The sequence below is a fragment of the Periplaneta americana genome, chromosome 2 (genome assembly GCF_040183065.1).
Source record: "Periplaneta americana isolate PAMFEO1 chromosome 2, P.americana_PAMFEO1_priV1, whole genome shotgun sequence".
NCBI classification, from domain to species: Eukaryota; Metazoa; Arthropoda; class Insecta; order Blattodea; family Blattidae; genus Periplaneta; species Periplaneta americana.
In genome coordinates this window covers 102,026,283-102,098,371 of record NC_091118.1, presented here as the reverse complement: position 1 = coordinate 102,098,371, position 72,089 = coordinate 102,026,283, and the positions used below count along the sequence as shown (strand labels likewise).

The 72,089-nt window shown below is 34.3% G+C and overlaps 1 long non-coding RNA gene across 4 annotated transcripts; it reads right to left on the bottom strand.

Annotated features, from left to right (window-relative positions):
- Window positions 1-24,310: 24,310 nt before the first annotated feature.
- Window positions 24,311-68,728, bottom strand: LOC138694478 (uncharacterized). 4 transcript variants are annotated; one of them, XR_011330950.1, is made up of 7 exons: window positions 68,631-68,728; window positions 68,509-68,540; window positions 68,274-68,370; window positions 64,593-64,641; window positions 53,980-54,073; window positions 53,708-53,740; window positions 50,621-53,608 (listed from the first exon to the last, which is right to left on the bottom strand). It is a non-coding gene; the product is annotated as an uncharacterized lncRNA (long non-coding RNA). The 4 variants fall into 4 exon arrangements; XR_011330951.1 differs by lacking the exons at window positions 50,621-53,608; window positions 53,708-53,740 and adding an exon at window positions 24,311-29,368; XR_011330948.1 differs by lacking the exons at window positions 50,621-53,608; window positions 53,708-53,740 and adding an exon at window positions 31,505-38,086.
- Between the last annotated feature and the right edge of the window lie 3,361 nt (window positions 68,729-72,089).

Genomic DNA, 72,089 nt, shown 5'->3' with positions numbered 1-72,089 from the left:
TCGGACAGTTGACTCAACTACTAATAATTTTATTAATTTTATTTAAATTATTACCGGTACCGTATTTCTAAAATAAAAAAGTTCTTTCAGTCGATATGAACAGTGTTTAGTTGTATAAATAGTACCTGTAACTGTCCGCTGAATAGAATGTCAACTATTGCGAGCACCGAGCGGAGCGGTGCCTATTGGAACTTACAATACTGCAGAAGTGAAACTATTTGGGTTTCCAACACTTGATTTCCATGGTAACGTGACGCCAAGCACTGAAGAAACGTTGTGTATGAAGTGCATTTCTGAGTCTTTCAGTTACGGACAACTGTCAAATTTTTGTAGGTGGAGTAACTAGTTTGCAGATCTAACGGTAATAATAATAATAATAATAATAATAATAATAATAATAATAATAATAATAATAATAATAAGTAAATAGCGCACAAATATGCATGTATAATTCCAAGCAGCACAGATTCTGCATTCTTTGTTGTCATTGTTCTTTGCTATATTCCATCAACGATTTCGTTCTCTGTAAGCACTTGCTGAAGTGGTATCGACCACAGAGTCTGTCATAGAGGCAGCATATGCATTGAGGTGAGGGTTCGTAGAAGCCTTTTTTGTACATAGCTTGTGATGAAAACCATGTGATGCTAATCTTGCCAGGGCGCGGCGCATGACGTTGTTTGGGTCTGTCCAGCTATGGTCCACCATGGCGTTATGGACAAACTGTGGATGACACTCCGTTCTAGCAAGCGTACGTAAAATAATAGATTTTTTTCCAAATGGATTGTTTAAATTTTTTCCTTTTTTTTTTCGGGGTCTGATATGGTCGGGTTTTTAATATTATTTTTAAATTTTAACTAGAAAATGGTACAAAGTTACCCCAGTTTACGGTACAACATTTTTACAGTGCTTCTTTACGTAGATATTCATTATTATTTGAATGAACTCTTCTGTCGCCAACGTCCATTTTATTATAACAGATGATGTCTGAATATAAGTTCAGAATGTATAGTAGGTCACACTGAAAATGGTACGAGTCTTGTAGCTGCAACTTAAAGTTCTGGCGCTGCGTTCACACGACGAAAACTATCAGCTTCAAGTCGATACCACAGTCTAATAGATACAGTCACGCAACTCATACGTATAAAATATGCCAACATTTGACACCTGGCGCGACAGTAGCCCTCTAGCGGCAGGCAAGTTAAAAGTGTGCACACGACATATGATAACACATCAGAAAACGGGTTTTGCGTAATTTATTTTATATTTTTATGCTATACAATAAGTGTACATGGTTCTTATTAATTCTACTTTAGAATCCTGGAAGAATTTCACACGCAGTTAATCTACAAGTTTCAGAAGCTGGGAATAAACGTATTTCTTTCTGCTCCTTACAACTAAATCATGGCCCTGATCACGTATCATGGTTTGAAATAATATAATTGTTCGTTGCGTGGTCGGTTAATTCAATTCATTCCTAAATATATTTATGAATCATTGGAACTTTGTATTTCCTGTGAGAAGAGTAAAAATTAGTGGCTTCAAAATTATAGGGAATATCTCGTAGGGTACATCGCGTGGTGAACTCCTCTCCCTATTTCCTGAGAAATTAACTATTTTGCATACCGCAAATTTGGGTAAACTCGGCCGCTGTGGTAAACTTGAAAATAAAGAAAAGGAGAGGATTTAAACATTAATATGAAGTTCATTATTTTTCCATTTCTTAAGAACCGGGATTAGAACGTGGATTATTGGTTATGACTGAGTTATGGTTTTCTCTTGGTCTTTAGGGAATCTGAAGAACGACAAATTCGGAGATTTAAACTTGTTGTTACTGCGATTTTCGTCATTGCACACATTGCCTTTATCCCGACACATGATTAAACGTTATTATAACATCTCGCATCCCATTACAGCACGTACTGGCTGAACGAGACTATGACCAGTGCCTTGCCTGCCGCTTAGGCGCTAGTGTCGCGAATGTTGGCAAAGAAAGTGTTGAAGTTGCGCGACTGTATATATTAGACAGTCTAATAGATACAGTCACGCAACTCATACGTATAAAATATGCCAACATTTGACAGCTGGCGCGACAGTAGCCCTCTAGCGGCAGGCAAGTTATAAGTGTGCACACGACATATGATAACACATCAGAAAACGGGTTTTGCGTAATTTATTTTATATTTTTATGCTATACAATAAGTGTATATGGTTCTTACTAATTCTACTTTAGAATCCTGGAAGAATTTCACACGCAGTTAATCTACAAGTTTCAGAAGCTGGGAATAAACGTAATTCTTTCTGCTCCTTACAACTGAATCGTGGCCCTGATCACGTATCATGGTTTGAAATAATATAATTGTTTGTACGTGGACGGTTAATTCAATTCATTCCTAAATATATTTATAAACCATTGAAACTCTATATTTCCTGTGAGAAGAGTCAAAATTGTAGGGCATATCTCGTAGGGTACATTGCATGGTGAATTCCTCTCCCTATTTCCTGAGAAATTAACTATTTTCCATACCGCAAATTGGGGTAAACTCGGCCGCTGAGGTAAACTTAAAAATAAAAAAGGGGAAGACTTAAACCTTAATTTGACAGACATTGATTTATGAAATTCATTATTTTTCAATTTTTTTTATTATTTTGAGTCGCTAATAGTGCTGATATTATGGTTTAAATTTTTATGGAAAGTTTACCGCATTTTACATTACATTTCCAGTTTTCACACATAAGCTTAATTTTAACTTACCCTACCTATATAATATGTAATTTACATGCACTTACTGTTATTATTACGTAGGTGAGAACAAATGAATACACAACTTTGTTGAAAAAATTGTAACTTCAATTAACTCAGAAAATGTAGGCTAATTTTATTTTCAGAGCTGAAGTGGTGTAAGTCAAAAATGGGTAATGAGGGTTAAAGTAAACATTCTGTAAAATACAGAGCAAAGTAGCAGTTAATATTGAATTTATTTAAACTATTAGTAGTCAGTGAATAGCACGAAGGATATATTAATTGCTACTTTGCGCTGTATTTTACAGAATTTTTACTTTAAACCTCATTACCTAATTTTTACTTATACCACTTCTGCTCTGAACGGCTCAAATAATCACTGGTAATGTAAAATCAACACCAATAACAGTCATGCAAATTATTACAGAAAAGATTGCTTTTTATATTAAATTTAAAAAGGCTCTTTTATTTCTTGAGAACTTAATACGTCTGGCATATGAATCTACACCAACACATCAGAAATTTATCGACACAGTCTGGATTTATTCAAGAAGTGAATATTTTGCAAAAGGATTATAATACGCCACGAATTCTTGAAAAAATTAACACCATAATCCCTACTTGAATGCAATATAACATTCAACTTTTGAAAAATATAAAGAAAAAAACACGAACACAAAAATTATGGAATTACTTGCATTAAAAACTGTAGATACATTATCCAAAATCAGAATGGTTACACATGTACACATGATCTCTGCAAAACAATAATATACTGTAACAGGTATTTACTTTGTTTTTATTTAAACTCTCCTTCCTGACATACAAATAGGTAACTGATAACTAATAAATGTTTTATAGAACACAATACGTAGGCTACCTACAGCGTGGATTATAGGTTATGACTGAGTTATGATTTTCTCTTGGTCTTTACGGAATCTGAAGAACGACAAATTCGGAGATTTAAACTTGTTGTTACTACAATTTTCGTCATTGCACACATTGCCTTTATTCCGACGCATGATTAAAACGTTATTATAACATCTCGCATACCTTTAAAGCACGTGCCGGCTGCATCAACCCTATGACCAGTGCCTTGCCTGCCGCTTGAGCTAGTGTCGTGAATGTTGGCAAAAAAAAGTGTTGAAGTTGCGCGACTGTATATATTAGACTGTGGTAGTACTGCTCATCGGTGTGACTACTATCGCGGAGAAATCGGAGATTACGAATAAAGCTCTCCACCGGTTATCTCCGATACTATCGTAGGTGGAACAGGGAACAAAGGAGGGATGCGGTGGTTCGGAGCGAAGCGAAGTTGGAGGACGTAGAGCTCACGGACGACCGGCGCGTACGGACTGAGGGTAGTTGTGAGTGGAATTAAATGGCACCAAATCGTATATCCGTCGCATGGAAACTCTTCAATTTAGTTGAAGATAATAATAAAGTCTCACGCTGTGAACTTTGTGGGCGAATTTACTCTAAGGGTGGAGGTACTTCGAATTTGTTAGACCATTTGAAGCGATCGCACAATCGCGAACTTGAAGAAAGTAAGTAAATTTAACTGTTCAAAACACTTTTGAACTCTTTTAAAAAGTGTGTTTACTTTGATTTATATATAAGTTCTAATAAATAATTTCGTGGTTTTGTGTGCAGACAGAGTAACATTGCGAATGAAAAACTGAAAAGCAGAATTTCAGCAAAAAAAGACCCTCTAAGATTGATCCAGCATATTGTTACGAGATGAAACTCCAAACTTCAGTGATGAGCTGCTTACTTGAAATGAAATATGAGTTGGTGATTGTGTTGCCAGAAATGCCAAACGCTCCTAGGACGCTAACAGGTCCGTATTTGGAAATCTCTATGGCGTGGACCAGGTTAGATAGATTCTCTGAGTATGTCTAAATTTTAAAATGTAGGTATGTAAGTGTTCAGGCTAACATTAAGAGCCGCGGTTGTGGTACTCGTACTTGCTGTCAAAAATAAATTATTACCATTCAGATACACATTGACGGTTAATTAGTGATATCGTTTTCGTAGTTCTAAAATTACGGAAAACATTTGATACTATTTTTTTAAATTCCTTTAGTGTTATTGTTCCAAAGGTCCATAATCTAGAAAAAAAAGTCTTGAAATTTCTATAAAACGTAACTTTCGAGGCAATAAAAATCATACATAACTTATATGAAATATTTAAAAGGCAACTTGAGTTATTGGATTACAATATTGAGTTTCATTCTTAAGCTAAAGAAACGTGTGGTAATAACATAATTACAATTATCCTTAAGTTGATATCCGCTTATATTTTTTACTAGCCGTACCCGTGCGCTCCGCTGCACCCGTTAGAAATAAATATAAAGTAATTACATAATTAAAATAGGACATTTGATCCAGGTAACATTCGTGTTTGATAGAAGGATAAATCGTTTAATATGTTACTTAATTTAAATTGCATCCAAATAATTAAAATGCGATCATTTTGGTCCAGAGACCACTCATTGGTACAATGACAATTCCTTTAACATGTTTCTAATTTTTATTACATGCAACCATAGCTTAATGAACATTGACATCATTTAGATTTAATATGTAGGCCTATACTTTATTTTACTTGTTATAGGTTTCCATTGAATTATGGTAATAACTTAATTTTAACCCTTGTTTTCTACGTATTCAGTAAATGGCGTTTGGCCCACTATGGTTCTGAACCCTTCAAATAACTTAAATTATATAATATTACATTACATATATTATATTATATCAGAAGTTACTGTAATAACATTATAGCATTATGTCCATCTAGAGAAACTACACTTTCCAATGGTGAAATAATAAATTAATTATACAAATCGGTTAATTTAGCTTCCGATATTACTTCATACAAACACAGAAACATTCTCTGTAGGCTATCTTTCATAGCTTTCGATTGTTGCTGTCCTAGGCCCCTTATAGACGAAGTCATTTGTTTTTTATTTCATTATACGGCCTTAGATGGCAGTTATTTTAATTTTAAAAATCATTTATCTCATTAAATATCAGTCCTATCAAAATTTTTCAAGGAATAAAACTTATCGCAAATTATTTTTAAAGAAACGTTTGTTATGTAACATTTTTCACAAAAATCAATAATAAGCGAGATATTTCGATATATTTAATTCAGGCCCCCTTATAACCCCCCTTTTAAATAATGTATTTTGAATGCCATATAGCCTAAAATCTAAGTTACAACGAACATAATTTATATTCCAATTTTCATCGAAATCCGTTCATCCATTATCGCGTGAAAAGGTAACAAACAAACAGACAGACAGACAGACAGACATACATACAAACAAAAATTTCAAAAAAGCGATTTTCGGTTTCAGGGTAGTTAACTATATATGTTAGGACCAATTATTTTTGGAAAATCGAAAATTACCAGAAAAATTTCGGCTACAGATTTATTATTAGTATAGATTACAGAGGAAGAGTGACGCGTTTTAGGCGAGGCAGTTCAAATACCGACACCCTTTAACACAATGATCACAATCCTGTCTGGTGAAGAATCTTAATAAATTATTTTGGACAGTAAACTTTAACCCATTGATACCACACGTTCCTTTTGTTCCATTCTGAAGCTCCGTTAATATATTTTACGTTACTCTAAACCGATTAGAATAATAATTGACAAAAATTGTTTGTGAATAAACGAGTGTTTCCAGGAAAATTATATATGTTTACATTAGCTACTGAAAAGCTTTACTTCTGCGATAGTTTTCAGTTAATTTTAATGTTATTAATTTGATCAATGACATAAAACTAATATGCCTTTCCACATACACTATGAATTTCAAAACTAGAAAAAAAAATCTGTCAGCTAACATAGTACATAGGTACTTCAAGCAAAACAAGAAAAAAAGAAGAGCCGAAGAAAGAGAGACAGAGAGGTAAATAAAAAAGAGAAAATAAACAACAAAAAATTACACACTTATTCTAAAAGATACGCGGACGTCAGCGGACTCCAATCACTACCTGATCCGATTAAAGGAATGCTCAGCAGAAAGTGTTATGTCTGTGCTGCAGCACATATACAACCTGCACGGCATCAATCGGCGGTAACCGGAGGTCTCCGATTGAAAGCGTGCAAACAACTGCTCCGGAGAAAAACCTAATCATAAGCAGCACTAAGCTAGAGTTTCTCTAGCTCGTTGGCGTGGAGCCATAGAGGTATAAATGGTGAATTGATCAGATCAGGATAGCCAATAGTGTAGCCGCAAGGTTTTAAAAATACTGATGACAATATTATTGAACATATTTTACTCGTATCAAGTTGGAAGTTTCTTTTAGCTGGAATGTAAACTTGTTAATAAACAGTAGGCCTACATAGTTAATTTATTTAATATGTTTTATAATGTAGTTATTTCTGGACTGACTTTTATTCCGTTTTCAATTAGGCCTTTTCAAGAAAAGAAGAGCATTATACAGGAAGGTAGGCCAACCCCTGAGTTGCCAGATTTGGTACATAAATCTAAAAATTGTACTAGACATTTTACAGTTTCTTCTTACAAGAAATATTTATGGCTAGCTGGAAGTAGAAAATATAACTCTTTATTTTGTTGGAATTGTCTGTTATTTGGCAAAGATAGAAGTACCAACTGGATAAAATCAGGTTACATTAACTTACGGAGCTTAACAAAAGCAGCAGTTTCTCATGAGCAATCTGTTGGGCACATTAAAGCATCCTATTTAATTGCCTCTTTTGGAAGAGTTCGGGTTTTTTATTTTTTTTTTTTTTATTTTATTGGGTTATTTAGCGTCTGAATGATATGAAGGTGATAATGCCGGTGAAATGAGTCCGGGGTCCAGCACCGAAAGTTACCCAGCATTTGCTCGTATTGGGTTGAGGGAAAACCCCGGAAAAAACCTCAACCAGGTAACTTGACCCGACCGGGATTCGAACCCGGGTCACCTGGTTTCGCAGCCAGACGCGCTGACCGGAGTTCGGGTTGACATGCAACTAAGTGACCAGCTTAAAAATGAAATAACTTTTCATAATAAGAAAGTTGAGCAAAACAGGGAACTCCTTAAGAGATTTATTCATGCTGTGTGTTTTTGAAGCAAACAATAACTTGCATTCAGAGGTCATGATGAATCCAGTACTTCCATTAATAGGGGTAACTATGTTGAACTTCTGAAATATACTGCAGAATACGATCCCCTCTTGAAAGCACACTTAGAAACCTCTACAGTATTCAAAGGCGTGTCTAATAGAATACAAAATGATCTAATAGAAGCAGTAGCCAAATCTTTATTAGAAGAAATAAAATTAGAAATAAAATGAGCCAATTATGTTGCAGTTTTAGTTGACAAAACAACAGATGTCTCTAATACAATTTTCCATTGTACTCCGGTACGTACAGTTACCCTTAAAAAGAATGAGACGATTCTTGGTTATCGGAAGTTAAAGTTCTACAGCGCGGTTCACTCGATATCGACGTATAACGATAAGTACCATGGCAAATAGAACAAGAATTGTTATAAGGACCACAACAAGGACAAGGATCAGAATAAAGATCACGAAGAAGACAGCCATTTAAGGCCACGATTTCACAACATAGCTCGGGTAACAAAATATCATTGCTTCTCTGTACCGAATGGCAAATGCCTGCTATCGGATCTACATTCTAGACTGCTGCTGTCACTGTCTTGTCTCGGTAGCTCATATAGTAGCGTGTCGGCTCCACCGTATAACCGAAATGTTTCGTGTTCGATCCCAGGTAAAACTCTTTTTTTATTGAGGTGTAATTAATTTGTTCAGAGTTCCTCGACTGAATAATTTGTCGAAAAATATGAAATAATTTATGCCCAATTTTTTGGTCTACAAGTGGGCTGAACCTCGTCAAAAAATACATAAATCTTACTTGGAAGTTAAAAGTATTCTTCCTGAAACAAAAATCATAAAAAATAAAAAGAGACCCGTTAACTTAAAATCTTGTCCACATACCAACATACATTTCTCCAATCGAAATCCACTCGATTGGTAGCGAAGGCAAGATGGTTGACAGCTTGTGCTTCCCCCAATATTTCCATTTGCGCAGCCCTCCGGCTCCTAATACATCGGTTCCTCAACCTGCTGATCACAGTCTGTGAAGAACCAGGAAAGTTAGATGCTGCTCTTATTTCGTTAGCAGTCCGAAAGGGGTCCAGTCGAACTGTCTCGATAAGAGAGCATCCTCTTCCAATGAAGAAATCCGCGGACGCCCAGGAATAGGGCGATTTTCGACCTCCCCTGAATTTTGTAACAATGAACACCCTCGCGGCTGTACTTCCAGGAACACCGACTAAACGCCCAGCAGATCTAGCCCCATATCCAGCCCCAACTAGAGCTATAACTCGCTGTCTCATGTCACGTCGGGTACGCCATTACGATGAGAAATGAGGGATGACGATAATACTTTAGTGGAGACAATGACTATTTAGCGTGATATAGAATTATTGAAATAAGGGGCATCTTGCACAGTAAGAGTTAATAAATCAACCCTAAATTAAATATTTAAATAACAGGATATAACAGGAAGTCCAATTATTGTTGCGAAACTAATCAAATTAAATCTAATTACGTTAAGTAAACAAATCCCAAGTTATCACACCACATTGCTACAGCTAAATTGTAGGTTATTAACATAAGCATTGAATAGGTCCGTGCTTATGCGTTGGACGACAATACCAAACATTGAAAGTTCGAATGTTGCCGCGGAATGTAACTTCTTGCTTTTTATAATGTAAATCAGACTTATAACTACAATCATTCATATTTCTTACATTATTTATTAATATTTATAGCCAACATTGAATTTGTAAAGAAAAGACTTCAGAAATCTCATATGGAATTTGTGATCTGTAGTGACATAAACATAGATTATCTCTCGGAACTTTTCCATAAAAGTAAATTAAATTCACTCCTTGAAACTGGAAACCTTAGTCGTAGAGCCATTTTCCCACCAGCATTCAACCTGAAGTAGCACAGCCATTGATAAAAGTTTTGTACGCAGAATTTGACTGAATTCCTATTCGACAGAACCTATAATCAATGGCTTGTATGAACATGATAAACAAATCCTAAGTGTTTCCAATGTCACTGAACAATTTCAAAATATTAATTTAAAAACTAAAAAAGGGTCGTAAATGCTTTATCTAGTGACTATTTACATTTATGTCTACAAAATGAATCTTGGAAAAACGTATATGATACTGGCACTACTGATATGAAGGGTAAATGTGTTGTATTTTTCACTTTAATTTCAGAATCACTTTAGTGGATGTTCTCCACTCAATGTTGTGAAAACATTCAAAAGTAAAAACATGTAGATAACGCAGGGACTTAAAAATCTCATGTATTAAAAAGAAGAGTGTATATGTAATGAGTTGCAATGTAATGATCCTCATGTTCTTAAATACTACAAGAAGTACGATGTAATTTATCAAAAATTGTGAAAGAGGGAAATAGAATACATTCGAATAGAAAAGTACAACATTCAGATAATGCAATTAAAGCTATTCGGAATATTATTGAAGTTAAACTTGTAGATATTCTAAGAAAGAAAATATTTTTTCGTTAAAACCAGTGATTATAAACTAGAGGACCCCAAATCTATTGCAAATTCTTTTAATGTCTTATAGTATATAGTACAGAAATATTATTGACAACTTAAACATTCAAGATTTTGCAAAAGATAATACAATTGGTTATTTAAGAGATGCATTTAATAATTAGTATTAATATATGTAATTAGTCAATAAATGCAACAGTGCTTTTTCATTCAATCATAACATGAACAAATTGAATGAATATTAAATTAAACACTATTGCAAACACGTAGATAAAATAGTTAAATCACCTGAAGGGGTGAGAATGAAATAATCCAAAGCCACACTTTTAACAGAAATTGTTTTGTGCGAGTGCATTTCTTACACATTTGGGAAAGCTACTAATAAAATATTGTAATAACTACTCAACAAATGACATAGCCTAAGGACTCTAAACCTTTGTAAAAGTTTGTCTGTGTGGCTTAGGAATATTTTTTAATTTCATTTTAATTGTTAATTTTTAATATATATGCATTTACATTGTATGTGTGTGTATGCATAAATGCATTCATTAAATTAACGTTTACAATATTATAACTTGTAATCTTGTATTGGCTGTGATCATTAACACTTAATCTCAGGACTTTGTAAAACTCTATTTCAACGTTATTTAGCTATTTCAAAGTTATTTAAACAAAAAAAAAATCGTTGTGTAGACTAGGAATCGAACTCGCACCCTTCTACACGAGACGCAGAAGTCTTAGCGTCTGAGCTATTGAAACGACACGAAAGCTTTCCTTTCTGTGCGGAGTGTCGATCTAGTCATGAAGGTCCATTGTCGATTTAACTACACGATTTATGTATATATTTATCTTTTATTTACGTAATATTATCACATTTTTTGCAGTTTTTGAAGTGAATTTCGGAACGATGCTAGTAAGAAACCAAATAGCCTGAAATTAAGTAACTCAGTATTCGTTATCTTGTGTATCAGTGCTCTGGTCTCCGATCATGCGCAGTGTCTTACATCTGAGACTTAGGAATATTCAATTGTCTCATCCTTTTCTAGGGAAACTGTACATAATGGCCAAACAAATGAAAGGTTTATTGGCTTTCAAGATGTAAGTGAAAATCGCACAGCGCCGAGATTGCTGAGCTAATAAGACAATACTTGACGGAATTTGACAGCAATGACAAACTAATCGCACAGTCTTATGGTGGAGCGGCCTCAATGGCGGGGAGTATAAACGAGGTACAAGCACTTATTAAACAGACACATTCACAGGCGTTATTTGTACATTGTTATGTGCACTGTCTAAATTTGGTACTATCAAACACAGTCAATAACATAAAAGAATGCAAAATTTTTTTTAGTACTCTGAGTGGTATTGCTGCCTTCTTCTCCGGCTCACCCAAGAGAACAAAGTTCCTAGATGCATTTCTACAGAGGAGGCTACCTAGTGTTGCACCAACTCGATGGAATTATACAAAGAGATTGGTAAATACAGTCTATGTCCACAGAAATGACTTATATAAGGTGTCTGATGCAATGCTAGACAATTCAAGTGAAATTGAGAAAGACATTTTGGCGCCTGTAAAGGGTTACCTTCTAAATTTGAGAGACTTCACTTTCTGTTTTCTGCTGAGAACTTTTGACAAAATATTTGCATTTACTAGTGTTCTATATAGCATTCTTCAAAGTAAATCTTTTGACATTGCCTTCTGTAGGAAGAAAGTAGATGAAACTCGCAGAAACATATAAGCCATGAGAAATGAATTTGAAACTGTTTTTGCAGAAACAGCAGATGAAGTTGGAGAACCATGCAAAAGAAATGTGAATTACAAACAAATATATTATGAAATATTTGACAATGTTGACAGCGATCTAGAAAGTCGATTCCAAGACTATGGTAGCTTAAGCTTTTTAGGACTAATATCAAGTGAAAATGTAAAATATGACATTATCAAAAGCAGTTCCCACAGATTGAATTCTCTTACTTACTTAGTGCCTATGCCCTATGGTAACCATTTTGATGAAGTCAGGTTGCGAAATGAGCTGTGTTCTATGCTGCTGATGATTTTAAAGAAAAAAACTCATTTGAGTTATTACAAATAATGTCAGACAAATCCATTCCGACATGTTTTCCACAGCTTTCAAAGTTAATTTCACTAATATGTACAATACCAGTATCTACAGCTTCAGTCGAGAGGTCTTTCTCAGTATTAAAACGAATTAAAACATATTCATGAAACAGGACTGGCGAAAAAAGACTATCGAATCTGGCAGTATTGTCAATTGAAGCAGATCTTCTTGAAGAAATCAGGCAAAAGGACACATTCTTCGAAAGGATTGTAGGTTTCTTTGCTGTGCAGGACAGGAGAATGGAGTTCACCATTAAGTAACAAAACAGCACTTTCATTCCTGGGTACGGTTATCCCATAACATACCTGCATTATGTAAGTATTTTAAATATTTATATTAATATATTTAAGATGATTAATATTGCACTTATTCACTATTATGTCAAACAAATTTATGTTGTTTTTTTTTTTTTTTTTTTTTTTTTTGCTGGGGTATCAATGAATGTCACCGTACGCCACTGTAATCAACCCAAGCGGAAATCGAACCCGCGCCTGAGCGCAACTTCAGACCGACAGGCAAGCGCGTTTATAATAATGGTCCTTGAAATTAATTACACAAAATACATTCTAGGATGCAAGCCAGAATGCGAGCAGTAATTCAAACATAAGACTGGAATAGTTAATATTGATTTTTGCATTTTGTTGTTTTATTTCATATTATGCCAATTTAATTACTATTTCATTCTAATGGCAAAAAGAAGTCTACTTGTGTTTTGGTTATTTTTACAAACTTTAAACTTATGTCTCTTAAGAAGACAATTTCATTTAGCCATTTTGTATTTTAAAAAATTCCTTCAACTAGAGCACAATAATAACGGGGAAAAATAGCGTATTCGAAAATTTATTAAGTTTATAAGTGGTTTATTTTACGACGCTTCGTCAATTGCTATGGTTATCTAGCGTTTGAGTGAAATAGAGATAATGCCAGCGAAATGAGTCCAGGGTCCAGCACCAGATGTTACCCAGAATTTCCTCTTAATGGGTTGCGGAAAAACATGTAACTTGTCCCAACCAGGATTTGAACCTGGGTCCGCTCATGAAAATATTAGAGTAATGAATTCGAACACTGTATTCACTGCCATTCCTAGACAGCTGGCTATGCATCTTTGCAGTAAGCTCACTGGCTTTATTTCTTTTTTACTGCTCATATTATATCGCGTAAGATACTAAACTTCGTTTGAAATCCTATTATCGTGTGTAGAGTTTTCAAGAGTCCCTTTTTCATTGTGAAGCATTATACATAGGCATACTTAGGCCTATTTAAAAGAAAAAGAAAAGAAGAAGTAAACCACATGCTTTTGCACTACTGATGAAAGAAAGCTTAAACACACAAAAAATGCACACAAACAGAGAAAAAAATGTAAAATTGAAAGTAAGAAGTACAGCACTTATCTGGTGCAAGCGATTAATGAAGGTGACGACATTTTGTCGGAGGAGTACGAACTTCAACTGCTATCAAGCATCTAAAACTGTCAATAGCACTTCGTCTTTGGAACTTTTTTTCTATTACTTCCATTACATGTGTTCAATTAATAAAATTGTTACTACCTACATTCCTGAGAAATTATGCAATTATATAGAGAGAAATCCCTTTCTTCTGACAAATCCAGTAAGACCAACGCTACCTTGACTTTATAGCCTTCTATCTCTTCCTCAAACACTGAAGTCTATTTATTAGGGTGAATGGCTAACTTACACTTAGATAATCTTGCAGCGTCCATTTTAAATAGATGAATAAGTGAAAATGACTGGTGGAATTGAATTCTAACAGAGGCGAGAAACAAGCGTTACATATAGCGTTATAAATATAGTTTACTAACTTACTACCACAGAAATCAAATAAAACATAAATCTAATTGACATGAATATCGTACTCGAAGACAAAAGTTTACTTTCCCATTAATTGAGCCTAAATGTCATACCAGTGCAGCTCTTAAACATGGTGCTAGTTTCGGCCCAAGACTTTATAATAAAATTACAAACCATTTTCCAAATTTGAAATATTTTACAGTTGAAGCTTTTAAAAAAGAAATTTATAAAATTATTCATGATATATAATATTAACAAATGTGCGTATTTTTTTTTTACCTTTTATTTCTGTCGACTATATTCATGTTTTTATTGAATAACACTGGCTTCTGTCTGATTGTCAATGTATATTAAATGTGTTTTTTCTCCTTTTCTTTTTGCTCTTGTGTGTTATTTATCGGTTTGAATTAAGTTAATTGCTGTATGTACCAAACTGTCTTTGTAAATTTTAAATAAGGCCACACCGTACGCGAGCCTAGCTCTTACGGTAGTGGTTAGAAACATTTTTGTTTTATAATTTTAATTTGTACTCACTAGCTAGATAGTTAAATAAATTAATTGAATTAAATATTTTTATTTGTCAAATGATACGAAATTCACGAATTTATTTCCCTTCCGAAGTTGGTCAGACTAAGGACTTTTACTGTCCTCGGCAAGTATTGAATCCGCCAGCTTCGTACCGAATTGTAAGTGTTAGGCATATTATCATATCATTTTTCTTTCTTTAATGTATAGTATCAGGGAGATCAAATGATTTCTATGCAGCTTTAAAGATTACACCAAGAATGACAAATTATTTATCTTACATCTCTTATTTTCTCCCCTTCTCTTTTACATAGAGGGGGCCCGAAGACTTACACTGCAGTCTAAGGTTTATTGTGCTTACCACTCCTGTTCTGTGAATGATACTTGTAACCAAGCGGCCGCACTCTAGTATTTACTCTCAATGAAATCAGCTATCAACTGTAGGACTATACACGGTGGAAGTGAAATAACTCTGCAGATTTTCAAACCGAATAGCTCATGTTATATCGAACAAAAAAGTGAAATACCATATTGGTGGAAAGTTTACAGTCTCAAATGTTTAAGACCCTCTTATTCGGTAACTATGTCGAGTAGGATTGTGATTTTTGTCCGTATCAAAAGAAAATCTAATAAAAAATCATTTATCCCTCTGGTGCACTCCAATAGCATGACCGATTTTCGTGCAAATTTAATGCATTTAACCACAAAACGTAATATAGCTTTGCAATTCATTTAAGTCTGCCCTATCGTCCCTTTCAATATGCAGGACTATTTCACTTACATCCTTTATACATAGAACATGAATATTCGTATCATTTATAATATAGAGATTCATATCCTGTATGTCGATTTACTTAACACATGACATATTTCATTATTTCCGCTACAAAACAGAGTACTGAAAAAGGATTATTGTTATTCTCATATAATCAATAACCTGATCGACACGTATTCTAAATAATAATGCTCAACACTTAACTCATCTTCATTCTTTCACTTCACGGATTAAGCTACGAAAAAAAAAATAATAATAAAAAAAGGAGCTATTTCCATTCAGTCACTGATCACTCTTTGGAAATACGTACAAATTACAGTCCTGTTTACCCTTTAGTAATAATTATATTTAATAGTACAGTACCATTAATCTAATTTTTTCTTACATTTTGGTAGAAGTGTTGAATGCATGATGGTAACATGCCACTCTCATAAATATAATAGTTTCACATTGTCGTACTGTCTCCTCAAACTGCCCACCCTGTTCCTTATTTCTTACATTACTATGTTACGTCCTTCGAGAGGAGGAAAAAAAAAAACCTAATTCATTACAACGAATATTATGGGGTGCCAATTTATGAAATTATACTAGAGGAATCGATGAGTTTAACATATAATAATGTAGGCCTACAGTGTTACTGGCGTCAGTTCAGGAGTTATATGTTGTTTAAAATTATTCAACAAAACAAAGTTTAGTAGATTTTTTTTTTTTTAATTTTAGTAGGTTATTTTACGACGCTTTATTAACATCTTAGGTTATTTAGCATCTGACTGAGATGAAGATGATAATGCCGGTGAAATGAGTCTGGGGTCCAGCACCGATAGTTACCCAGCATTTGTTCATATTGGGTTGAGGGAAAAACCCGGAAAAATCTCAACCAGGTAACTTTCCCCAACCAGGAATCAAACCCAGGCCACCTGGTTTCGCGGCCAGACGCGCTAACCGTTACTCCACAGGTGTGGACAAGTTTAGTAGATATATTATGGAGACTCTCTCGTGGAACCACCACTAGCTATTTTTTTTTTTAGTTGGTACACGTGCAAGAACGTAAAAGAGGTCGGAGCATGATGCCGACCACACCAACTCATTCTATTGTTAAGGTGAAGATATCATAAAGCTCTACCTCCATACCCTCAAGCGCCTTAATGGCATAGGAAATGTCTTTACTTTTACATGTGCAAGAAACCTATTGTCAGGCTTGCGAACTAAATGACTGCTTGTGATGCATAATGGTTTCTGAACTCAATAATATTTATTATGATAGCTTTATAACTCTGTAATATTTGTGTGGCAAGTATAGTGACAAACAGAAATATAAATTATTAGTGAGAAATAGGGAATGTTGTGTAAGTGAATTAAAATTGCATACGGAAAACTGTAAGAATGTTACGGATTTAATATTCTTACCTAGTTTAATATTGAAACCTCTTGAAAAGTTAAGAACTTCATCTCTGCTGATGTTAACCTACTTCCATTTTTCGTTATACAGATGGCCCATATAAAGTGTTACAAGCTAAAATCTCTTAAACGGATCAATATAACTAAATGCTGACTTTTCCTACAGTTTTCGGAGGAGGGGGGGCTTCATGATAGTTTCATGGACATTTCAGCGTGTCCCAAAATAAGGTTCCAGGGGAGTAACTTCAGAATTTTAAATGGAACGATGATATAACTTTTAGATATTTTGATTGTCCTAAACAAATTAAGTAACTTTTGTTTAAAACATTTTTTCTATACTGAAATTCTGAAATGATATAGGGTGTTTGAAACGAGACATATCCAATACAGATAAATAATAATAAACCATGCTATAACTTCACATAATTTTATTAAATGCTCAAAATAACCTTAATTGACATCGAAACACATTGTAAATCTTTTCTTAAAAATTTGAGTTCCATTTATTTCAGTATTATGATTTCAAAGTCACCTCAACTCTCAAAATATGTGGCTGGCAATGTTCCTTGTTTAGTGTGGCTCTTCTAAATTCAGAAATATGGCAATTTATGATGTGGAAGTAAATATGTTAGTGCTAGGTGAATGCAGAAGAAACTATAGAATTGCAGTGGTAGTGTTCAATGAAAGTTATGGGATGCAAATGTTTCATATGAAATTCAAATGACTGGAAACATGGCTGTGTAACAATGGAAATGTAAAGAACAAGACTCACTTGAAGGTGAAATCAAAAGTGAATCATGAAAATGCTATCAATATTCTTGCCGCTGTAGAAGTAAATCCACAGATAAATCAACGTGAATTGGCCTAAGACAGTGGGATTAGCTGCACTTCAGTGCAGCGGATACTGAAGCATCACCATTACCACCTTATCATATGTGTATGCATCAAGACCTGACACAAAGAGATTTTCAGCTTCTAGTTATTTTTTGTGAGCGGCTACATAATGCTATTGCAGAGAATGGTTCGTTCTTGGCAAACATATTATTTTCAGATGAAGCGACATTCTCAAACACTAAACATGTTAATAGACATAATATGCATTATGGGCACCTAAAAACCCCCCATGGATTAGAATTGTGCCTTTTTAGCATCTTTGGTCACTGAATGTTTGGTGTGGAATCCTTGGTAAATTTATCATCGGTCCTTACTTCTTTGAAAGCAGTTACTGCTGACTCATATTGCCATTTTCTCAACCATGAATTACCTTCCCTCTTGGAAAACATTCCCTTGAATTCGAGAAGAGAAATGTGGTATCAGCAGGATGACGCACCACATTTTGCAATATGTACACGTGAATTATTAAATGAGAAATTTGGTGCAAGGTGGATTGGAGTGTTGGACTTGTTGCATGGTCACCTCGCTCATCCGACTTTTTCTTGGGCACAAAACAAAAAGTCATTTTACACGACCTACAACAAAAGAGGATATGAAATGTCGAATAAGTGAAGCTTCTCGCACTATTAACCCCTGTATGTTGTTAAAAGTTAGAGAAAACCTTTCCACAAGAATCATTAAGTGCTTAGACGTTAATGGAGGCTACATTGAGCATTTAATGACATAATGTAAAGTAAATATCTTGGTATTTATTGATTTCTTTATTCATTTTTTAATCTTTTCTACTACTGTATACTACAATGAAAACACTTTGTAAGTGCTAAACAATTTATTTAAAAAAATGTTTCAATAAAAGTTGCTTAATTTATTGAAGGAAACAAAAATATTTTTTAAAAAATTCCATGGTTTCATTTAAAAATCTGAAGATTCACACCGGCACCCCCTAAAGGGACCCTGGGAAAATAGTGCCCATACAACAGTTTAAAAGATCCCCTCCCCTCAATAAAATTTGGAAGACAAAGCATTCGTTTTTATCTATTCATTTAAGATATAACACTTTATGTGGTCACCCTGCATATTATAAATAAATTCCATCCATCCATCCATCCACCTATCTACCTGCATGCCTGTCACCCATCCATCTTTCGACACATTCTTTGCAACCTGTCAAGTTTATTTGCAAAACATATAACCAAAGTAAATCTCACAACCTACAAATAGAGGGTTCATTGAAAATTTTAGTAATCATTGAACCTGGCAAAAAAGAAATTCACAAAATGAAAATAATGGCTTCTCTCGAGCCTTATGAGCAATATCCCCTAAAAATCTGCCAATTACTTGGCTCCCATCACTCTCAAAATAAATTACCATTTAATGGTAAAAATGTGCACAACAGAAGGTGCATATTGCAGGATCCATTAAATCTTACACACTGCTGTACTCTATGATATGCGGTATTTACACTGTAAGAAATTTATATTTCAGAACTTTATCTAATGAATTCCATAGATTGTTATGGTTTTGTTTGAATTTTAAATTCGTAAAGAGCTGTAAGATTTTAATAAATTTATTATGTTTCCAAATTGGTGATCCCATTCATTGTCCTCTTCAACCTCAATACAATGGACAATTTCAACTTATTGAACGTGGAAACAAAACAGTTAAATTTCACTTCAATTGAAAGATAGTTCAGATCTCCATAAACGACTGAAGCCAGGCTTCTCTGATGCTCCTACCGATGATACCACTTCTGCTTGTTGAATAGACCACTGTGCTTGGCAATGCGGATAACTGTAACACGTTCTGGACGTAGAGTTACCTTTCCTGCCAAATTCCTAGAGTTATACTTTTCGTCGTCTTAATTGTCTGGAGAGGAGTATTGTGACAAATTTGGATTTCTCAAGTTTATTTAATGATTTTCATGGAAACAGTGATTGTTATGGTTTTGTTTGAATTGTGAATTTGCAAAGAACTATAAGATTTTAATAAATTGGCGAAATTTCCAAAACACAAAGACGAACTAAATTAAATAATCTACTGTAACTATACCTTCCATATACCAGTATGTTCCTGTATAATTACAAGAATTTGCTCCATTTTCCCAATATTCTCTTTATTTCCAGTTAATCATTTTCTGGCCACATATTAATAGATATTTTATTTAAACACAATACCTCTTTCATTTTGCAGGTTCATCCAGTGTTCAAGACTAGATACACTGCAACCAATAGTTTTTATGTCCACTCTTAAATTTCCTATTTGTTTCCTTTTTTTTTCTATCAAAAGTTCCTGTGGTCACACAACTGTGTGTTATATCTTTTCAAGTATTGTGAATTAAAGTGGGAAGTGTCCATAATCTGTCACTTTACTGATAGGCTACAGCCAACTTCACGCAACGTTTAGCACATAGCAGGTTAAAGTTTATAACATATCACAAATTCAGAATTATGTAAGTCACATGCCCACTTTCTTGCAGCTTCAGTCTAAAATAAATTAATTCTATTGCAGAATTTATTAAATGATGCAGAGTTGGAAACTGAAGTAATATCACTTACATTCAAGTAAACAATAAAATGATGCCATAAATGTAACATCCCTTGACAATCATGACAGTATCATTTTACCAGAATCCACCTTGTTCCTTGAATTATCGTAACTTCTACAACAAAAATGACTGACTTACTTACTTACAAATGGCTTTTAAGGAACCTGCAGGTTCACTGCCACCCTCACATAAGCCCGCCATTGGTCCCTATCCTGTGCAAGATTAATCCAGTCTCTATCACCATGTAACACCTCCCTCAAATACATTTTAATAGTATCCTCCCATCTACGTCTCCACCTCCCCAAAGATCTTTTTCCTTCTGGTCTCCCAACTATACCCTAAATGCATTTCTGGATTCACCCATATGTGCTACATGCCTGGCCATTTCAAACGTCTGGATTTAATGTTCCTAATTATGTCAGGTGAAGAATACAATGCGTGCAGTTCTGTGTTGTGTAACTTTCTCCAGTCTCCTGTAACTTCATCTCTCTTAGGCCCAAATATTTTCCTAAGAACCTTATTCTCAAACACCCTTAGTCTCTGTTCCTCTTTCAAAGTGAGAGTCCAAGTTTCACAACCATACAGGACAACCGGTAATATAACTGCTTTATAAATTCTAACTTCCACTTTTTTGACAAGAGACTAGATGACAAAAGCTTCTCAACCGAATAATAACAGGCATTTCCCATATTTATTCTGCGTTTAATTTCCTCGTAAGTGTCATTTATATTTGTTACTGTTGCTCCAAGATATATGAATTTTTCCACCTCTTCGAAGGCTAAGTCTCCAATTTTTATGTTTTTTTATGTTTCCATTTCGTACAATATTCTGGTCACGAGACATAAACATATACTTTGTCTTTTCGGGATTCACTTCCAAACCTATCGCTTTACTTGCTTCAAGTAAAATTTCCGTGTTTTCCCTAATTGTTTGTGGATTTTCTCCTAACATTCACGTCATCTGCATAGACAAGAAGCTGATGTAATCAGTTCAATTCCAAAACATCTCTGTTATCCTGAACCTTCCTGATGACATATTCTAGAGCGAAGTTAAAAAGTAAAGGTGATAGTGCATCTCCTTGATTTAGTCTGCAGTGAATTGGAAAAGCATCAGATAGAAACTGGCCTATACGAACTGTGCTGTAAGTTTCATTGAGACACATTTTAATTAATCAAACTTGTTTCTTGGGATTACCAAATTCAATAAGGATATTATATAAAACTTCTCTCTTAACCGAGTCATAAGCCTTTTTGAAATCTATGAATAACTGATGTACTGTATCCTTATACTCCCATTTTTCTCCAATATCTACCGCATACAAAAAAATTTATCAATAGTTGATCTATTACGCCTAAAACCGCACTGTTGATCTCCAATAATTTCATTTAAGTACGGAGTTAATCTTCTCAAAAGAATATTGGACAAAATTTTGTATGACGTCAGCAAAAGTGATACTCCTCGAAAGTTACCACAGTTAGTCTTGTCCCCCTTCTTAAAAATAGGTACAATTATGGACTCTTTCCATTGTTCTGGTACAATTTCCTTTTCGCAAACAGTAAGTTCAAGTTCATAAATTTCGCTAGATAATGCACTTGATACTGCAAGTGACGAATGTGATGTATAGCAAGGGTTAAGGTTACCTTCATAACTGTCTTGATAATATAATTTCGAGTGCTTTTTGGCACAGTACTTTTTTTCTGGCTTTTATGATCAAAAATTGGGGTGTGTATTATATTTGATGGCGTGTTGTATTCAAATAAATACGGTAATTTCGAGATAGAACAACTGAATAGTTAACTATTGAAATTTTGTGGCAATGAGTAACTTAAATCATTTCAACTGCCAAGTAGATACAGATCTGCTAGCAGCATGATGGTGAGGGTTTGGTCAAGTCACTTGCCATCCAAGCTCGCACAAAATACTGTAGACTGCTCTGTATAAAATTTGTTCTCCCACTTAACTAGTAAAATTGTTTTGAAAGTAAAAGTTTGTAGACTCACGGTTAGAATGATACAAGAGTCGTTTTAATACAAATTTAATTAAACATCTTAAATTAATGTGTTTCAATTGCACATTCTGTACTAAATCCCTGTCATTATTGGTTTATATTTTAGATCAATACAGGAAGAATGATAGGACTAACTAGAATGAGTCCATACTAATTTTAAAAGCGGTAAAGCTCCAGAAAAAATAATCTAAATACAGAACTATACAAATTCTCTTCAAAAGATTTAAAAAAAAAAAAAGGCTATTAACCTTCCTCAATAATACACACATATATGAACAGTACAGGGGAAAAACAATCAAAGTCACAATTCTCATAAGGATGTTATCACCTAATTCAGTACGTTAGTGTTTTTCTTATCAAAAACTTGTAAAGGAGAATATTATCACAATGGATACAATCTTCTCTTCCTACTTTTTCATTAGAAAAAGCAGTAAATTTTGCAGTATTATACTGAAAGAAAATAACATCAACCCTTAAGAGAATTGGGACTTTGTTTATCTCCTGTACTCTTCATAAACAGTAGAACTTCAATTATACGGTTTTTCACACTTATACGTTTTTTTCTGAAGTCCCAGCAGAATTCCTATACTTTCCTTGTTAATTTATTTCAGTTATATGTTTTTCTCACTTATACGATCATATTTTAAATCCGGAGACGTACAAAACTTCATTTATACATAATGATTATAAATTTTGCCGTGTAAGAACGTGAAAATAACGTATTTACACGCACCCATTTTTTATCCTAAAATTCAGAAAAAAGAACTGGCGAATATAATACGCACCTGTGCCAAAAACCACTAAAGATTAAAATTATATTATCAAGACAGGTTATAAAGGCTATACATCATTCATTCTCATTTGCAGTATCAGAACTGGAACTTCCGGTAAACAGGTCTGGGTTGATGTGAGAACATTGATTGACAATGACTAACGTCATGCTACTCTTTCGTCAGTAATTAATGGTAAATTCTTTTGGTTTAGTTAAAGACGCGCAATTGTGAGAATTGTATCCATTAAATCTCACAATAAAAGAAAAAATGTTACTAAGGAATTGTAGTAACTTAGTTAAAAATATTATTCTTATTAGTGATTGTTGTCAAAAACGGACAAGAAATTACGAATGAAAAGTGTACAAAAGACGAGAAAACACGAATTCGCAGGGGCCGTTTCTGTCAGTTGTTTCCACCATATCTCGTACCAAATAGTGTGTTAATTTTAATTTGTTCGTGTCTGAGTACGAATATAATACATACCTAGGTTTTAAGACATTTTGTATATAAAAAAAAAGGTGTGTATTATAATCACGTAAGTACAGTAAAATATGTATTCACTGTTAATATTGACAATTACATTGTTAGTATTAACACCTTAGCAGTACCTACACTTTTGTATGGATGCGAAATCTAAACTATGAAACAACGAGACAAATCAAGAATCACAACAGCAGATACGAAATTTTTAAGGAAATGAGATGAATAAACTTTGTAGAATCACAAATGTAATGGACATATTCACAATGAATTAATAACTGGACCCATTTTAACAAAAATTAATAAATATAAAACTAACTGGATTCAACATTTAAGGAGAACAGACAGGGGCAGACTTCTGCAAAGGGTACAGGGCAAAAGAAATCAAGGGCGTCCTCTGAAAATAACCTGAATGACTGAGGCTGAAATGGGTCATATGATCCAATTCCACGATGGTTTGGTGATAATGATGGATGATGATGATGAAAAAAACAACAATCAATAAAGGAGTAAGATGTTCAACATTGAAACAGCAGCAAAAGGAAAGACGCTGATTCATGCCCTGGGTATTCCTCAAAGTCAAAACTATGAGATCTAATGCTTGCTCATACAAATTATCTGTGTGAGTGTTCTCCCTTAGTAAAAGCTATGCACTGTTAAGATTATTAAACTTAATTGAAACCGTGGTTCTCGATTATTGCTACTGGCACTGATACAAAAATGTTAAAACGTAAGTTAGCAATTACCAATTCAAAAAACATTGTGAGAAGACATTCAACTGTTCAACATATGATTTGAAGATATAAAATAAAAACAAACTCATCAGTACAAAGGAGCCCGAAGACAATGTTTATAGTCAAGGATGCTGACGGATTCTGAAAGAAATTTCCAGAACTCTGATATTAATTGAAGGGTACACGGGAAAAACGACCAAGGTCCATCAAAAATCGAAATTGAGTTAATAATGTTATCTTATAGTGGAAAAGAAGTACTATCATGTGGTCTAGTTAGTAATAAGAAATCATCGTTCTTGACATTCCACTACGTCAATTTCTATTAAATACACACATAACAAAGTATTAAGTGCTTAAACTTTAAAATTCGTTTTTCTCGAAACTTTCTAAAATGAACCTTGATCGTTATTCCCGTGTACCCTTCAATTGCAAATGTCACTGCAGAAAAAATTAACATAAAAATATTAGTGCTGAAACAGTTCGAGGGTACTGAAGAAACGAATTTCGGAGCAAGGGGGCTAAAAGAAGGCTATCATTAATATGAAAAACTGAATAAGAATGACATTGGGAGGACTTCATTTGTAGATGAAAACACGTATATATAGGTGAGAATTATATAATTATTTGCGTCAGAAGCCTTGAGAAAACTTCTAAAGATAAGGTAGTATAGAGATGTGTGGAAGTTCCCAGAGTGAGAAAATTTCTTTTTATTGAAGGCACCATGAACAAACATGTTTATATAAACATTCTTTGAGGCAATTAGACGTTCTACCATTTGTCCAGTGGGCAAAACAGTAACATACTACTCATGTAATAACTGTTTGTGTACATTACATCGACATTTTGTGATAACTTCACAACTCAGTACATACAGTATATTTCACATTTACATAGCATGTAACAGAAGACTATGGATCCAACATAGGTTCCTACTCGCTTTAAAAATGTCGGCTTTCTCACTTCCTGTTGTCAAGTTAGTGATCTCAGTAGGTTTGAAATTTGTGGTTTACGCAACCAAAAGTGGCATGTGACATCAGCATTCTATGTCACACATATGTATATTGCACATCTACACAGCATATAACAGAAATCTGTGAAGGGAATACTGATTCTTGCCCTCTTTAAAAAATGGGAGCTTCCAGTCTCCTGATACGGAGTTAGCAATCTTTGTTTTCCTTGTGCACACATCGATAATACTACCATCTAGTCATAATAGCTTTAGGCACCTCACTAAAAAATGTAGGTCGCTATTTCAATTCTTAATTTATGTACCGACTTTTCCTCATATTTTGAATTTTATTTTTGTTATTCAAAAGTGCCATTGTTTTGGAATTGCCAGTTATTTGGATGTCAGATACAATGGATTCCACTGTATTTTCTTGATTCATTGTACTTATTAAATTAAGTTGTTCATTACTAAAATCCAGGGCAGAATAATTGTATGGTAATATAGCTACAGAGTGTCCCATTTATCTTGACCACCGAAGATAACTTCGTATACAAGCACCAAATGAAAAATTGTTTCATACAAAAGTGTACAACTGACTGGGGGAAATAATACTCTTGGGGAGGAAATATTGTAGCGTTATTTATTAATGATATATGAGTACTAGCATTGTTTTTTTAAATGACACCATGTATTTATTATACAGTATTTCAATTAAGTTTGTCAAGACCTATCCAAAAAATGTATCATTCTAAAAACAGAACATTAATAAACGGAATGAAGTTATGTTGGAAAGAGTGGGTGAAGAAAGAATGATGCAGAAACTTATCAGAAAGAGAAAAAGGAATTGGTTGGGTCACTGGCTGAGAAGAAACTGTCTACTGAAGAATGCACTGGAAGGAATGGTGAACAGAAGAAGAGTTCGGGGCAGAAGAAGATATCAGATGATAGAGGACATTAAGATATGTGGATCATATGCAGACACCAAGAGGAAGGCAGAAAATAGGAAAGATCAGAGAATGCTGGGTTTGCAGTGAAAGACTTGCCCATGGACAGAACATTTATGTATATGTAATAAACGGAATGTTATTTTATGCTTTGACAGCATGGTTCCTGTGCATAGTACGTACAAAGGAAGTGGTTTGATTAAGTTGGTGTAAACAATACGTAGTAGAGCTACATTGCAGATACCCAGGATCCCCTCCACGTAGCTTTGGTTTACAGTAAACATATGAACTCAAATGTAGCACAGACCACTCACTCAGTCATCAGTGTTCAGCGGAATAAAATCAAAGCTAGGTGTAATGGGTTACACTACACTGAGTATCATCTGCAATGTACTACATATTGTTTACACCAACTTAAAATCAAATCACTTCATACTATGTATAGGAACCATGCCGTCACGGCATCAAGTAATGTTCTGTTTATTAACGTTCTGTTTATCAGAATGGCCCACTGTGATACATTTTTGAAAAAGTCTAGACAAGCTTAATTGAAATACTGAATAGTAGATACATAATATAATTTAAAGAAATAGTGTTAATACTCATATCTCATTAATAAATAATGCTACAAGATTGCCTCTTGTGATGATGTGAGGTTTTAGTTCCTCACGACTAGATGGCACCTCTGGTATTAGTTAGTACGCATTTACGCTAGATGGCGTTTCCCATTTTGTTTGCTGTCTATGCCCGCTAGGTGGCATAATTGTGTTTTCGCCTCGGCTGGGTCCGAGATTAACCATCCTTACATGAGAATTGAGATGAGCGACCGGATTGGCCGGTTCCAAGCTTAACGGATTTTTTCTTGTTTGCTTGGCGAGCTCGTTCTTGGAGAGATGGGTCAGTACCTCTGAGAGAGGAGTCGACGACAGTACGTCTGAGAGAGGAGTGCACTACAGGACGTCGGAGAAGAGAGTTGACGACAGTACCTCTGGGAGGGGAGTTGAATGCAGGACGCGTCAGAGGAAGGTCGACTACAACACGGGGTGTTGGAGAACAGTCGACAGGACGTATTCTGAGAGTCGCATCGCTGCAGTGAACTTTGAGTTGGAGATATCTACACGTGGGACCGGTGTGTCCGCTCAGATTGGAGATCGTGCATTGCTGAGTACACGAAAGCACTGTTTTGTGAATATGAGAGTCATCCGGCGGCTATGTACTGGAACGGATTGGTGTATCCGTTTAGAGTGGAATCCTCTGGGAGTGAACCACTACGTTGGAAAGAAGGCAGCAGTAATGTGATTGGGAATCACAATTTCTACGGGGCGGTGCACGTTGATGGTGTACTGACTACACGGTGTCGGGGATGCCGGAGTCGAGTTAACCACGGAACGTCACACGCCTGTGTCACGAGTTATTTATGGACTGTCAGCGGTGCCGAGGTATGTGCTGGGCATAGAACGCTCGGTACGCCGGAACATGCTGTCAGAGTGTGGACTTCTACTCAGGCCGGAGTGATACATTTCAGGTTTTGTTACGGTGCAAATGATATGGAGGTATGTACTCAGTTTTATGCTAGAGGTGAAAGTACGGTTACTCCTGTTAATCTGGAAAGACATGTGTGCCAGCAAGATAAGTACGCGTTTACCCGAAGTATGTGTTGGACTTTCGTGGCGGAGTTATGGAGAAGAAGAATGGACGTCCTTCCTAATTGTAGTGTTCGCTAGATTTCCATCAAGATTCATTAGTCATCTCCTCACTCATTTTAGTATAGTAATATGTATCACAGTTTTACCATCGTTAGTTTTAGTCTTTCATTTAGCATAGTTTTATCATTGTTAAATTTTAGTTTCTCATTTAGTATAATAAATCATCATTTAATTGTTAATGGTTTATTATTTGTTATCTATTCACTCCCATGTAACAACGAGACAACTTGGAGGTGCTTCGATAGAAGCACGATCCACGGCCTTAGGGAAATAGGACATGACGTTAAAGCTTAGAGACTGGATGACGTCAGTATTATTTCCTCCTTTTAGTTGTACACCTTTTGTATGAAACAATTTTTCATTTGGTGTTTGCATACGAAGTTACTTTGAGTGGTCAAGACACTCTGTGTACACATGTACGAAGTTAGAAGAAATATAATCTAATAATTACTAATTATTACTGTATCAAATGTAAACTATTCTTAGAGCAACAAATGTGATGCATTTCTTTCTTTATTCTTTTCTCAACTCTTACCATGTAAATTATATCCTATAAAATCAATGCATGTATGCATATTAAAAATAAAGATGTAAACTGCACTTCTAATAAATAAATAAGAGTTCTACATCATTTTGGTACGGAAAAAATGACTAAATTTCACAAAAGTTAGCACACAAATAGGCCTAATCAACATCATAGAATTTTCATTTAGGAGTGGCATTCATTTATACATACTCGATTTCCCCCTTTAACATATTTTTTCAAAACTTGTGTCAGTTTCAACAGTATTAGTTCCTCACAGATACTTCGAAATAGAAATGCTTCTGGTGTGTTACACATCACACACGTCAAATGATTTTAATTCAAGAGTACTCAAACTCAATGAAAGTGATGTGTAATAGGAGAAGCAATGTACTATAAAAATGGGAGAACAAAGTTATTGTAGTATTAATATCATCCACACCAACTTTCTCCTTAATGAACTGCATTCCATTTAAAATAGCCTCCCATTTCATGAGACACCTGTGTATGGTCAAGCAGATAACATACTAAAAACTGAAATTAATGAGGAAAATATTTATCACAATAATGAAAACATCACGTTCAAATCAAGCAAAAGTATCAAGAGTAAAAAGTAACACCAAGAGAGATTGACTTAAGTTTGACTTAAGTTTTTTATATGATTATACTGTAGATCTACATTTGTACAAAGAAAAACGAAAACTTCTACATTCAGCTTGGTACTTCAAAAATCTCGGAGGATGTGAAAATCAAACAAAACACTGATGAATTACTGCCTGTGGATCTTGTGCATATGACATGACGCAACCTTTATTTTTCACACTGTACGGCTGTACACATCTCATGTTTTCTGAAGATTCCTGTAACTTTCAATAACTGTAATTGAAATTCATTTCAATGAATTCGTGGAAAATATGACAATACTGCAACCATAATCTACAACACACAAATGAATATCAATGGTACAAAAAGTACTCAACAAAACAGAAGCCTGTGAACAAACAAGTAATTTACCATATTCGCCATTTAAAATTCAGTATGCAACAAAACCGTTTCAAGTTACAATAAAATTCCATTCACAAATGTACTGAAACTCTTGCAAAAATTTATATACCATGAGAGAAACTTACTAACATCAAATTATAATAAAATCTTTTTTTTTTTTTTTTTTTGTTACTTTTTCAACTGTATGTACAGGTAGTTTAAATATAACTTTTCTTTTTCCAAATTAAAACTTGCAAGGGTTTCATCTAATGATTTTCTTCACCAAAGTTGGTAAGAATTAGAATTCAAATATATTTACAAATGAGAAAATAATGTTTGTATGCTGCATGTACTTTTCACACACATTTTCAGATGTTTCTGCAAATATAAATATCAAACTAGCAATAGTTGCAACAGATCAAAAAAGGAAAACTGTTCTATTATTAATATATCACATAAGAAAAATACACCTGAAAAACAAGAGTGGTAATAATATGTGTACATAAGAATAAAAGTAAACAGAACAGATATTTAAAGGAAGAACGAGTTCAGAAAATGATAAATGAAGCACTACCAATTTACTTAAATGTTCTTCGAATTACAAGCTATAGGTACCAACATTTTCTCTCCTTCACTGCGTACAACTGCCTATAGAGTTTGGAATTAATGCTCCGTAACTTTAGTTAGTATTATTTGGACACTAAAGTGTGTTAGTTCTTAGATAAACATAATTCATTGCAAGATGAGGCCAAAGTTAATTTTGGTGTGCAGAATGAAAACGGCAATGTATCTAGGACAAAATCAGAAACAGTACACAACACTAACCATGAAGATATTAAACATTTCAATATCCATTAAATGTTAAAACAATGAAATACAGGCTGTTATTTGTGCACGAGACTTTCTCTAGTGTGCAGATTCTGTGTATTATAACAGAAATTTCAATCTACAATTATTACTAGCAATGATTTATTCAAAAGTAATGGTGAAAAGAGTTTAAAGTGTATTACAATAGCAGAGAAAAATATCCAAAAGTAAATGGTTGCTAGAATAACCACTTCCTCCTAATTTCATTACAAAATACATTCAACAAATATACATGAACATTTCCAAAATGTTACAATGCAGGAAACTGAAAGAGACCACAAAGACACACTGCCATGAGGGACACCAATAACAAACTGTAAAGTATACATTTAATGTTAGTGTACGAGTAATTTTTTTTTATAAAATGTCAACCTTTTTCTCATTACTCATCAATATCATCATTAGAGCAGCTCCTACCACCACCACTACTTAGAAATTAGTTGAGAATGAGGAACCAACCACCAGTACCAAACTGCCTTCGAAGATTATGAGAATAAGTCTAACAGCAAAAAAAAAAAACCGAATTAATGTAGTACGAATAACTGTGACTTATTATACTATTTTTTTACCATATTTAGTGGTGGTGTTTGTGGTTGTGGTAGTGGTAGTGGTAGTGGCAGTGGTAGTGGCAGTGGTAGTGGTAGTGGTAGTGGTGGTAGTAGTAGTAGTAGTAGTAGTAGTAGTAGTAGTAGTAGTAGTCAGGAGCAGCAGCAGCAGCGGTATTGACCATAGTAGTAGTGGTTGTGATGGTGGTAGTGGTAGTGGTAGTAGCAGTTCAGTTTTTGTAGTAGTGATATAGTACAGTAAAAACCCCTCTTTAACATTCCCGTTTTTAGGAATTCCCATTTTTAAAGAATGATCTGTTAACTTCCAGCCAAATTACCATAAGAATAATGTAATTGATTCCTGCCTTTAAGGAATACTTTTCAAGTGGATTTTGTGATAATGAAGCCAGAAATATCAACTCGACTTTCAATAGTCGATAGTACCAGCATATTTGATAGCACATCTCAATTGATAGTAATGCAACATTATGTGGCAGCATTAATTCTTTATCGATCATTATCCTCTTGTTTTGCCTTGCTTTCACGGAGTAGTTGCTTTGCTGCTTTGTTCTCGAGAGTTGTGTGGATCCTGTTTCCAAATTCTTTTTTTTTTTTGTTAGTTTATGCTGTTCATGCAGCATTATAATGACAACTTAATGGAAGAAATTAACTATCGAACAGAAAGTAAAAGTCTGGATGTTAGGCTACCCTCAAGAAACACTATTGGGTATGACAAAAAAAAGCATGGTTTGCTAACTACTTCATTATGAGGAATAATGAAGAAGAAAAAATTAATTTTCAGTGCTGAGTTTCAGTGTGGTTCAGGTTCAACCAAACAGAAAAAACATTTGTGCCTCACCACTTGAAAAGTTAGAAAATATTATAATGAAATTTATTGTAAATGATGATAGGCCTAATTAAATGGTTATAATGTTTGGCATATAACACACACATTAGTACTAGTTATTTTAGCCTTTCCTTCCCATTTTATGTAAATTCCCTTTTAAGGGAGGGGGGGGGGAAGTAATCCCTCAGAGATTTATTAAAAAGGGATTCTACTGTAGTAGGGTAATCTTAACCAATTTGATTACTAATTATGGCTGCTGCAAAATTGGCAGGTGTTGTTACTATGTCATTCAAATTGTTTGGAATTAACAGTCACAGGATACAAAATTACAAAGGCAATTCGGCAATGAGAAATAATGGCTTATTCATGTACATTAAGTACACTAATGGTAGGAAAAAATGACAGACAGTGATATTTATTCGAATAGCCTGCTAGGCCATACAGTTGCAGAGTAAATTTCACACATTTTTGTGTATTGTTACAACTCTCATTTCTGCATTGTAACATACTACAGTATACATATATGGAGCAAAGCAATTAATAGAACCGAATATTTCATAATTTGTAATTAGAAAACTGTTGCTCCAAATAACGCCTGAGTCAGTAATATGACAGATTACTCTCTGTCCAGGGTTACCATACATCCTCTTTTTAATCTAAAGAAAATCCGTCCTGGTGGGTTTTAAAAGGAGGTACGATTGTCAGGGATTTTACGTGAAAAGTTATGAACAAAAAAACCACAAGATGTCGTGTCAATCGAATGATGTTCTTTGAAACCAGACATGCTTCATGTGATATATCGCAAATATAATATCTCTGCTCCAGTAATGCCAACATGTTGTTGTTTTCTAATGCCAGGCGTTTGACAATAAAGTCATTTGACCTCTTGCACTCCAATATTTTTCAAAGATATTATCATGGCCAGCCACTGAAGCAGAGATTTTGAGGTGTTCCGAATCCATTTCTTGGTTTGAGTTGCACAATGGGCAGTTAGGGGACTGATATATTCCAATTCTATGCAGGTGTTTGGCCAAACAATCATGGCCTGTTGCCAATCTAAATGCAGCTACAGACGATTTTCGTGGTAAATCGGGAATTAACTGTGGATTTTGATGCAGAGAGTTCCATACAGATAATACAGATTTCTCGTGGGCTTGAGTGGCAATGTTCATTGTCTTTTTGTCTGGAGTAGAAGTTAGTCATCTGGTTTGCATGCTGTTCTGTGTTGAGTTGGGTGATGAGTCGAGCTATTCTGAATCAAATATTTTTTACATCGTAGTCAGTTCGAAGTTCACAAGTACGGTATGCTAAAATCAGTGGCGTGTGGTGATAAATAATCCTGGTGGTGCACAAATATTTATTATAATTATGATAATATTATTACACCCTATTATTATTATTATTATTATTATTATTATTATTATTATTATTATTATTATTATAGATACTAACTACGACATAACTATTAACATATGTTATATAGATAGATTTACGTAATTTTGTTAGTCAAGAAATTGCAGTTAATCATTTTCCTATGTAGGTCCATTAATAGCAAAGTAAAGTGTTCAATTTCTATTGCAGCTCACTGTAAATAATATTGTTTTCACTATATTGCGTTTTATAACACAGTTCACAAGCATTCAATACGTCTGTCATCTCATCAGCCTTAACTGCTAAAAAGTCAGCAGCATTATTCATTTCTTTGAAATATCATCATGGCATACATCCAAAATGGCTTGAAGGATTTCGTTCTGTATAGTGTTTGATGTGCTTTTAAACACTGTTGCTCTTTCCAAATGTTCCTTAAGAGTGCTTCTAATTCAGAACTGAAATTGACGAGGCCAAGAAAAATACTAGCGATTAAAGATGAGTCTCCGTCATTGTGACCTCTTAAAGCCAACTCAAAAGGTAGAAACACATTATTGACACGGCACGGCACAGAATGTGATTTCCTGTGCTGTCACGTTCTGCATTCAATGTGTGGTATTCGTTTTCTCCATTTATTTACGTTGCTTAGAATCACACTGTTCCTACGCCATGGACGCCACGTCCTCTCCAGTGCAGCACTCGTGCCATTATGTTTAGATTTTCTGTTGCACCAGACATCGGTGGATGGTGGAGAGCACGTGCAGATTCATTATGGAGTAGTACATGATTGAAAAAGTAAATCAACATGAATTTTTGTATAATTTAAATGCTCCAATTACAGAGACTTGAACATGAGAAACATAGAATTTTAGGAAATGGGAAGAGATTTGAATATAAGCGGTGAATACTATAATGATGTCAATTTATACAGTATTAGTAACTAAATCATAGATTGAACTAACCTTTTTATTTCCATTATTATTATCATTATTATTATTACTCTTATTATTATAGTAATAGTAGGTACAGCAGTATAGATGTGACCATACATATTGAAAATGCATATTAACCATAAATATTATTAACGACTACAACAATAACTGTATCTTAATTTTGCGATCTACTTCGACGAACAACTTTAACGACAGGGCAAGAAGAAGGCAATGAAAAAACACAGCAGCAGTTGCAATAAAATTATCGCATCCTTTATCCGCTCCATCAAGTTTTTATATATTTCCACCACAGAATGACGTTCTACGAACTGCAGGACCATCCCCATCAACAACACAAGACATAAGTACAGGTACGCTCACAAATTGTGAGCCAATAATTTAAAAATGATCATTATCGTTAAACTATTATCAGGGTTCTTTCAGTTGTACAACAATGGACGTTATTCTAGAAGCCACTTCACGTAGGTGTGAAACTTCATTGAAATATTATAATAAAGAGTTGTCTAGTTTAGTCAACTGTCCGAAGACAGGTCTGAACCTCACAAATGATACCAACAAGACACTACTTATGGAGAAACTAGGCCAGGAGATAATGGGGTAGGTGGCCAGTTCCTTTCCCCCCTCCATTGCATACGTTGACGACTAGATACATATTACATTAATCAGACTTCAGATGCATACAAACAATTGTTCTTCCTCTGACACAATCGTCAAGTGAGATGTACTGCCTAATAATAGATGTACAGTAGTGGCAAAAAAAAAGGACCGACGGAATAATCAAAGTCCCCGAAATGAGCCACTGCGCATGCCACGCCTGCATTCACAAATAGCGAGTAATCTATTGAAATTGTTGTAGTTTCGACTGCTGACGTAGCCCATTTCGAAAGCCATTAGAAAATAAGACGGTAAAATTCATGTTCTGGGAATAATAAGCTAATTAAGTAGTAAAATATCGATGCAATCGAAAAGTATTGGGAATAAATTTGAATAAGGAACAAAAAAAGTTTCCTTCCCAGGCAGGATTCGAACCACGAAAGTCTTAGTTGCCAGTCCATCATACTGTCACTGTGAACAAGGCTCTGAAATCAGCTACAAGGGTCAGTCCGGTTTTTTTTTTTTTGCGACTACTGTCCATATCAGACAGAACCTGAATCAGAAGTAATTAAAGAGTTTTATTATTTAAATTTATAGCATGTATTCACTTTAAACATACGACTAATTTTTCTCCAGTGTTCACTGCTGTTCGAAATTGAGTGTTCTGTTTCTATATTTTCTCTTTTATTAGATTGTAAATAAATTCAAATTCTTCTTGATTCATTCTAAAGTTCATATGAAAACACTGTTCCCGTTGTTTAAACAAAGTGTGAAATTCACCAAATTCCTCCGGTTTCAAGTTTATGTCATGTGCCCACTTCCAGCACTTTTCTCCTGAATGATAATAGCAGAAGCTGCATTTTCGATGTCTTCTTCAAACCCTGAAGAACTGCTGGAACTACTAATCCATTCACATTCCATCTCTGCTACAGAAAATCTACTGAATAAAAGAGCTACTGAACAGATTGTAAGTATGAAGTGACATGGCGTGGCGATAATGTGCACGCAACGCGACACAGCATGTGCCTTCCAATTTATATGATCTCGCAGGAGAACACATGCCGTGGCAATAGTGTGATTCCACCTAAAAGCTCCACAAAACCGCAAGCACATATCTGTTCTTGGTAACTTTATCATTGTGAAGTTCGACAGTCTAATTGAATTCAATTGTGTCTGTATGTTTGTTTGACCCAACACTGCTAATTTAACATTATTGTTGATGTGTGCAGCTGAAGAACCGTGTTTCTTAATTCTTTCATTCATGTGCTTCAAATCAATCATACCTGCAGAACGGTAATCAAAATTATTTTGTTACTACGCACAGTCCTAAATTCAAACAGAAAAATAAATAAAATTCATAAAACGTACTTATTTTTGTCAATGAATGTTCGCCGTCAAACAATAGGCAAGGAAAACAAAATACAGCGTCTTTTATATTGCAGTCGCATATTGTGTTTTTGGTAAGTCCGAATGTTGAATTTTCTTGCCACTTCTCTATTACTGTTCTTCGTCACTTACAATTTTAATTCCCATGTACGTCTACTCATCTTCTTTATTTTTTCTTTTCGTGTAAAAGTCTTACAGAAAATTACACATTTAAACGATTTTGGACACTATTCATTGCAATATTTGTGATGGAACAAGCTAACAACTACTGCAGACAGCTTGAGAACACTTCTGAAAGTGCTCCTAATCCCTCTTACGCACACTGTACTGGCTCCCTACCATGCTCCAAAGCCTGCCAGTGAAACACTACTACTGCGCATGCTCCAATGGAACAGTGTGCCGCAAGTGTCGAGCGGTAAACGTAAGTCCCAGGCGTCAACAAGACCAGTACACGTGCAGCGTTATTTTTACATAGTATTATAATAAAGAATTATGTAGCTCACATAGTCTATTGCAGCTCATTGATATAACTTTAAAAACATGTGTTATTTGAAGAGGTGGTGCAGTGCTCCTGTGTTCCTTAAGAGAAATCGCCACTGGCTAAAATAGAAATACAAATTTACGGATGAAATGAAGGAGAAGTTGAACTGTTTTCGAAATGGACGAAATGATTTTGTGATTTCAAAGGGTATACATATTGATGATGCTAAGTGTTTTGATGATTTTGTCATTTTCAAAGATATGTGAAACAAAATGAAACTAATTCAGAGTTCTCCTATTTGCTGTCTCATGAAAAATGGGCGAGATATTTCAGTGTGGACAACAACGCCAATGAGTTCTTAAAAGTTAGTTCAGTTTTGTTTTTCAATTCCAGCACACAATGGGAATGTTAAGCAAGCGCTTTCTCTCATGCGAAGCCAATTGATAAAAGGACAGACCAGAATGACACAAGAATCTGTGAAAAGTATTTTAACAGTTCAGTACAACTTTAAAACATGAGTTGTGAACAGTTTCATTCACACATAAAGAAGTGCCCAGACCTGTTGAAAAAAATTGGATGCACTAAGAAGTATTCATGGGCGCAGTGAATGAGTGATGTAAAATGAAAAGGTATTTTCATGTGGGTACACCTCAATATTAAAAGTGCAAGGCATATTTATTTGTAATTAATCTTAGTAAGTAAATATTAAAACAAATTTTTATGGGTGTCCTCTTTTTTTACATCACACAATATCATAACACTGGCTCCATCAATCACAACTACATGAGAATCACACAAGGACGTCAATCTTGCACCTCCACCTCACTGTGGTCAACCAGCCAACATTGGACTACTCCCACCTTATGGATTGGCGACTGATCGTACTGAAAAGAATAACCCCACTGAAACACATCTGTCATATTGAAGGAACCATCACCTCTGTCAGAATATGGAGATATTGGGCACCATTCCACCAACCACCAATCCTGTGGATATATCAGATTCCGCACAAGGACATCCACCCCCACATGGACACACAAGTGTGCACACTCTTTCACACATTTTGCATTACATTGGGTACCTTTGGGCAAAAAACTTGTACCCATCAACTGTTCACTGAAGAAAACACGAAATCGTCTGAGAAAATTACATTTCCCAGTTCCAATCCACATTATCTTGAGCAAACACGAACCAAGAGAGTCTATGGTCCTCTGACAGCCACTTCTTCACAGATATGCTTTTACATCTGAGGCCAATGACCTTCAGATGGTTTCTTGCGGTTCTCAAACATCAGGAAAAAATTACTGCTGCATCTCAGTTGGGTGAAATTGAGGAATGACTTTCCACAACCAGGTCTACCAGCATGGTGTCTTCAGCTTGGGTTCAAACACGCCACAATCCTGACCCTCGTTTATGAGTAGAAATTCCAGATGACCTGTAGTGTGCTACCAATATTGACCAATGACAGCTGGAATTCTATAGTGACAAGATGCAGCTGAACTTGAAACATTTCCATTTTCGGCCAAGAAATCACTCATTCACGAACGAACTCCCTGTGGCAAGGCACAATTACATAATAAATCGCGAGATAAATGAGTGTTTTGGCTAAAACCAAACAGCTGATTACTAACGACAAATGCACCATAAAACAAAATGAGTCACTCAGACACAGTGATGCAGTGTTAGTCAAATGGGAGATTGTTTATAACACATTATGAGTTTTTTTAGGGGGTTGGGATTAGGTCAGAGTGGCATATTTAAATTAAACAGTTGTTAGAAACGTAAATCGCCTTAATAATAAGACCAATATGGGAAAAACAATAATGGAATAAAAATTAATTACGTGAAACTAAACACAAACTCATAACAAAAAATAAATCAAGCAATAAATGGGACTCGAACACTGTAACTTTCGTTTCATAGTCAAACATTATACAAATAAGTTACCACACACTTCGAGTACAAGCCTTTGCTAATGTCCTTTTCACATGTATGCACAGTGAATAAATAATGCAGACACCTGGAAAATTACTCGTTGTTAAATTCTGACAACAGCTGAACAGGTTTAGGTTCGTTGTAAAGGCATAGGACGGAAAACAGTAAGTGGAATCATAAAAATAGCATGGTACAACATTTCAGTAGAGTTGTGTCTCATGGCCACCATGAAGATGTGTTCAAGCTAGTCATTTTTTCTTTCCACAAGAGCACATTTGTACAAAATCAATTACATTTATCAACTTAAATCATGCAATATATATAAAAAAAAATAAAATGCCTTACTTTTTAAATTATAAATAATGTATTTTTGTTACGCAAAAAAGACGACAGGCTGCCATGAACAAAGTCCCCTTCGAAAGACTTCTGTTAATTTCATGAGAGCTTAGCTTTACACGTGAAAATATTTCTTATGCAAGACTGTTCTCTTTTTTTTTTTCTTCTTCCCCCCCCCCCTCCTGTCTGTTTATAGATCAAGTGTTATAACTAATCTATAACAAAGTTATATTCAAGGGGTAAAATAATCATTTCCCTACTCATGTGAACCAGGCGCTGCTCAAAGTTGACTTAGACAAATCCACACAACAGGAAATTGGTCACTTTTTGTGTCTAAGGCTGACAATCTGGAAAATTAAAGTTCAACTAATCTGGATATAAACTGAATACTTTCGCTTGCATATATCTTCCTAATGCTAATTCAAGAAAGAAAAATATAAACAGTACCGGTAATATCATTTGTAACATGACGAACAGACTGAAGTGTTGTGAAATGTGTAAACATTATTTAGTATGTATCAACATCGTGACATCTTTTTTTTTTTTACTTGGGCCACAACTGGATGTACAAAATGTTGTTACTTTTTGTCCGAATGATGGGACAGCTGCACAAAAGTGAAAATTATAATTCTTGACACTCAATACAGTATTAATTTTTTTTTTTCATCATGAATAAAGTAAAGTGATTTTATACTGTGTATATCATGCTCAGCAGTTCCTGGTGCAAGTGTTTATACCAAATTTTGCAAAATTTTCAGGAGTGTTTACAGACTTGCAGAACTGACGGTTTCTTCCTGTGTATATATTTCATGTTACTATGCAATGTTCCTGATGTATTTGCCACATTCGTTTATGTACCAATTGTCCTTCCTCCAAGGCTATTCATGAATGATTCATCATTTTTTTTCCAAGACAGGATGTTGGCCCAGCATTTAACCTCCAATTCTCTTTAATGACCAGGTAAATAACCTTGACAATGAATTAAGTAAGTACAATATGGACATCATGACCCTACAAGAAATTAAATGGTCAAAATTCAGATACAGTATCCTTAAAGATTATTCATTTTATTGTGGACCAAACAATGAAAGACACCTCACTGACACAAGATTTGCGATAAAAATAAAATAACAAAAGCAGTCATTCTTTAACAATATATCATTAATATCTATTGATTTACAGTGGACATCGTGTAATCAGCTTATAGCTGGACACACATATTAAGAAGTAGTTTAAGATCTATTTATGCATATATGGCCAGTTTCTGGAACGTCATATCTATTTGATAGCACTATTTCTGTAAAGTCTTTCTGAAACATCAGATAGCAGTTATTGACTATATAAACCTTTCCATAACTTATCTGAAGCTAAATGACCAGATAACTCTTTATGTATTCGATAGACGTTCAATATGGCGAATGAATGATGTTCAAAGGAATGCAGCTCGTAGGACTATAATTAATATATACTTTATTTAAGGAGTAAAATTACATTTTTCATGTTTATGTTGGACTGTGACAATAATTATATAAAGTTAATTATAATTTCAGTAACATTGAAGAATAATGCCGGATAACCATTTTTATATTCTTCCATTACATTTTAAATGATTATCTTAAATTAAGCTAAGTTTTATCTTTAGATATATGGAGAAACCCCATCAAATTGACGTCAGTTTTCAAGACTTTAGCTTTTGTATTATACTTTCATCCTTACAACAGTTATAAGAGGCTACATAAAGGGTGTAATCCTAAAAAGTGTTAAACAAATATCTGTGAGGTTAGTGGATCAAGCACATGCATTTTCTATATTTTTTCTTATAGTCCTTTTCTTTCACTGTATTCTTTAATTGTTCAAATATTTCTGTCAGCTCTCTTCAGTCCTATATTTATTTTACTATTGTCAAATCTGATGACATCCTGTAAGTACATGCAAACTTCAGAAACATAAATAGACGACAACCTTAGAATTCTTGAAATATAAGAACAGAAAAGTGCAAGTTATACAAAAAATATTTCCATAACTAGATTCTTTAAAAAAATCGTAAACATTTCTTTCACGATTAGTTGTCATTATTACATGGAGTAATTACATACAATCAGTGTTGCAACTCCAATTCATGAAAGGCCTTAAAGAAACTGTGCTCAAGTCGTTCAATATCTGTATCATTGATGATGAATATTATGTTTTTGTCCTGTGAGAAGCTGAAAATTCGATAAATTTCTATATCAACAGCAATAAATATCTAATATTTTGTAAGCAAATTGAAGTTCAAATTCACTAAGTTTGCAAGACTACTCAAATCAAACTAGAAACACATGTTACTATCAAGTGGCCAAATTTAAAGTGTGCTATCAAATACAGAGTTACTGGATACATAGATTTGCTTTCAGAAACGGGCACAGAGTTATCTAATCCATAAAATTATGGAATATATAGCTATAGAATAGATATCTCGATCTTTTTGCAACTGGTCACTTTCATTCATTCATAGTATTCTGCCCAAGGACAGGTATTTCACTGCAAACCCAGCTTTCTCCAATCTTTATTTTCTACCTTCCTCTTTGTCTCCGCATATGATCCATACATCTTAATGTCGTCTATCATCTAAAATCTTCTTCTGACCCGAACTCTTCTCACGTTCATTCCAGTGCATCTGTCGGTAGACAGTTTTTCCTCAGTCAGTGATCAGTCCTGATCAGTTTCAGCATCATTCTTTCTTCACCCACTCTTTCCAACACAGCTTCATTTCTTATTCTGTCTGTCCATTTCACATGCTCCATTCTTTTTCATAATCACATTTTAAATACTTCTATTCCCTCCTCTTCACTTCATCGTAATATCCATGTTTCTCCCCCTTACAATGCCACACTCCACACAACGCACTTCACTAGTATCTTCCTTAGTTCTTTTTCAAGAGGTCCGCAGAAGATGCTCATTTTTCTATTAAAAGCTTCCTTTGCCATTGATATTTTCCTTTTGACTTCCTGACAGCAGTTCATGTTACTGCTTACAGTACATACCAGATATTTGAAGCTGTCCACTTGCTCTACTGCTCCATTTAGAATTCGCAAGTTTACCTTCTTTATTTTTCTTCTTATGACCATGGTCTTCGTCTTATTTGCATTTATTTCCATCCCATACTGTTCAGAGATGTCATTTAGCTCCAGTAGCATATCCCTTAGTACCATCTCCTCTCTGCTAACAATGCCATATCAGCAAATTTAATATTATGCACTAATGAAGAGAAATTTGATAAAGACAGATATTATCTAATTTTACAGTACGTTTTATAAAGTATATGGAAATCTTCCACAATTTGGTATGAAGATTATTCTAGGTGATGCTAATGAAAGAATTTGAAAAGTAAGACTCTGGAAAAAGTGTGTGTGGTACAAACAGCTTGCATCACATTTCAAATGATAATGGAGTACAACTTTCAAGTTTTGCAACATCATACAATTTAAATGAACACAACGTTCCCTAATGATAATATACACAAAACTACCTAGACTTGTCGGGAAAGAAGCTGAAGCTTAGAGGTCTCCAAATGCAAAATTAAAATAAGCAATTATCTGCCTGACAGCTTCCTAGAATCCTGGTATTCGGCAAGAATATTGACTATCTCTTTCATTTTTTTTTAATTTGTGTTACAGAAGTAACCCTGGAAAATTAGAAAGATGATTATGCGGCCTATCTGGATTTCAACACGTTTAATATTCTGGTTTACACAAATAATATTGTTCTAATGGGGGAACAGGAAGAAGACAAACATCAAACATTCAGAATTTTGGTCAATGAATCAAAAGACATCAGTCTAAAAATAAACACATCTAAAACCAAATATATGAATGCATCAAAGATACTCGAATAATATGAACACATTTAAGAGAGACAATTGGGAATTTCGAAAAGTAGACCTTAAATATCTGGGTTGTATGCTTAATGATGAAAACCTGATTGAGAATGATATCACGCACTGCTTAACTAATGTAAACAAATGCTACTGTAGTCTCAAAAATTTCTGGATTTAAACTCCTGTTCATAACAATAAACCTAAGTGTCTATAAAACAATAATATTACAAATGCTTTTATATTCAGCAGAAAAAACACGGCTGTAACAAAAGAAGTAAAAAAATCTCTTATTATATTCGAAAACAAAATTTGGGAAGGGTTTTTGTCCCCATTCTAAAGGTTACATGGAGAATCCTAAAAAATTGAAAGTTTTGGATATCAATGTCTAAGATAAAAACAAAACATTTTCTTGAGCAGTAAGTAAGGCAAGTGATGAACAGGGTTGCCAACCATCTCGAATTTAGCAGGAAATCCTGAGTTAAGTACATATTTCCCTTTCCCCACCTCACATACTAGTGGGAAGGCCATTTTCCCTATATTCATCCAAAAGCACCAAAGCAATTCATGAATTGTGGCTATTGTAGTCGTAAAAGAACTGAAGGTAAAAAATAAAATGAAAAATAGAAAGAATGCATCATGGAGGGCTATCCTGTATTAAAACATGAAATGTGGCATAAACAAAAATGAAAATTTCTTACCCGGAGTTATCTCTGCGACAAAACTAATTTTCACTAAATAATATCTGAAATATAAGAAAAGTATATTATCAAATTGCCAGATGATTGCGATTATTATTATTATTATTATCATCATCATCATCATCATCATCATCATCATCATCATCATCATCATCATCATCAATGTTATTCTTTAATTTCCGAGTTAATACCAGTAACTCTATTTTACTTAAGTATGTTAAGGATATAGTTAGAACAACTCGAATGTTTAATGATTTGACTACATCAGGCTACATATATTGGTATATGTCAAAATACTTTATAATGAGTATCAGATTAAACGAACACTGTAGTTTACCGAGTTTCAGAGATGCATAATATTTTAATCATATAGTTGCCTCAATTCTGAGACAACTTTTTTTCCTCACTTTCTTCTATGGAGGAGGGACCTGAAGCTTGCACTGCAGTCTGAGGCTTTTTCTGCTTACCACTCCTATTCTGTGAATGATTGGGTAGCCAAATGGCCATGTTCTTGTACAAGTAAGCATGCTGCACTTCGAACTTAACCCGGGCTGTTGTATGGATGATGATGATGATGATGATATGTGAATTAATGATGGCAAAGTGAGTGCAAGATACAATGCCGAAAGTTACCCAGCAATTCTGCTTCAATTGGTTGAGAGAAAACTCCGGAAAAACCCAACCAGGTAACTTGTCCCAACCAGGATTTGAACCAGGGCTCACTCGTTTCATGGTCAGACATGTCTGAGGGGATTTAAAACAAAACCTGCTACAAAGAATGCACTCAATCATAAAATTCACATTACAACTCAAAGTTTCGAACAGAAATAACTGCCACACACAATATCCTTATATAAAATAATAGATTCAATGAAAATTTATCAAATACAAGGATTTCACAGACAGAATAGATCAGAAGTTTTATGTAATATCTGCAGTGCTTGGGAAAAGTAACATGTCAGTTTTCACAAACCTTTTTTGATAATTTATTGACAACTTACATTGGTTTATGTCGATTTGATTTTTTTCTGTACGAATTATTGTAATGGGAGGAATACCTATATATTTTTTTCCAAGAGCACAGATGTTCCGTAAGTTATCAATAAATTATCAAAAAAGGTTTGTGGAAACTGACTTGTATCATTTTTCCCGAGCACTACAGATATCTAACTAAATATCAAGTACAACTTACAAACAAGAATTAAGATTCTGTAACAATAAATTATCAAAATGTTAATGCTTGTGTCTTAGGTGAGAAACTACCCACAGATCTTTATAGCAGAAGAAGAAGAAGAAGAAGAAGAAGAAGAAGAAGAGTGTGATCAAACAAATTGTGTAGTAATTTACGGAGTTCGGAAATACGACTGTAAGAAGGCATTATACAGTATACACATTCTATTGAAACAATGAAGTTTCTCCATACATTTCTCCCTATAAAACAGTGGACAGAACATATATGAACAGAATGATTAAAAAAAGCTGAAACCACTTACGGAGCTCATTTCTGAAGACATTTTAAGCACAAAAAAAAAACATATAAACCAGCTCCTATTCTCAATATTTTCAGACTTGCACTAATTTGAAGCTTGTTTGAAGAATAAAAGAAAATTATAAATAAAGAATGAACTCTTCAGAAGTATCCTTTTTCAATTGGCTAGTATTCTGAAGCTGAAACTGTGATGTGAATACCTTAGCTGCTTCATACAGAAAATCTTATTAATTTTTAGCTACAAAATTGCATTATTCTTACACATTTATCGAAACAATTGTTACAAACCACAGTATTTCTAGAGATTTGATTCTTTTCAGTTCAATTTTACATCCTAATGTACAGCCTTGCAGTTTACAAAACATTTTCAAAATTGACACCATCTGCTTCACATTTATGAACACTGCTCTACATAGCTGCACACAGCTATACTTGATTTCTGTAGTGACATACATACATGTACGCAAGTAGCTCCTCAAGCATTTGTGCCTTTCTTTGGTAAACAATATCCTTCATCTATCCCCACACACAATAATCTAACAAGAATAGATCCGGCAATCTAGATCAAGCAGCACACCACATACACACTGATGACGAAACAGTGTTGAAAAATTGTTTCCACTGTAGGATTGGGATTAATGTCTACCCAGCCATGCAAAATGCGTGTATTATTTATTCCATACTGTGTGAACTGTATCTCGTTGATAAACAAAATATAGCGATATAACTGCAGATTTTCATTCAACCAGTTGCAGAAATCCAATTAATGGACAGGATCTCCTGATGTACTTGGCAGTAGCGGTAAGGATACGATCAGTCCACCGTTGTGGAGTAACAGCCTTCTTGACCATGAAATGAGCAGGCCCGGGTTCAAATCCTGACCAGGACAGTTACCTGGTTGGGTTTTTTCTGAGGTTTTTCCTCAACCACTCAAAGCAGAATTGTTAGGTAGCTTTCGGCTTTGGACCTCAGACTCATTTCCTGAATCAAGTGTTAACTCCAATTCATCTGGCGAGGCAAGTACTGGCATGTGGACTGCACTAGACAGTATCGAGTATGTTTTCCTTTTCAACCATGTTATGTTCAGAATTACACTTACTATGGATTGTAACATTCGGAAGCAAACCTATTTCTCATAATGTGCTGAGCATTGTTTTAGGATCCGAAATCCTACAGTAAGGGTATAAGCTGAAGAAACAGTAGCATTACCTCACACACTCCCAAAGGAAACACCACATTGACATATTCTTTTGTGGAAAATGTAGGCAGCATTGTAACAGAACATTCATAATCAGTGGCAGCTGTTGGATTGTGAATTTAAGGGGGGGGGGGGGGATGTAAGAAGTAACCCAGTTCCATCTCAAAATTTGTCTTATTTATAAATACCTATTAATTTAAACATTCTCTTACCTTATTATTTTTACATGAACTCCATATGGCGGGCTTTTTCATAGAAGAGCTCAATCACCATTTTGTTAAAGTCAGATATTTCTGATATTTTCTTTTCAATCGACAACATACAAGAACATTTAGTCTCTTTTCTCCCATGAGGTTCCTCAAATAATCCTTTATAAGTTTTAAAGTTGAAAAACACCTTTCACTTTGTGAATTTGACATGGACAAAGTAATCAAAACCCTCAACACTTTTGCTGTTTCCTTGTCCAACCCAAAATAAACAAATTTCAAGATGTTCAGGCACTCACTAATTTCTCGAAATTCTGGCCGCTCATAAAAAAACTTGCAATTCACTCTTTAACATTTTCTTATCAATCATTGCAAAAGACTCACAGAAAGATTCGATATCAGCAACTGGAAGAGATTGTTTGTAGCACTCATACTTTTCAAAATAAAACAGCTTTGCTTCTGAGAAGTGATTTTTAAATTCAAATCGTTCCTTTACTTGAAGATGAATGCAGTCACAGACTTCCTTTACAGCAACATGTAGATCTCGACGAGACTTGTCACACTTCCTTCTTGCTGGTGGTTCATGGTCACACTATTCTGATGCACAAGGCATGTTATTTCTGATTTTAAAACAACTGTTTCAAAGCTTCTTAAGGCCTCTTGTATTCTCAGAGCATCAGATTCAACTTTCTCTATCTGATTAAACAGAATATCTAAAAATGAGGCATGAGTGCATGGAAGAAATTTAGCGAACATAGGAAGGTGCTGTCTGTCAACCATTTTACATATCCTGCAGCTTGGTGGGTAGTGTCATAATTGAAAATTCTTGGCTTACCATTCACAACATTTTCAAAGTACTCCAAGAGTGATGTTTTGTTTTTGTGTACTGACTGAACTATCCTGGAATGCTAAGCCCATATAGTTTCTGATGGTTTGGGTATTCTTTCTTGGCATACTTTTACTAATTCATCTGCCCTTCCTCGTGAGTTAGAACAGAATGCTGAAATCCTTTTAAGGTTGCTAAAGAAGACTCTTATACTTGTGACCCGAGATGCAGCCTGCTTCAGTAGCTTGTTAAATTGATGGGCATAACAAAAAATGAAGTGGGCATTTTTATACACTTCTTTAATCTTAACATTGACACCACCACAGTGTCCCTTGAACACAGCTGTGCTGTCTGAGCAATCAACTTCTCAGAACAGTTTTCTAATATTGAGTGAAGAATATTCAAAATATATTTTGATAAGCCAGATGCATCATGACTCTGCATTTGCAAAGTCCAAAATCATTCACAGACATTGCCATTCAGCTCATACGGTAAAACCTGTTCAAGACGGAAGTGACATGGTCCTAATTTTTTTTCCGTTGTGGACAGGTTTCCATATTATTCAGATGTTAAATTAAAATGGAATATTTTATCATTCTTATACATGAAAAACAAAATGACATGCTGCAAACTGCAAGAAGTACAAAGTATTCCATTTAAAACTATTCATATTAAATCAGCTTTTTGTCGCTTATTCCGTTGATGAATCATCTTGATTAAAATCTGACTTTCTGTATAAATGTTATTGTAACTCATTAAAGTTTACTAATCTCATTCAATTTAATATCTAACACTATATTATAATATTGTACTGTATATCACTTACATTATTAATTAATTGGACTGGGAGCCATCCATTAGAAGCCTTGAATTCTGGCTTATCTAATTTCTTTGCCAGTTGCAGAATAGATCCAGAAATTGACAAGTTCTTCGAAAGATCATGAAGAACCCACTCGCACGACAGTTCATTTCCACATAAACAGTTGCTTTATGGTTCATTTTATTTCACCAATATTGGCCACAAGCCGCTCACTCATTATGATCTTTATTTTTTAAAATGTCACACCTGAGTTTTCCACAACTGTACTTCAATATTATTTAACATAGATTTTGTTTCTAATTTTCCTTTAACTCGATAACTTTTACTTCATCACTTAATGCCACATTTTACACAACTTTTTTTTTACCAGGAAATCACTACACTTGTGCTCTGTCCAGCTATGACAGTATATGGGTGTGAAGCATTGAAAACCTTTGAATGGACTCGTCTGCCTAGTCAACAGGATAATAAAATTTATTACCGACAGGTCAACACACCCTCGTACCCTCTAAAATTTTGCAAAGTGAACTTATTTTTATCTTGGTGATCTGCATTTCGTAATTCCTTGAAATTACACGCTGTTTCAAAATATAGTTTACATTAAAGCAGCGTGCCCAAAATATTATTTCCGTTTTGAACAGTAGCAGGCATTTTCCGTTTCCACGTTGGGCAGTTTCTGTTTTATTCAGGAAAAATTATACATAATACATACGAATTTCGCCGGGACCAATAAACTGTTCCGAAATAGACAGGATTCCAGATTATTCAGGTTCTGATTTGAACAGGTTTCACTGTAAATCAAGATTTTCAGGTATAACTCCCTGTAAAGTTGATTTGAATAATTTCAAGGGAAAAATTGTTCCGGAGCCGGGTATCGAACCCGGGACCTTTGGTTTAACGTACCAACGCTCTGCCACTGAGCTACTCGGGAACTCTAACCGACACCGATCCAATTTTTCCCCTCTATATCCACAGACCTCAAAGTGGGCTGACAACCATCAAGCAACCAACTTCGAGTGCACACTAACTCTGTGTGACTTAAATTGTGGTTTTCTGTTAACGAACAGTGACGTGTAATTATTCAAATCAACTTTACAGGGAGTTATACCTGAAATCTTGATTTGCATAATACACGTCACTGTTCGTTAACAGAAAACCACAATTTAAGTCACACGGAGTTAGTGTGCACTCGAAGTTGGTTGCTTGACGGTTGTCAGCCCACTTTGAGGTCTGTGGATATAGAGGGAAAAATTGGATCGGTGTCGGTTAGAGTTCCCGAGTAGCTCAGTGGTAGAGCGTTGGTACGTTAAACCAAAGGTCCCGGGTTCGATACCCGGCTCCGGAACAATTTTTCCCTCGAAATTATTCAGGTTTCACTGTATTTGAAAACCAACAAAGTCTGTACACTGAGATATGTTGTGTTAACGACCATACAAGTAACGAAAGATGATGATTCGATTTGTTTTAAAATGAATTGTCTACTCACTTGCAACATACAGTACAGGAATTGATTTTGTATCGTTATTGACATCCCTTCGAAAACCGTTGCGTTTTCAATATTATCTTTCAAGGAAGGATTCATGATCTTATATAAATCCATTACTTCCAGTAATACACCTTAATTCAATGACTCAGATGTTTCTCCATGCTCACAAAGGGGCAAATTACAAGTTCCACAGAGTTTAAGGACATCTATAATTGCTGATAGAATTTCATGGGTTTTTGTGACAGTGTCATTGTGAAGCCTTATGGAGTCTGCATATGCACTATTTAAACTATTGGCAATGTTGGCAGTACCAAGACAAGACAGTGGAAACTGACAGCATTTGTCTTTCAGTAGCTACCACAGTTCATAACCAAAGACAATCATCAGCACAAACTGCGTCAGTGGACCAGGGTGCAGACACATATTGTCACATACTCACAATGGCCAAAGTTATGCACTGTTCATAGTAATACCTTTCCAATAACGAAACGTAACTCTGCAAATATAGAGAATAGGACCAGTATTTAGAGCCGATGGCAGTTCGGAAGGCGGTCAGCTGTTATATGCACCATAGCATTTCTGGCATGTGATCTGACAAGTTTGTATTGTAGCACCAATCAGAATCAATCAGTAACAAGCGCTTACCAAGTTCGTTTGTTCATGTGTGAGTGTTTCAATACATTGAAGAAGTAAAACTAATATATACTATGTGTAAGATAAATAAATGGAATGAGAGACTATAAAAATACGAGTACTGCACAGGCATACACGGGAAATAGTGTTTAAAGTGTGTAATTATTTAAAAAACGCTACCAGCCAACATGGTGCTGACTGCAACATTACCAACGTGCAAGAAACGACTGCAGAAGCATGTCACATGAGTTTGCGAACCATGCAAAGAATTGTTACTGAAGGAAACAGGATTTGTTTGGTGTCATGCTTACAGTAATCAACGTCAAAAGTCATTATTACCTTTCGAGAAATTAAATTCTCTTCAACCATATTTGTACTGCATGTGCGCATGTAGTACGATATGGCAATGTTGTACGCTCCTTTGCTCACTCTCTCCATCTCTCTTGGCACTAACTCTAGCAGACAACTGCCTTCCAAAATACCGTTGACTCTAGACATGTTTTGCTCAAAGTGTCTTGAGAAATGAACTCCGTAAGTGGAAGTAACTTCTAATGAATCACCCTGTGTAATGTTGTAAGTTAATTATTGAACATTTCCCTTCCTCCAATTGTCAAACAAGGATTTTATTCTATTTTCTTCTTCACGAGAGTAATGAGCACTGCTGGTAACTCACACTTAATAATATAACAAGACATATCAGAACATATTACCAATCATTTCTTATATGGTAGGAAAGAAAACACTATTTAATGACACACTGTTTCAAATATACAAATTCAGATATGGGCTGTTTATAAAGTCCCAATCCATTTCTGTGAAATAATTGATTTTCTGTATAATATTAAAAGAGGTGTAAGTAATGTCAACATGTTTACTACAGAGGAAAATGAGCCATTGTGAGGACATGATTACGTGGATTGACCTATGAACAAGTTAGAGGACCTTTACCCACCAATTCAAAAAACAGAGTCCAACTAGGGAGAATATTTGACAACTTATGAATAAATTTACTTGAACAGGAAGTGTTACAGATGAAAACCGTCCAGGCAGGCCATCCACATCACGAGAGGATGCAACAAATTCAAGAATCAATTAAACATATTCCAAATGCATCTACTCACTGTGTCAGTAGAGAGTTGAACATACCTTATACCACAGTATGGAAAGTTTTAAGTTTCACAAGCCTACCATTTACAAGTACTTCATAAGCTGGAAGATGGTTATACAACTTGCAATGCAATGTGTTTTTATCTACTGGGGGTTGCTAACAATGAGGAGTTAATGCAAAACATTTTATTCAACAACAAAGCAACATTCAACATCTGTGGCAATGTAAACAAACATAACTGTCGCATACGGGTATATGAACAGCCAAATGCAATCATGGAGTGGCAACAAGATATTTCTAACGTGAATGTCTGGTTAGGCATAACCGCAAAACATCTATAGTTTGTTCACGTTTGCAGAACTCACAATGAGTGGCACAATTTTCCTTGATATGTTGCAACACTTTTTTCATCCAGTGTTGGTGTAAGATGGCACTGTTGAAACTGTTGCGTTTCAATGAGTTAGAGTATCTCCAAGTTTTGAATTTGTTATTTGTAACTACTTAAATGAAGTCATTTCAGACAGGTGAACTGGTAAATTCTCGCAACAACTATGGATCCCACATTCACCAGACCTAACATCCTTAGATTTTTTTTGTTTGGGAGTTTATTAAATCCAAACTGTATTGCAACGAAAAGTGAATAACCTTCAGCACTTCAAAAACTGGCATTACGGATGCAATTGCAATTCTCCATCTATGATGCAGAATATTTTTTGCACAATGAAGGAATACTGGGAACAGTGTTTTGAAATGTATGGTGATCACATCAAAATGAATTAAAATTCACACTGTACTGAACAAATTAAACAGGATGGTATATGTTTCGTCATAATATTAAATTTATTTCACAAAAACAGGTCGAAACTTTATAAACACTGTAAGTTATTACAGATCACAATATTTATATTGATAATTAGAAATGGACTCTAACTACTGAAATAAAAAAAAAAAGTAAAATTTGTGTCTATGTTATCAGCAATACAAATAAATTCAACAATAAATAACGTGAGCAAATTTTCTAGAAATTTTGGTCTATACAAAAAACATATTCAACACTACACCAATATAACAAAAGCTAAACTTCTCATTTTAAATGTAAAAATGTGCTTTACATTAAGATTTGAAAATTGAAACACAAAAGCCTGTAATAAAAGTTTAAGTACATGTTAACATTATTATATGTTACAGAAAACTATTGAAGTCTCATGGAATAATTCTGAATTTCAATATTTTTTCTTTATGAATAAAATAAAATTCCCTCTTGGTTTTACTTGTAAATGTAAGAATGTCTACAAAAATGCAAATACATATGTGATAGATAAAAATATATGAAATATGATATTATTACTGGACCAAAAGAATTTTAACTTCTTTCTTATACTGTAAAATATTTTTCTTGTAACCTCAGGACTTATTTGTGTAGTGCCATACCCTGAATTCTCAAGCATTGCCAAAAATTCCCGAAGTTACTCAAATATTCCATAAAATGTATTCTGTATGACTTTCATGGAGTTTTGCAATATGGTCCAGTAGTGTCCAGCTGTTACTACATCAGTGGTGTGGATGAGAGTGAATTATGGAGAATGATAATAGGATAACAAAGTTGTCGAAGGAAATCTGTCCCAACATAGTCTCTGTCAATCACAAATTCCACATGAATATGCCATATTTTGAACCTGGGATTTCAATGCGGAAAACCAACATGTTAACTAATCTGATAACACTAAGCCTATAACCAGGGCCGGTTTTTTTTTTTTTTTTATTAGTGATAAATGTGAAATGTGGTTGAGAGCTGTACCAAAGAGTACATGCAGGCTCATCTTATATATGACTGATTTAAGACACAAAATTTGTCGCGAATTTTCGCAAAAATTGGCAGTTTCTACGAAAAATCTTCATTTGTATGATAAACACGAAGCAAGGGCATTTTTTAAATAATTTTAAAGAAATATAGTGCATTAGTTTTGAAGATGTTAGCTGCAAAAGAATAGGGAGACAAATTTTTGGGAATTCTGCTATTCTTTCTAATGACCTATACTATATAACTATATTATTATTAATAGCTATATTTCTCCAAGAATGTTGCAAATACAGTGCCATGTGTAAGAGTATTACTAATTACCTTTGTGTATGAGTGTATGACATTACATGGTGCAAAAAAAATCACGAAATTGTCACACTTTTAAACATAAGCCTCCTCTTCATATAAATACGATAATTAATTTTTCGCGAAAAAGTGAAAAATCAACATAAAAAACCTGGCCCTGCCTATAACCCTATAACTCGCAATGTGTAATAAGCAATTAAGTATCAAAACATGCTGAAACACTATAACAATATTAATATACATTTTACATTAGGAAATATAATTTTAAATACTGGGTACCTAGCTGTTCTCTGAATGGTCACATTTTCCAGATAATATTAACAGCAAATTGATATTTTCACTGTTGGACACCTTCAATGAAATTCTTCATCAGACATCTAAATAAATAAAAAACTATCTGAATTAGTGAACACTGACACCTATATGCAGCTGGATAACTACTGAAAGAAATATATAATTAAATATAGCACAATTACCTTTCCAATCTGTAGCATATTGCAATCAAGGTCCTGGAACAATGAATACATAATTTTAGGATTTTTTTTATCTGTAACTATTGGGAGTATATTCAGATATTAAAAATAACAAATCCATAAAGCAAAACAAAAACAAGAAGAAAAAGGGAATAGGAGTGGAACAGTAAATCATATTGACTTCCATCACTAATTGGAAATTCAATTTCATAAACTTAAAAGTGGCAATTTTTGGGCGTTTAACTATGACAAAAGATTATGAAACATGCAAATACCTTCTGACTCAATGCAAAGCATGTTCCACATTCAACGTCATTGTACGAGTGAGCACAACATTACGGTAGCCTTCTCAATTGACCAGCCACGACCCTGTAAATTATACCATTGGTTAGCCTAACTACTGGCAAAATTAGATGAAACAACAAAATACAATTTTTCAATAAATTGCAAAGATTAAAACCAAAACCAGGGACCATGCCCATTTGCCAATTAAATATTGTCTACTTCTTCCTAGTGCACCTTATAAGATAGATCTCAAATTTCAAAAGCAAATCTACAACACTACAATAGAAAATTATTTATGGAAACCTCTGCCCAATATGTAATGCTACTGAAATCAACTACTGGCCAAACCTCTTTACATGTTATTTTCTAAGTAATTGGTTTCCATCTCGCCAACAGGGGCAAAAGACCAATATATCAGAAATATTTTCTCTGGAGACGAGACAACACCAGAATTTGTCGATACTCAATGCCAAACTTCTAAGTCCAATGCTTGATATTCAATATAATCATCATCTGCTAAGAAAAAGGGTGCCTAAAAGTGAAACTATATGAATGGGATATGAAACAGTGATGACTATAGATTAGGACGGAGTTCATCTATATAGCCACAGGGAGCATTTTGCAATATTTTTGCAACTTCTTTCTTCTCTATTAAAATATAGGCTATATATTAATTGATAAATATTCGGCTTAGATATATATTTTTTTTTTTTTATTTTGCGCACTAGTGTCACCAAATTTTGTGTACAATTCTAAATATGTTATTGCTTTCAATCTTTAAATTTATCAAAAGTTTAGGTGCTTTTAGTTTTTCGACTCTCCTGAAAAGTTTTGATTTGTGGACATAACGTGTTTTGATTCCGAGCTCCTTACATACTCAATGTCAAACTTCTATGTCCAATGCTTGATATTCAATATATATTTTTTCAATGTCTATAAAATAAAATAAAAAACAAAACAAACAAACAAAAAAAAACCTTGAAATTTAACGAACAATTCATATTAAATACAACAGTCTATAACATCGAATATTAAATTTTACCAAATAGTTACTATATAGTGCTTGTACAAAATTGCACAACGAAGCTATATATTTATCACATATGCATATTAATACGATTTTTAGTCTGTTACTTAATGATGCTGTAGCAACTAAGTGTTAGCTATTTAGTATTGATGGAACTGGCAATAGAAAGTTGGTATCTAGCGATCTGAGGCTGAGAATTCAATGGATTACATGACATTCACTTTACAGTTGGAGAAAACCTCGAAAAACTCAAACCAGGTAGTCAGCCCAAGTAAGATTCAAGCCCACACCTGAGCACAGCCCCAAAACAGAAGGAAAATGCGTCTACCACACAAGCTACACTGGTAGCTATATATTTAAAAAAATTAGTATACACTGAAATTTGTTACGAAATGTTATGGACATCCGAAATAAAGACATTTGTACTTCTCACGAATTTCTGTATACTTTCTCATTCTCCTGAACTCTATTAATTTCTGGGAGATTGGCAAGGGGTACAGATACGAAATGCTATCGTAAACATAACTCTGAAAGTATACTGCGCATGAACTTAGGAAGCTGCTGAGAAGAAAATAACTATTATATAAATATATAATCAATGTGATCCTGGGTCAATTTCAGGATAAATGAAGAAAATGTGTTTAAGAAAAATAACAAACATCCAAGAATAGAAAATATTTCTGATATCGGCAATAATTAATACAGGTAAGTATTAATGGTACCGGTACTTGGTATTTCGCATAAAGTGTTGGTATTAGAGAAGGCAGTATAGCCTTAACTCTGCCAGGTTAAATAAACCATTATTATTATTATTATTATTATTATTATTATTATTATTATTATTATTATTATTATTATTATTATTATAAATATAAGCTGATATATGAAATTACTAGTAATGTATTGTGAAAAACGTAAGTAATATTACTTGCACAAAGTGCTTTTGTAACTTATTAGTCCTGAAATCACCAGTCACTTTCTTGGTACACATTCCAACTCTACTACCGACACCAAATAGATAACAGAACTAAATTAGTGTAAATATACATTATATAACAATTTTTTCTATGAAATATTCTTTCTAATCCTTGCATCCTGTGGTTCTAAAATACAGTACCATATAAAAGAATAAGCTGTATCAGAATTTTGTGTGTCTAACTTTTAGTTAAAATTGTGATCCGAAGAATTTGATAGAAAAAAACTGTCAAACAAAACCTTTTTTCTGAGCTTTTCAAAGAGCCTAAGCAGAAAGATTACCATGTACCTTCGGTCTACAGAGAGTTGTTTCCGATCTCTGGAAACGAATTTTTAATGACATCATATGCTTCAGGAGTCACACAACAGCTGAACTGTGGTGAGAGGTGACAGACCAGTAGTGAGTGATTTCTTAGTCAAAGTGCACAGTGTCTCACAGCAGCAATGGCCAAGAAAATCGAGACTTTTCGGAAGGGGTACATTGTGACCCTTTCCAATACCAAATACAGTTTAGTGAAAATAAAAGCAGTCTGCAAAAAATGTGGTTTCGTTATTTCCAAGAAAGGCATCTTCTGTGTACCTAATAAGACTGGTAAAGCTTGGATGGGATTAATTTGTATCATTTTTGGGGGTGCGGCTTGTGATGGGGGATGGATTTGCTTGCTTTTTCCCCATCTGGAATTAATCCCAACCGAGCTTTGCCAGTCTTATTAGGTACACAGAAAATGCCTTTCTTGGAAATAACGAAACCATGTTTTTTGCAGTCTTCTTTTATTTTCACTAAACTGTACTCGGCACTGGTAAGGATCACAATGTACCCCACCCAAAAAGGCTCAATTTTCTTGGCCATTGCTGCTATGAGACACCATGCACTCTATGAAATTACTCACTACTGGTCTGTCACCTCTCACCATAGTTCAGCTGTTGTGTGACTCCTGACGCACATGACGTCATTTAAAATTCATTTTCAGAAATCGAAAACAACCCTGTATTCAACAATTTGTTTTCAATAATAATACAGTAAGTACTTAACACATCGTCACTGAAGAATGAACTGATTTTAATGTTAAAACATATGATCAATTTTTTAATAATTTTAAATAAAGTTAGATTCATATAATTTTTCATATAGCCTTTCAAATATATGTCTCAATTATCATTAAGAAGCTCAACAGCATTTGGTATCAACATTAAAATATGACAAATGTAAAGTAAGTGAAGTGTTCTACAACAGATACTATACATTACATTTTTTCCAAATTAATCATAATAAAAACAAACAACAACCATTACTTTTATTTACGCCTTTCACATTAACTATACACAGTATCATGAAAGCATTTTAGTCTTTCTAATATAGTTTTCTGTACAGCAAACATGACTTAGGCGCTCTTTGAAGATATCTTACTTCCTATGCTTCTACATAAATTGTTTGCAAAGTTTTTACGTATTAATTTTGAATATAAATTTTGCATTTGATTATTAGATATACTATATTTTTTTAATGTAATATGTTTGTAATTGTACAACATATAATATGCCTCACATTTAAAACATGCTAACAATATGAAACATGTATGATATTTCAAATATTCTCTATAACATTCTGTATCATTTCAAGTATATATGATTACAGCCCACCACAGCATTCACGACTAAGCCACTAAATGCTACCTCATTTTCACATTCAATTTACTTCACATTACAATTTGAAATGGCGAAATAGTAAATAGAATTAATCCAATTTTTATTTTATACGGGTCCTTATTCTTATTGAAGACAACTATTAAAGAGTGATGTTTCCAAAAACAAGCATTCTTTCCTTTCCAAGAAAACTTCTGTGATTTTTCACACTATAGCTTAATGGAACTCAGAATCTCTTCCACATCTCCATTTTACTCATAATGTATAAAATATATAGAAATATTTATAAAAGAGTTAATAAGGCTAGCAGGAGATAAATATCATTTAGTCTTAATAACTGCTACACAAACGACATTCCTTGGATGCACTAAACAGGCTATACAGGATGTCCCATTTATCTTGTGCACCTATTATAACTTTTTTGTTTGGATAGGTATTGGAATTTTTGTTTTTGAGCGTTATGTTAGAACGAGGGGCTAACATGAGTGTGAGATTTGGTGCATGTAACTACATTATAGTACAAGATACACGTGACGTCATCTATTTTTCAAATAGCACTACATACTTCAATCACGTTACATTGATTACACATACTAAGACGAGTTCAAAAATGTATCACAATGTCACCTTTCTAATCAATAACAACAAAACGAAACAAAAAACGTACTTCCAATGTGATAATGTTATGCTTTGAGTCACAGAACATGTTCCAAATGGTGACCATTCACATTAATGCACATTCAAAGACGTTCCCCGAAAGACCGTATGACTGCCCAGCATGTTGCTAGCTAAATGGACACACAAGCCTGTCGAATGCGTTGCAGCATGTTGTCTGGTGTTGTCAGAATCTTCTGGTACACACTGTCCTTTACAGTTCCTCACAGGAAGAAGTCGAGTGGCGAGAGGTGCAGAGAACGTGCAGGTCACTGTACGTGGATTGTGGTGTCGACAGTTGTAGTTTGTTTACATGTTAGACAGCAAACACACAACACACGACGTGTATGGACGTCAGTCATCTTTCGTTTTGTGTAAATTAATGCACAAGATGAATGGGGCACCACAACAAATGGCACATTCTGATGGCATTCATTTTGCATTTTGTTGTTCTTACTGATTGGGAAGGTGACATTGTGATACATTTTTGAACTAGTCTTAATGTGTGTAATCAATGTAACATGATTAATGTATGTAGTGCTATTTGAAAAACTGATGACGTCACGTGTATCTTGTACCATAATGTAATTATATGCACCAAATCTCTACACTCATGTTAGCCCCTCATTCTAACATAACTCTCAAAAACAAAAATTATAATACCTATCCAAACAAAAAAGTTATAATAGGTGCTCAAGATAAATGGGACACTCTGTATATACAATCACAAGACGTTGATTTAGATACTGTTTGTGTAAAGTCAATGCAGTCACTATTGTAACTGATGAAGTACAGATTACTCACCAAGTGAAGAAAGCAAGTAATGAATTACAAATCCTAGTTATATAAAGGATGAACCGTAAGTAATGTCAATTTCAGGGGTTTATTCTTTGAGATATTTCAAACAAAAAACTTTAATACGATTTTGCTCGTTTTTGCTTCCTTTTCGAGATAAAAATTATTTTATATGAAACACTTCATAGTGTGTTTTGGGAAAGCCATTGATTTAATTCCCAATATGCTCAGTTAGTTTAAGAGAGCAGTGTATTATAATAATAAATGATTGAAAGAATTTTTAGTTTTGTCCTTTAAATGTGCAGAAATTTGATCCAAACAAATGTAACATTGTAAAATTCCTTTGTAGAACGAAAAGTTACATTTCTTCAGATTACATTTTTGCATATTTAAAGGACAAAACTAAAATTCATTCAATCTTTTATTATCATAATATACAAGTCCAACTGCAGACTGTGTTCCCAGAAAGCCATCATGGACTCAGAGCATCTAAGGACGTGTCCAGAACTGTCAACAATTTCCATCTGGGAGAGATACTAGGAAGCAAGGGGACTAATGCAACGTCTCCAAGACTGACTTTTCTCCCTAATTTTTGTCATTATTTATGCTATGTTTACTTTAGTTCTCTCTCTTTATTTGTCAAGTTTACAGCCATTTTCTTATTGTATAACTGAATGAGTTTCTCATAGCCAATGATGTGAATCAAGTGCCAGTAGCAATGAAATATCATTATTATTATTATTATTATTATTATTATTATTAGCATAATACACTGCTCTCTCAAATTGACTGAGCGTATTGGGAATTACAATAATGTATTTCTCAAAGCATGCTATGAAATGTTTCCTATAAAACAATTTTTATCTTGAAAAGGAAGCAAAAACGAGCAAAACTGTATTGAACTTTTTTTATTTTAAATCTTTCAACAAATAATCTTCTAAAATTAATAACATTACTTACAGTTCACCCTGATATCTCTATGCCTCGTTATTAAACAGTTAAATGTAATACAATGTCACAAAGTGGGCAGAAAGCAGATAAAGAAATTATGTATGTAACCCATAAATTTCCTATAAGAAGCGAGTGAAGGCTTTACATAAATTTCAGCCTAACATTCCTTCCTTCTAAAATATTATTATCCCTCATACCTAAATTTACACAAAATTTATCAAATTTTAACTACTGTCACTACACAAAAATCCACAACCATCACATCAAAGTGACACTAAATTATTCAACTTTAATATTAAATGAATATGATAAAAAAATTAAATACTACTACTGTAAATTATCCATCACTACTTTCATGAATTTCACCTCATTAAAAATGTTTAAGTCTTTAAATACTCGTATAAACACATTCAAACTAGAAGAAGCAGAAGTATTTTATTTAAGGTGCTTCCAACTGTAGAGGTTATTCAGCAACAAAATTTAATGTGGGTGAGTAATGGTCAATAAATCTTGTGCAGAGCCTTCTACCAGAGACAGGATTCTTTTATGTGCTGTAAATGTACGACAAAGGATCCACAGCTTTACTTTCGTCCTGGACAAAGCCATGTTAAGGATTTTATCACCCTTTAAAATTCATCATCCTCAGCCGGGTTTGAACCAGTGAACCCCAGATCTAATTGTCAGCATAGTAACTGTCAGATCACTGAGAATGGACAACCATATTTTAACAAATGCAGTATTATCAACTATCATTCTCAGTATATATAAATTTAATGCAAACATACAATAACGATACCTGCAATCGCAGACTGCCAACGATTGACAAAGCAGATACAGAAGCATAGATATTACACAAAAATTTGAAAAATATATACATATATATATTTTAACAGAACGAGAGGAAAGTTGAAGAAAATATTTCAGAATTCATGAAATTTATGTAGATGTATTGGAAAAAGTTATTATGCTTCCAATGAACATTATAAAGATGGTGACTGAACAGGGTGATGGATCCACAAAGGGCAGCTATAGTGATCTTTATTTTCACTCCCTTCAGACAGAACCTGATTCAGGTGGTGACGAAGTGGTTGGGGATAGTTCCACAGGTGCAGACCATTAGACCAATTAAAAGTGTGTATTTGTTTTCAGTAAGGTAGATGTTCGTATACAAAAGAAGGCGACACAAAGAATCAAATCAAAAACAATTTTATGCAGATTCTTTAAACATCAATACCTACAGATAATATTGAAAATACAAAAGACTTTGGACAAAAAAATGTCAAAACGGATATATCAAATTTTTACACTTCTTAATGAACTTTAAGATGAACTGATTAATTGATTTGTGCTACTTATAGAAGAGAAAAATACGTTAAAAAAATGTATACTGTAACTCTCTGATACTAAGTCACTTAAATTCAAAACATAAAAAAAAGACCACCAGAATTTTTAAACAAATTGCACAAAATCCAATGTCAGCTATCGAAAATGTATCATTGCTTGAACATGAAATTCTCTTAAAATATTGTAACTGAATGTTAATTTCAGGCAGGAAGAACTTCAAGTAGGAAAACTGTATATGTTCTACGTGTCACTAACTAACCTACAAGATACAAGTGCCACATATAAGCTTGCATTAAGCTACATTTTGCCAAGCAGCTGCAGTTTTCATCTCTAAAGTTTTTCCTACATAAAGTAATTTCGTTTCAAATTCAATGGGCACGAAAATATTAGGTTTTCACTTATTGCATTAATCACACAACTGTTGCATAATACTGTACTTATATAATGGCTTTAATAGGACTTTGCGACCATCTATGGTATTAATATTTCATTACAGTTGTTTTAGCCCATATGCAGACTGGAAAATAAATATTTTAGGTTTACATTCAAATGTATGAACATGATTTCCAAATTTTCAACTTCGTAGACAATATATTTGAAAAAATTTCAACAGAAGTCAAAAGTAAGGAAAGGAATAGGAATATCGAGGATCAATATTATTATGACACATAATCAACATGTTTATTCAACTCCTATATCACATTATTCAAGTATTAATGGCGCATAATTATGTTAGTCAAAGTGCAGTATACATAAAATTCGTTTACACATATGAACATTCCTGTAATTTTCATTCATAAATTTAGATGCACCATCTTCAATACACCATATATCTGGCACTCGACTTACATAAGCATTAAGCTAGCAAACACAGCTAAAAAAATTGTCAAGTGCTTAAACCACTGCCTACATAAGCTGAACAATACGTAATAAATATACCTACCAATAAGTCAATCAACAGAGGCAGAAGAGCATGTATATAAGAAATCTGCAAGTATTGACCCAAAAGAGAAGATAAAAATTAAGCACCTGTCCTTACCAGGCCCAAATTGGAACAGCCACCTTTCTCTTTCTCCCATGTGAACACACAAAGAACAAATATGCCACAGCCCTAGTCAGTGCAGATTCAGTTTAAAGAACACTACAAAAAGCACATAAGATCATTTCTACTAAGAAAATGGGTAGCAATTTACCACTTTTGTGATACGTGCAGTGCCAAAAAGAACCAGGACAAAGCAAAATCGTTAAGAGCAACCTGTATGAAGTTGAGAGACATGTTGCATAGACTACCCATTTCCTCAGTAGGGGAGAACACAGCTATGTACACTTTTCTCCTTGTTTGCAACAGAGTCTCTCGCCACATTTAGAAAAGCTCAACTTTTCGTCTTTGAGAGAATCGAGTTAAGATCACACACACGTAAAATACTAAGAGAGGTTAAGGAAATTATTCTTACCGATTTTAAGCAGGCTGGACTGTTTAATATGTCGAAACATCACAATTTTTAAGAACACAAAATAAAGAAATTATACCACACCAGGTAGGTAACATTCTCACGTTACACGTTTTTGTGTAGCGTCCACATGAAAAGGAAGGGGAAATGGGTGCAATGTAAAATTGCAGATACTTTCTCATTATACACTTTACGCAGTAATTATTTCTCACTAACTACTGTTTCTTTTAAATATAAGGTTGTTACATGCAAATTTCTGTGGAGGTAGTACGTGCAGGTATGTTCTGAATATGAACCGTCTCTTATGATTCTCTTGACCTAACTCTTAAACAGCCAAATTCAAATTTGTACTGGGAAGGAAGAAGGAAAATAACGTAAAATCAAATAACTGTAAATAAAGGAAGAGAGACAGAATTTTGTCCGAAGTTTTCAATTTCAATTATGTTAGCATTTAAAATTACTGCTCTACACTACGATATATACATTAAGAAGCATAAGGCATACTCTGTATTATTCGAAACTATTTATCATACAGAGAACAGATTTATGAAGAAAATTAGGAACCAATTTCGAGCAAATTGCATTATTATACATTTTTTGCCAGGAATTCAAATAACGTTGGCTCACCTTTCGAACTATATTTTGAAAATTTTATATACTATTCCGCTGTAGATAAAAAGAGATCTATCCTGTATTTAAGATAAAAGACTGTACCTACATAAGAAAAACAAGAAAGAAATGATCGCTTTGCCAAACATGTTTGAAAGAAAGTAAAAAACAGACAAATGAAGCATGACAAAAACCAATTCATTTGTATAGAGCAGCGATCATCAGAACACTGCACTCTCGGGTTAGCATCTCTTACCCGCAGGTCTCTTACAGCACCAGCGTGCATTCATGGTTGCTGGCGGGTATGCTTCCTCCTGCACAAGGGTGCATGTCGCCATGCACTGCTTACTCATAACCCATTTCAGCAAGTGCTGACGACCACTGGTATAGAGGATACAGTAACACAATACCTTCTATATTTAACTAACATTTTCAGAGAAAAGAATGAACAGAAAGACAGACAGACAGACCATATAGCAGAAACTACTTTAGGTTTGTGGAGCATAGCATCACAATGCTTTCTCTATATATTTTCCAAAAGTTTGACAGAAAAAGTTGGACAGTATGGCGAATTTTTTTATGGGTGGGTGCAGGAACATATTTTCTCCACACTACAACAGTTTTATAGAAAAGACAAAAACACAGAAACATATAAAGATAGGACTAAAAGGCAAAAACCAGTGGTTTTTTTTTTTTTTTTGGTATATAGAAATGCAACATCACAATACTTTCTCTGTACTTCATATAATGAGAAAGTAAAAAATAAATAATAAAAAATGTACCTTTTACAACGAAATTCTCCTCACGTTGACTAGGACTCCTGCTGTATCAGAAAAAGCAACACTGACAGTTCAACGCAATCTCTCTGCCAACATCTAAATAGCTGCGATGTTTCCAGAACTACTCGTTCAGTATCTACTTGCACAAAGGCACACGTGCTCACTGACGGAATTGGTCACGTGATAGACAAGTGTGCGAGGATTCAGGGATTCCAGAGGAGGACACAAACACCAGGGTACAAAAAAAGAATAGAAAAAGTACCTTCCTTCACGATCATATACGATATCACTATTCCTCCAAGGCGAGAATTTTCTTTCACAGCTGCACTTGAAACTTACATGCAGAGAAAGAGCAAGGAGAGAAGTGTACAAACCTGCGCAACTTGGCCAACATTCAATCCGTGCGGATCAACTCATCGGTGTCTGTGGACAGAGAGAAATGCCCACATCAGTCACTGCCAATAAAAACACTCAAACAAGTAAAACTGTATTCAGCACACCAACATACCTCGCACACATCTGCTGCAGCACACAATATCAACAAAATATCAACTTTCAAGACATATGCAGAATTAAGGAAGCTGCCAAATTCAAATGTACAAGAACTCACAAGCAAAATCAACCTCTCTTAATTGTGTCAATCTACTTTCAACTCTTGGCATGTGTGAACCTATACTAGTAACATATTTCTTGTGCACTTTGAAACAGTAATATTTCTGATAAAAAGTGTTATGTAACCTACCAATGATCTCTTATTCTCTAAAAATTCATATTAGAACAAATAAAGATAATATATTTCAAGAACTCAATGCCCAACACATTTTTTCCCTTTAAAACATATTCTTTATAAAAAAATAATCATTGAAAAAAATGAGTTCAATAGTTTTGCAAGTAATGACAAGAAAAAAATACAAAAGTAGAAAGGGTTGGAGCACAGATGAGCATTAGAAACCAATCAATTAAAAATGGCTTGAACTAGTGATAAATACATGCTACTCTTGTAATAACTACTACACTTCAAGAAAAACAAATCACTGCTGACCTTAACAAATAGATATGAAGAAATTACATCAACATCCGACTTCAGGCAGTCGAAACAAACACCTCATCATAGACCATCATGAAAATGATCTTTGCAATGGACTTTTGAAATGATAGCATTAATCCATAGAAACCAACAGATCACAGTGTCCAATGCTTGATCTGGATGATGAACTGCACTACTTCAGGACTTCGATAAACAAATATTTTACAAATTTTACTTAATTTAAAAGCAATTTGGTAACTCTACAGAAGAACTAGACTACAGGAAGCATCACCTTTTTTTTTTTAACAATTGCATACTACGAACTATACAGAGTAGTACTAAGGACGTAGTTTACTTTACAACAGCCAATGCTTTCCACAGAATAACCTACTGTACATAGTAATGAATGAATATATCTCTGCCATATTGTCTATATCAGATGTCATGAGCGAACAGATCACAAGTTAAATGTAAAACATGATTATTAATTATGTGGAAATACGACCTCCTTCGACAATAATCTCTATCTTCACTGCATTAAATATATATATATTTTTTTTTTTGCTGGTGCAGTTCAGTTCCCCAAACATCCACTGTCTAGAAATTTGCATCTGGACTTCTCGAGCAAACTCAAGAACTTAAATTACATGAGGTCGTATTTCGAGACAATTAACAATCGTGTTTTACATTTGAATGGTGTTCTGTTCGCTTGTGACCTCTAATATGGACAATATGACTGATATATCGATGCATTACTACATACAGTAGGTGAATTGTACTAGGTTATTCTATCGAAAGTGTTGGGTGCAGTAAAGTAAAACCACATGTTTAATAACCAAATGTTAAAGAAAACATGGCAAGTCCTTTGGACTAATTCCTCTATTGAATTACCAAAAATTCGAAGTTCTATGGTACCGGTAATTACGTTTACACATTATTTTTCAACAGTAAACTATTATGTTCTCTTGAAGCGCAATAAGGATCTACTTTACTAATCTTTTCTGTTATAATTTTATGAAAAATAACACAAAATATCTCCCATAAAATTACTTTATAACAAGTTTAAGAAAGATATAAAAAGCTTTGTGTAGGTTAGGTTAAATATTCTTATGTCAGGTCAGTTTAGTTTGAAAACATTTTTAACAAAATTATAATATATAGACTCACAACGTAGCCTATTCAGTTTCTAAAGAAATTCTTCGGTATCCTATTCAATTCTACCTTCTGACAAGAGTGTGAAAAAAATCAAATAAAAATCATATCCAAGAATTAGATCTTAACTCCCAGGTAGCCGTAAATTTGGTGAGTTTATAGGATGTTGTCATATAATATAATTTAACGATACAAACAACACGAAAAATATACAGTAATCTGGTAGAAAACATTGGTTAATATGGCGGACATCATCGAGGTTCAGTGACAGGTTAGGTTTGGTTTGTTCAGGTTTTTGGTATGCCTACCAAAAACGTATAATATGCAAGGCCAATGCCTCCTGGATTGCATCCTTTAGCTACGTAAACCTCCTGCTCAAAGTTATTTTGCTGCTAAGTGGCAGGCAATGCCCACCGCTATTAACATTAACAGCATATGCGAAGTCACTACCTGCCACCTAGTATTTACTCACGCATAAGCATTGATTGGGCAGGCAGTGTAAGCTGTCATAGGATGTGATCCAGCCACTAATGACTGGATCGCATTCTATAGCTGTATAAACTGCCTGCTCAATCAAGTTATTTTGCCACTAAGTGGCAGGCAGTGCCCACCACTATTAACATTATCAGTATATCCAAAGTCGCTACCTGTCACTAGCAGCTACTCTTGCATAACCGTTGATTGGGCAGGCAATGTAAGCAGCCATAGGATGTGATCCAGCAGTCAGTGTGCAAGGCAAACTAAACCTAACCTGTCACTTATCCTCGATGATGTCATTGATGTTCGTCATATTGACTAAAGTTTTCTACCGAATTACCAAAAATACCTATGCCTAATTGTGTTAATTTAATTGCACCTAACTTTGTCATCAACGCATGAAATTGTAAATGCCATTCAACACATAACATATTTCAATAACTGCATTAAGAACTCATATAATTAACTAGGTAATTTAACAATCAAAATGTAAGCCTAATATTCTCTTAGTTGTAACACCGAAAAACAATCTTAAATGATAGAGAAATCTATTTCAAAAATATACCTACCCACTGTAACCTATAAAACATTCACATAGTAGGTATTTCCTATAAATTAGAAGTTTGTTACTCCTGAAGACCAAGGAGCGCGTCAGGTACGGTGAACATTTCTAATGACAACTATTAATTATATTCATGTGTCGCAATTTATAAATGTCAATACAGACCTTTAAGAGTGACGAAGAGATGCAGACGTAAGTATTGAACTAAAGTTCGTGTACAATTATACAGCAATAGAAAAAAAAACATACACAGTCCTATAATGTTCAATAAGCACTTTACGACATGAATAATATAGGCATGTTAATTGAATGTGTTTACCTACTGAATATAGAAATGACAATTTAAATACCGGTATGCTTACACGAAAATTCGTCAATTTTTTCTGATAATATTCTACTATCACTGTTAAACATAAACTGTCTTACATTAATTATAAGTCACCTAATTTCTTCATATTACTGTGCTTTAGGCTGAATTGTAAATTACTAAGAAATTATGTAGGCCTATCTTACAAAGGCACGAAAAAAAGAATGATCAAAAAACACTACACTTACACCTATAGTAGTTATCATACATGTTTCCTTCCGTTTAAGATCATTAAATAAATAATCCGTCTAGCAGAATTATAATCTTCCTACATATAAAATTTCACATCAACTTAAACTTATAAACATTGTAACTATCATGTTTTAAATCTATCGATGCAGTGCTGCTATAAGTTGACCACACAATTTTAAACTTACCTGGACAGAGGACCAAATAGACTTCGTAGTTTCATATGCTTTACAACTATTTATAAGATTATTTTAATTGTAGGCCTATATGTATGTTCTTACCTCGCGGATGATCTTGCAACCTTTGACAGGTCCGATTTGAGAAAACAAGGCACAGACAAGATCTTCCGACACGGTAGCATCCAAATTTCCAACGTATCTGAAAATGTTCAGAAACATGCACATTTATTTTTAATAAACACATTTAAAAACACAAGTTTCACACATTTTTTGTACTGTGTTTTAAGTAAACTGACAGAAGATATTACTCTAACATACTGCAGAACAGTATACTCACAAGGTTCTTGGATGACTTTCCTCACTCATTATCTGAAAAGGAACAAACACAAATAAAATTGAATTTAAAATATTAATCTGTTTTATACGATGCAGAAAATAAGACATTTTATATAAATATACCTGTCTTGAGATCATGTTCCGCACCACTACACAATCATGAGCACAAAAGCATAATGCAAGTGCCTGTCTACAATGTTTATGCGCATGCGTATTTGGAGGAATTATGGGAATGAACTTTCGCGCCACTTGATCAATAGCCAATTATTGAAGGCCCAGCAATGCAGACGATGTTTAAAATGTCAGATGTACGTGTAATAAGTAACATAAATATTGTAACATGACTACCCTTATTCGTGTATTGGTATTTATATAGAAAAGTCTTAATAATACTTTTCATTTCAATTTCTGAAGGCAGTAGAAACATATGTTTAGTATCTAATTGTAAGTTATATTTGCATACATATGTTAGCAGAAATTTCCCGTGGTGCGGTATATAAATTAGGTTTTCTGTTAGAAATTATGAGTCCTTTAATAACGGAAAGATGTTAATGAAGGTAGGATTTCTTTCATGAAATATAGTTACATCCTCGGAATGAACACAGCTCAGGTGCTGCAAGTCTAGGACAAAGCTATAGTTATGTGCCTGGATGATGCCCGGGGGCCGTTACACAACCTGCTGTATTCTCTACCCACGCATCGACTAAAACAAGGGCCTGGAAATGACTATAGACTGCACACCAAAATGCAATTTATATAAGCGAATGTCTTATCTTTCTCTCATATGAAAGAGAATATTGTGTAAAAAAACTCGAAATTGTACAGGTAAGTTTAGCCATTGTCCCCTTGTTTTCGGAATGCCGTTTTTCTGACCATCTGCAATAAAAATGGATACCTAAACTATGTTACTGAAATGAATCATGTTTGAAGTATAGTTAAATATATGAATAATAGAGAAATACAGGAGAGAAACAAGCAGAATAATCTAATTATTACCCAAAATGTGGAGGAGACGAAGTACTTTTATCCAGACTCTAACAGTGTTGCCAGCCCTAACAGTTGTAAAAGCAGGAGATTTAAACATGAAAAAAAAAACCGTACATTGCAGTAGAAATTTAAAGTTACAGATTTTAAATTTCTGTAATAATACACAGATGATAATCACAACTGGTCTCAAGCAATTGCCTCATACAAATCAGTTTTAGCCTTCTTCAGTAGTAAACTACTAGGCCTACATTAAATTAATGGCATTGGGATTTGACACGAGTCTCTTGACAAATAGAACTAGCACAATGTCTTTGCAGGTACTGTACATATATAGGCCATTTGGTATATCGTGAAACCTACCTGCGCGTGAGGGGAAGGAAAAAGCGGACTTTTATAGAAGCTTCCCTCCTTCGACTTGCAGCTATAGCTAGCTCACTTACCTCCACTCTAAGGTTCGTGACTGTGGTTCGTACTATCCCTGTACTATGAGCTACGGCGCAGAACGCATTTAGTTTCACGAGATGACGAATGACCTGTACACGTTTTAACACTGGATACTGAGCTCTAATACTGCCACTGTCATTATACCGTACTACCACACACGAGGTGTCCTCGCTACAGCTGCGCCACTGCTAGGCCCTCCCGAACTCTTCTTCTTGTTACCGCCACCTTACTATAGTCTGCATCAATCAATTGAATATGCACTTCAAGGTCAATGCATAGTTGCCGCTTAGATTCAGTCATAAGATGTTTACAGAAAGAGAATTTCCAGCGAATTTCATGCACTACGTGCTATACCCCTGAATGAAAACATTGACCTATATATTTTTTTACTACAAAAGTGACACCTGCATAAAATAGATTAATCCCCAGTATAATATAACCACCCTTGAAGAAATTTATCCGTTATGAAAACTTTGACGCCTAATGTTTAATACCGTATAATATATCTGCATTAAGTAGTTTAGTACAACCATTCTTTACAATAGGAGAAATATGCACATTATGCAAACATTGGCACATACATGTTTAATATACGCTTCCACAAAATAGATTAATCGCCAGTACAATACAGTCATTCTTTAAAAATCAGAAATATGTTTTCGAGATATTCATCCATATAATGTATGCTAAATACTCGTATAATATGACTGCAAAAAATAGATTAATCTCAATAAAATATAGCCGTTCTTTGAATAAATGAGAAATATACCCATTACGAAAACATTTGCCCATACATATTAAATATATGTTGCATAAATGTTACCTTTCCACGCTCGTGGTCGTAGAGCGGAAATGGCAGAGCACAGCACATCTGTCCACTTGCGAGCGTGGAAAGATAAAATGTATTCACTGTAATATGCCTGCACGAAATATATTCATTCCCAGTGCAATACAACGGCGCAACATGTCCTTATCGAAGTCATTGAGATCTGTCACATGACGATGTCATTTGATTGCTTTCCTAGAAGAAGAAAATTTCACAAGATGTTCTGTAGATTTTAGCTCTTTCTCGAAATCTTGTTTACATTTCGTTTGGAAATTCCACACATATTTGCAGTCAGGTCTTGAGATTTTCTAAAATCAATGGTGGCAGTTTTTTCGGGATGTTCCGCAAGAAAGTTATAACTGTTATAAATAACACTGTGAACAGTCTTTTTGCTGTGACTTCGCAAATTAGATTGTCGCATTCGTTTGCGTTTTTTAACTGGTGTACTGTAGATAACAGATGATCCAGCCTCACCCTCTATAATGCCAAAATGAGCAATAAACGAAATTAGCAAAAAAAAAAAAGATGAAAAATAATAAAACAATACAATAGACACGAATTTAAAGAGCAATGACACTGCACAATTAACACTCTGCTTTCGATACAGCTATCGGTAAAGACTGATGTTTTCCTTATATGCCTATACACTGCCGTCGTGATCTAATACATGCGTAAGGCAGACCACGTGACTCGCTTAACAGCTGATCGCGAAGGGCGGTCTTTCAACCATATCAATTAGTTGCAGTGCATGAAAAATAACATATATTTCTCTGAAATGCAGTGTAATTGCGTCAGTAAAATTTTAAACAGTGACTGGGAGACACTTGAGACACAATTCACTTGCAACGTAAGGTATAATATTATTTTTGGTGTGAAAATTACGTTGTTGCAGGCAAAGTTCGTATGTGTAATACCTGCCTTTATTTCGATTAAATATTGCGCCCTTATGTGGTTAAGTGAATTTTAGGTGTTATAAACAGTAAATATGTGTAATAATATACACGTGAAAGTGAAACATTGACTGGGATGTAAAGTAAATTATGATTAGGCCTAAGTGGTGTGAAAATTACGTTGTTGCAGGCAAAGTTCGTATGTGTAATACTTGCCTTTATTTCGATTAAATATTGCGCCCTTATGTGGTTAAGTGAATTTTAGGTGTTATAAACAGTAAATATCTGTAATAATATACACGTGAAAGTGAAACATTGACTGGGATGTAAAGTAAATTATGATTAGGCCTAAGTGCAGCGTTACTGATGTTACTCTTGTCTAATCCATTTTTGTTAGTTTACCGTATTTGTTTTATTAAATTTAAATTATTGCGC